The sequence below is a fragment of the Saccopteryx bilineata genome, chromosome 3, assembly GCF_036850765.1.
Source record: "Saccopteryx bilineata isolate mSacBil1 chromosome 3, mSacBil1_pri_phased_curated, whole genome shotgun sequence".
Classification (NCBI taxonomy): Eukaryota; Metazoa; Chordata; class Mammalia; order Chiroptera; family Emballonuridae; genus Saccopteryx; species Saccopteryx bilineata.
In genome coordinates, this window is record NC_089492.1 from 38,352,727 (window position 1) to 38,424,815 (window position 72,089).

The following is a 72,089-nucleotide window of genomic DNA, read 5'->3' on the forward strand; positions in this document are numbered from 1 at the left end:
GCCAGGCTGACGCTCTACCGCTGAGCCAACCGGCCAGGGCGGTACTATGGACATTTTAATGATGTTAATTCTTCCTATCCATGAACACGGTATGTGCTTCCACTTGTTTGTGTCTTCTTGATTTCTTTTTTCAATGTCTTGTAATTTTCCAAGTACAAATCTTTTACCTCCTTGGTTAAATTTACTCCTACGTACTTTATTCTTTTTTGTTGCAATAGTGAAGGGGATTGTTTCCTTAATTTCTCCTTCAGACAGTTTATTCTTGGTATATAAAAATGCCATTGTTTTCTAATATTAATTTTATATCCTGCCACCTTGCCAAATTCATTTATCAGGTTTAGTAGTTTTTTGACTGAGACTTTAGGGTTTTCTTTGTACAGTATTATGTCATCAGCAAATAATGATAGTTTTACATCTTTTCCAATTTGGATGACTTTTATTTATTCTTCCTGTCTGCTGTGGCTAGGACTTCCAGAACTATGTTGAATAAGAGTGGTGAAAGGGGGCACCCCTGTCTTGTTCCTGATCTAAAGGGGATTTCTTTTAATTTTTGCCCATTGAGTATGATGTTAGCTGTGGGTTTGTCATAGATGCCCTTTATTATATTGTGGTATGTTCCATGTATTCCCACTTTGCTGAGAGTTTAGATAAAAAAATGGTGCTGGATTTTATCAAATGCTTTTCCTGTATCTATTGATATAATCATGCAATTTTTATCCTTTATTTTGTTTATGTGATAAATTACATTTATTGATTTGCAAATATTGTACCAGCATTGCCACACTGGAATAAATCCCACTTGATCATGGTATATAATCTTTTTAATGTCTTCCTTGATCTGGTTTGCTAATATTTTGTTGAGAATTTTAGCATCTATGGTCATCAGGAATATTGGCCTATAGTTTTCTTTCTTTGTAGTGTTTTTACCTGGTTTTGAAATTAGGATAATGCTTGTCTTATAAAATGAACTTGGAAGTCTTTCTTCCCCTTGAGATTTTGGAATAGCTTGAGAAGGATAGGTGTTATTTCTATTTTGAATGTTTGGTAAAATTTACCTGTGAAGACTTGTGGAACAGGACCTTTGTTTGCTGTGACTTTCTTTGATAATTGTCTCAATTTTATTTGTTGTAATTAGTCTGCTCAGGTTTTCTGATTTTTCCAGATTAAGTTTTGGATGTTGTATGTTTCTAGGAATTTATCCACTTTCCCCAGGTTGTCCATTTTGTTGGTCATATAATTGTTCAAAGTATTATTTTACAATCCTTTGTATTTCTGAGATGTCAGCTGTTACTTCTCTTTCATTTTTAATTTTATTTATTTATTTGGGTCCTTTTTCTCTTTTTTTATGAGTCTGTTTAAGGGTTTGTCGACTTTGTTTACCTTTTAAAACAAGCAACTTTGGTTTTATTGATCTTTTGTATTGATTTTTAGCCTGTATATCATTTATTTCCACTCTGACCTTTATTATTTCCTTCCTTCTATTTCCTCTGGATTTTGTTTGTTCTTCTTTTTCTAGTTCTTTTTGGTGCAGAGTTAGATTGTTTATTTGAGCTTCTTCTTCCTCATGAGATAAGCTTGTAATGCTATGAACTTCCTCTCAGGACTGTTTTTGCTATATCTTATAAATATGGGGTTGTTGTATGTTCATTTCATTTGTTTCAAGGAAATTTTTGATTTCTTCCTTGATCTCATTGTTAACCCAGTCATTATTTAATAACATGCTATTTAGCCTCCAAGCATTTGAATGTTATTCAGTTTTTCTATTGTAGTTGATTTCTAGTTTTATGCCATTGTAGTTAGAGAAGATACTTGATATGATTTCAATCTACTTACATTCATTGAAATTTATTTTGTGTTCTCACATGTTGTTTATCCTCAAAAATGTATCTTAGAAAATGTACCACGTGCACTTGAAAAGAATGTATATTCTGCTGCTTTGGGGTGTAATGTTCTGGAGATGTCAATTAAATCCAGTTGATTTAGAATGTCTTTTAAGGCTGCCATTTTCTTGTTGATTGTCTGAAGAATCTATCCATTGATGTCAATGAGATTTTAAAATCCCCACTAGTACTGTATTGCTGTTGATCTCTCCCTTTATATCCATTAAAATCTGCTTTATATATTTAGGTGCTCTTATTTTGGGTGCATAAATATTTACAAGGGTTGTATCTTCTTGTTGGATTATACCCTTTATCATTATGTTGTGGCCTTCTTTGTCTCTTACTACAGCCTTTGTTTTAAAGACTATTTTGTCAGATATAAGTATTGCTATCCTAGCATTTTCTTTCAGTCTTTCTTTTTTTACTTTAAATTTCCATTTGCATGGTATATATTTTTCATCATTCACTTTCAGTCTATGTGTATCTTTTGTTCTAAGGTGGCTCTCTTATAGATAGCATATATTTGGGCCATTTTTTTCATTCATTCTGTTACCCTATGTCTTTTTTGAAGCATTTAATTAATTTACATTTGAGGTTATTGTTAATATGTACTTATTTCTTGCAATTTTAATTTTTAAATCTTTAATGTTATCAAGATACCACCATTTTGTTGTAAATGATCTGATGTCATCATTTCTTATGGCTGAGTAGTATTCCATAGTGTATATGTGCCACATCTTCTTTACTCAGTCTTCTATTGAAGGGCTTTTTGGTTGTTTCCATGTCTTGGCCACTGTGAACAATGCTGCAATGAACATGGGGCTGCATGTGTCTTTACGTATCAATGTTTCTGAGTTTTGGGGTATATACCCAGTAGAGGGATTGCTGGGTCATAAGGTAGTTCTATTTGCAGTTTTTTGAGGAACCACCATACTTTCTTCCATAATGCTTGTACTACTTTACATTCCCACCAACAGTGAATGAGGGTTACTTTTTCTCCACAGCCTCTCCAACATTTGCTATTATCTGTCTTGCTGATAATAGCTAATCTAACAGGTGTGAGGTGGTATCTCATTGTAGTTTTGATTTGCATTTCTCTAATAACTAATGAAGATGAGCATCTTTTCATATATCTGTTGGCCATTTATATTTCTTCCTGGGAGAAGTGTCTGTTCATGTACTCTTCCCATTTTTTTTTATTGGATTGTTTGTTTGTTGTTGAGTGTTATGAGTTCTTTGTATACTTTGGATATTAGGCCCTTATCTGAGCTGTTGTTTGAAAATATCATTTCCCATTTAGTTGGCTGTCTGTTTATTTTGTTATCAGTTTCTCTTGCTGAGCAAAAACTTTTTAGTCTGATGTAGTCCCATTCATTTATCTTTGCCTTCATTTCTCTTGCCTTTGGAGTCAAATTCATAAAATGCTCTTTAAAACCCAGGTCCATGAGTTTAGTACCTATGTCTTCTTTTATGTACTTTATTGTTTCAGGTCTTATATTTAGGTCTTTGATCCATTTTGAATTAATTTTAGCACAAGGGGACAAACTGTAGTTGAGTTTCATTCTTTTGCATGTGGCTTTCCAGTTTTCCCAGCACCATTTGTTGAAGAGACTTTCTTTACTCCATTGTGTGTTGTTGGCCCCTTTATTGAAAATTATTTGACCATATATATGTAGTTTTATTTCTGGACTTTCTATTCTATTCCATTGGTCTGAGTGTCTATTTTTCTGCCAATACCATGCTGTTTTGATTGTCGTGGCCCTATAATATAGTTTGAAGTCAGGTATAGTAATGCCCCCAGTGTCATTCTTTTTCCTTAGGATTGCTTTGGCTATTCAGGGTTTTTTATAGTTCCATATAAATCTGGTGATTTTTTGTTCCATTTCTTTAAAAAATGTCATAGGAATTTTGATGAGAATTGCATTAAATTTGTATATTGCTTTGGGCAATATGGCCATTTTGATTATATTTATTCTTCCTATCCAAGAACAAGGAATATTTTTCCATCTCATTGTATCTTTTTCGATTTCCTTTAACAATGCTTTGTAGTTTTTGTTATATAGGTCCTTTATATTCTTTGTTATGTTTATTCCTAGGTATTTTATTTTATTTTTTTGTTGCAATCGTGAAGGGACTTATTTTTTTGAGTTTGTTTTCTAATATTTCATTGTTGGTATATAGAAAGGCTATGGACTTTTGTATGTTAATTTTGTATCCTGCGACCTTACTGTACTGGTTTATTGTTTCTAGTAATCTTTTTGTGAAGTCTTTGGGATTTTCGATGTATAGGATCATATCACCTGCAAAAAGTGATACATTTACTTCTTCTTTTCTGATATGGATGCCTTTTATTTCTTTCTCTTGTCTGATTGCTCTGGCCAGAACTTCTAGCACCACGTTAAATAAGAGTGGAGAGAGAGGATAACCCTGTCTTGTTCCTGACTTAAGGTGGAAAGTCCTCAGTTTTATGCCATTTAATATGATGTTGGCTGATGGTTTATCATATACGGCCTTTATCATGTTGAGATATTTTTCTTCTATACCCATTTTGTTGAGTGTCTTAAACATAAAGTTGTGTTGTATTTTATTGAATGCCTTTTCTGCTTCTATTGATAAGATCATGTGGTTTTTGTTCTTTGTTTTGTTGATATGGTGTATTATGTTAACCGTTTTATGTATGTTGAACAATCCTTGAGATTCTGGGAGGAATCCCACTTGATCATGATGCATTATTTTTTTAATATGTTGTTGTATTCGATTTGCTAGTATTTTGTTTAGTATTTTAGCATCTGTATTCATTATAGATATTGGTCTGTAATTTTCTTTTTTGTGCCATCCTTACCAGGTTTTGGTATGAAGGTTATGTTGGCCTCATAAAATGTGTTTGGAAGTATTGCTTCTTCTTCAATTTTTTGGAAGACTTTGAGTAGAATAGAAACCAAGTCTTTGAATGTTTGATAGAATTCACTAGTATAACCGTCTGGGCCTGGACTTTTATTTTTGGGGAGGTTTTTAATAGTTTTTCCTATTTCTTCCCTACTAATTGGTCTGTTTAGGCTTTCTGCTTCTTCATGAGTCAGTCTAGGAAGGTTGTATTGATCTAGGAATTTATCCATTTCTTCTAGATTGTTAAATTTGGTGGCATATAGTTTTTCATAGTATTCTACAATAATTTTTTGTATATCTATGATGTCTGTGGTGATTTTTCCTCTTTCATTTTGGATTTTGTTTATATGAGTCCTTTCTCTTTTTTCCTTGGTGAGAGTTGCCAAGGGTTTGTCAATTTTGTTGATGTTTTCAAATAACCAGCTCCTTGTTTTATTAATTTTTTCTATAGTTTTTCTGTTCTCTAGTTCATTTATTTCTGCTCTGAATTTTATTATTTCCTTTCTTTGGCTGGTTTTGTGTTGTCTTTGTTTTTTTTTTTTCTAGTTCTTTAAGGTGTAAAGTTAAGTGGTTCACTTGGGCTCTCTCTTGTTTGTTCATATAGGCCTGAAGTCATATAAACTTCCCTCTTATTACTGCTTTTGTTGCATCCCAGAGATTCTGGTATGTCGTATTGTCATTTTCATTTGTTTGTATATTTCTTTTGAACTTTGCGCTTATTTTTTCTTTGACCCATTCATTTTTTAAAAGTATGTTGTTTAGTTTCCACATTTTTGTGTTTTTTTCCCTCTTTTTTGCAGTTGAATTCTAGTTTCAAGGCTTTATGATCAGAAAATATGCTTGGTATAATTTCAATTTTTCTAAATTTGCTGATGTTATTTTTGTGGCTTAACATATGTTCAATTCTTGAGAATGTTCCATGTACACTAGAGAAAAATGTAAACTCTGTCGCTTTGGGATGAAGTGTCCTGTAAATGTCTATCATATCCAGGTGCTCTAGTGTTTTATTTAAGGCAATATATCTTTATTGATTCTCTGTTTGAATGACCGATCTAGAGCTGTCAGCGGTGTATTGAGGTCTCCAAGTATGATTGTATTTTTGTCAGTTTTTGTTTTTAGGTTAATAAGTAGCTGTCTTATATATTTTGGTGCTCCTTGATTTGGTGCATATATATTAAGGATTGTTATGTCTTCTTGATTCAGTGTCCCCTTAATCATTATGAAATGACCATTTTTGTCTCTCAGTACTTTTTCTGTCTTGTATTCAGCATTATTAGATATAAGTATTGCTACACCTGCTTTTTTTTTGGATATAATTTGCTTGGAGTTTTGTTTTCCAGCCTTTCACTTCGAATTTGTTTTTATCCTTGTTTCTTAGATGTGTTTCTTGTAGGTAGCATACAGTTGGATTTTCTTTTTTAATCCATTCTGCTACTCTGTGTCTTTTTATTGGTGAGTTTAATCCATTTATATTAAGTGTAATTATTGACACTTGTGGGTTCCCTATTGCATTTTATAAATTGCTTTCTGTTAGTTTTGTATCTTGTTTGATTCTTCTCTTTTGTTTTTCTATCATTTGTTTTTTTTTCTGTATTCCATACTTCTTTCCTCTGTTGCTACCTTTTTAAAGTCATGTGCTTCTGTGGTGGTTTTTTAAGGGTGGTTACTATTAAGTAATGAAAAGGGTACCTACCATATTCATTGTAATACCCTATCTTATGAGTGTTTCTGCACTTCATTGTCATTTGCTACTGTTAATCTCCATCCTCTCCCCTTTTTTTTGTTTTTGTTGTCACAGTTTAAATTTGGTTTTATTATGTTTTTCTCTTTTTAAAGATTTTTTTATTTTTAATTTTATTATTATTTTTACTTTTTTTATTTTTTGTGCCAGAGACAGAGTCAGAGAGAGGGGGACAGACAGACAGGAAGGGAGAGAGATCAGAAACATCAATTCTTCATTGCAGCTTCTTAGTTGTTCATTGACTGATTTCTCATATGTGCCTTGACGGGCGGGGGGTTTACAGCAGTCCAAGTGACCCCTTGCTCAACCCAGAGACCTTGGGCTCAAGCTGTTGAGCCTTGCTCAAACAAGATGAGCTTGTGCTCAAGCTGGCGACCTCAGGGTCTCGAACCTGGGTCCTATGCATCCCAGTTTGATGCTCTATCCATTGCACCACCACCTGGTCAGGCGGTTTTATTGTGTTCTTGGTGGAGCTTTTACTTGTGGTTTTGTTTTTGTTTTTTGTTCTTTGAATCTGGTTGGAAAACCCCCTTTAATATTTCCTGGAGTGGGGGTTTTCTGATGATAAATTTCCTCATCTTTTCTGTATTTGTGAATGTTTTTATTTCTTCTTCGTATTTGAAGGATATCTTTGATGGGTATAGTATTCTTGGCTGAAAGTTCCTCTCTTTCAGGGCTTTAAATATTGGGGTCTACTCTCTCTTCTAGCTTGTAGAGTTTCTGCTGAGAAATCTGATGATAATCTAATAGGCTTTTCTTTATATGTTGTATTCTTCTTTTCCCTGGCTGCCTTGAGAATTTTTTCTTTGTTGTTGGTTTGTGCCATTTTCATTATGATGTGCCTTGGAGTAGGTTTGTTGTGGTTAAGAAACTCAGAGTTCTGTTTGCTTCTTGAATTTGAGGCTTTAGTTTTTTCCACAGGCTTGGGAAGTTCTTGTCTATTATTTCTTTGAATATATTCTCCATTCCATTTTCTCTCTGTTCTCCCTCTGATATACCTATTATTCTCATATTATTATTTTTGATGGAGTCAGACAATTTCTGTAGGGCTTTCTCATTTTAAAAAATTTTTGAGTCTCTCTCTTCTTCTCTCTGTTTTGCCTGAAGTTGCTTATCTTCTATGTCACTAATCCTACCTTCTATCTTGCCTGTTCTATTAGCTAAGTTTGTTACCTCATTTTTCAGTTCATGAATTGAGTTTCTCATCTCTGTTTGATTTGTTTTTATAGTTTCAATTTCCTTGGTACTATATTATTTGTGTTTGTTGAGTTGTTTTTGAGCTCTCTAAATTGCCTTTCTGTGTTTTCCTTTATATCTCTGAGTATTTTTAGGATTTCTATTTTAAATTCTCTGTCATTTAGCTCCAAGGTTTCCAATATATTAAATTTTTTCTCCATAGATTTTTTCCACATTTATCTGTGCTACTTCTCTGTCTTTTGTATCCATGATATTCAGTTTCCTTTTTCTTAATGGCATCTGAGGGTGGTCTTGTTAATAGCACTAATGAGAATTAATAAAGAATAAAAAGTAAAAAAATAATGGAAAAAAATTTGGAAAAAAACACACAAAAAAACCCAATAATTATTATTTTCCCCTTTTTCTTTCTTCTCTTCCCTTCCTTTCCCTTCCTCCTAGGGAAAATATCATGATGAACTGTGAATTATAGTATGCTAAATATAACAAAAATTTCCTATAACGAAGGGCCTTAGTTGGGGAGAAGTGTTCAAGGGGCAAAAAAGGAAGTAGGGACCCACAAAATGCAAAAAAGGAAAAAATTTGGGTCAAGTATAAAATGATTTGCCTGTAAGTGATGGTCGACTAAGAGATATAATGAGAGGGATAAGAGGGAAATAGGAAAAAAAATAACTCTTGTATTATGTGGAGTGAAAACTAAATAGAATGGAGATCCTGGGTTGGCAGGAATATTAATGAGTTAAAAAACGAAGTAAAAAGCACCCAAAATGCTACAAAAAACCCCCTTGAGTCCCAAATTAAATAATTTGTTCGTGATTGAGGATTGAATGAGAGGAAAAGTAAAAGGAGAAAAGAAGAAACTAATAGAGAGGGAGAAATAAGAAAAAGGGGAAAAGGAAAAGAAGAAAAAAGAAAAAAAACAAAAAGAGAGAGAGAGTTAAGGGTTTTGAAGTGTCACCCTCATGGAGAGTAAGGAAGAAGAAAAGAAATAAAATGTAACACTTATGGGTAGTGTAGTTCAAGAAGAGGACAGAATAAGATGGGCCGAGAATAAAAGGACCAAGGTGGAGGAAAAAGAAATAATAATAATAAAGTCAAGAAGATGAAAGAAACCAAAAATAGTGGAACAATTTATAAATTCTGTGGATTTTTCTTGATTTTGAGAGGTTAACTTCTTCTTTTTTCTTTCCTCTCCCTCTTCCTGGTCAATGACTCTGTACCCCAGGCTCTGCCCCTGTGGTACGCTTAGGTAGAGATTTGTAGTTGATGAGACTCTACGGTCATGTCATATATTAGGCTTCAGTCTTGTTGGTAGTCAAGGCTTGTTAGAGTTTGCAGGCTCTGACAATGAGAGAGTCCGTTTTCCTGGAGCCTCTCTCCTAGTCTCTCCTTCCTGAATTAGCAGCCTGATGACCCAGCTATGAGGTTGCTGCTGCCTCTGTCTGGGGAGTAAGAGGCTCAAAGAGCTGGCAAATCCCCACTCTATCCCCACTCAATGCAGGACTCTGGGTAAGGCTCTGGCATTCAGAGCTGCCAGCATAATCAGGTGGGGCTGGGAGCCAATTGCTCTCAAGGTGACTTTCTATGAGCCTCCAGGCCTGTTCAGCACACCTAGCACTCTGTGGGACCACTCTCCCCAGGCTTTCCGCACTTTGTAACCTGTTTTGGCTGGCAAGAAGATGCTCTAGTCGCTGCCTGCAGTACAGGAGGTCTTAACATCTGCCAAGTCCCTCTTTTTAGCATATATCCCTGAGTATGAAAGCTCTGCCAGTCAGAAGTTGCCCCCACCCCTTTAGCAAGAGGCACTAAAAAATATCACACCTCTTGTCTTAGATCGCTGAACTGAGAGAGATCTTGACAATTAGAGCCACGTAGGTCAGTTGGGAGGTGAGCAGACTGTGGGTTAAGCTAATTTTAGTGATTGGATCCGCCGATCTGCTCCAGAAAGAACTGCAAGCTGCCCATGCGCCCCTCCCCCATGCTTGATTGTTAGCTTGAATGGCTGGGTGAGGCACCCCACCTGTCCAGAGAAGCTCAGGCATAGGGAAGTTTGCTTTGGCACACTCCCTGAGCGTCGCTGGTAGCTGCTGCTTGCTGTGCGCACGTTTGCTTGTGTCGACTGATTCACCACAGGCTCACTCTTTCCTTGGCTTGAACAAATGTTTGTGCCACAGCCTAGCTTCCTCCACACCCTTAGCCCCCCCCCCCCCAGTCTGAGTTCCAAGTGAAAGCAGCCTTTGCTCAGGTTTGTGAGGAAGGCAGAGTGTTCCTTTGTCCGACTTATTTCCTTCAGGGTTGATTATATATTTAGTCAATTTTTCGCTCCATCCTACCTTCGCCTTCAGTGTGTGGAACTCCTGGACGCTCCAAGGATAAATTTTTCTGTCACTGATTGATGAACTTCTTAAAATTTTGGGGAGATTTGTCGGTCGCGCTCCTCACGGTGCCATTTCTCTGACGTCACCCCAAAGCATTCTCCTCTTCTTATAGTAGGCCCTGTAATAATTCTTGCACTACTGGTTTGATGGTAATAAGCTCCTTTAGCCGTTTTTGTTCCTTCACTTCTAAATGATAGCTTTGCTGGATAGTGTAGTCTTGGTTGTAGGTTCTTGTTTTTCATCACTTTGAATATTTCTTGCCAGTTTCCTCTGGCCTAAAGTGTTTCTGTTGAGAATTCAGGTGTCAGCCTTATTGGAGCTCCTTTGTGTTAATTAATTGCTTTTCTCTTGCAGCTTTTATAATTCTGTCTTTTGTCTTTTACTTTTGGCATTTTAATTATGATGTGTCTTGGTGTTTACCTCTTTCGATTCACCTTTAATGGGACTCTGTGCTTCTTTAACTGTGTAACTTTTTCCTTCATCAGGTTAAGAAAATTTTCAGCTATAATTTTTTTTTTGTATTTTTCTGAAGCTAGAAATGGGGAGAGACAGTCAGACAGACTCCCGCATGTACCTGACTGGAATCCACCTAGCACACCCACCAGGGGGCGACGCTCTGCCCCTCCAGGGCGTCACTCTGCCATGACCAGAGCCACTTTAGCACCTAGGGCAGAGGCCAAGGAGCCATCCCCAGTGCCCGGGCCATCTTTGCTCCAATGGAGCATCGGCTGCAGGAGGGGAAGAGAGAGACAGAGAGGAAGGAGAGGGGGAGAGGTGGAGAAGCAGATGGGCGCTTCTCCTGTGTGCCCTGGCCGGGAATCGAACCTGGGACTTCTGCACGCCAGGCTGACGCTCTAACACTGAGCCAACCGGCCAGGGCCCAGCTATGATTTCTTCAACAAGTTCTCCATCCTTTGTTCTTTCTCATCTTCCTCAGGAACCCCTATGAGGTAGATGCTGTTTTTCTTGATATTGTTGCAGAGGTCTCTTAGAGTTTCCTCAGCCTTCTTAAACTTCTTTTCTTTTTGCTGCTCTACATCTGCGCTTAAATTTATCTTGTCCTCTAAATTGCTGATTCAATCCAATGTTCAAGCTGCTTTCTCCAACTTGCTGTTGTTTCCTTCTAATGGAGTCTTCATTTCAGATATTGTATTTGCCATTTCTGACTGGTACTTTTTCAATGTCCTATTTAATGTTTATGAGCTCTTTGTTTAAGTTCTCACTGAGATTATTCATCCTTACTCTAAGATCCTTGAGAATCCTAATAACCATTATTTTAAGCTCTGCATCTGGCCTTAATGCCAGACAACCGAGTCCCTGTCACCCCCTGAATCTTTTCAGCCTCCTGCTTTCTGGCCAAGGTTGCTTACTTCTCTGCAGGGCCCAATCTCCATATGGTGGGGCAAGAGAGATTCCTTCAGGTGAGGTAGTTGCTTTCTCCCAGGCATATGCCTCACTGAGGGGATTGCTCCACCCAAGAAAGATGGCGACTGGAGAATGATTCAGCACAAGGGTTTCAGTGTATGTCCCCTCTCCATGTCTCTCCTGGGGCCACCAATTTCACATTCTCCTCATGCAACTCTAGTCCTCTCAGCCATCCTTCTGCCACAGCCCAGAGTAAGTGGCTGTGAATGAATCTCTTTGTGTTGGCACTTTAAGAGGGTGCTAGTGTCTCTGAAAACTCTTGTCTCTTTCTCTCAGACAGAAACCTCACCTCTTTTCACTGCCAAATGTTATGTGGGTGCCTCTTCTAGGCTAGCCTGGGGCTTAAGATCCATACTTCTTAGAGCTAACCCTCCCCCACAGCTAAAATGTCTCTCTGGAACCTCAGCTGTGCTCATGGCAGCAGGGGGAATTCTTTCTGCATCTCTGCACTTCCTACCAGTCTCAACGTGACTTCTGTGAATCCTTGGTTATAAACTTCTTTTCATTTAGTCCTGAGTTGGTTTTTCAGGATGATTGTTCTTAAATTTAGTTATAGCTCTAGTTGTCATGTTAGATTCTCTTCCAATGGCTTTTTATTAAGAACAAGAGAAGGCCTCTACAGACTTCCTGCATCTCATTGGCACTGGGTTATTATCCTGTAATTGAGTCAATCACCTCAAAGGAGTGGCATTACCCTTAGTAGGACTGCCTTTAGCAGAAGTCACCTTCCCCTGATGCAGTTGGCTGTGTTATACCTAACGATTATGTTACAAAGAAAGAAAGGGGAACGGGTATCTGTTGGCAACTCACAATACCTGCTACACACAGCCATCCCAGTTCAATATAGTGTAGATGTAGGAAGTTATTTTGGTGGATTGTAGTAACATTAGGTTTAATTTCTTGATTATCAGGGAAGTTTAGGAAACTATACTGGGTAGGAGAACACTACACACGTGTTGAAGTTTCATAGTCAGGAATACGAGATATATATATATATATATATATATATATATATATATATATATATATATATATATATATATAATTGTTATGTTGTTCTGCTGCTGCTGAGTTCAGGCTTCCACAGGGGAAAAAAGATGTTTAGAGAAAAGAGTTAGAAAAGAAGAGAGAAGAAATGAATCCAAGTTCTGCTGCATAATATTGAGGTGTTGCATCAACTTAGCTGCTAGAATCCTCAGAGCAAAGGCAAGATTCTTTGAGTCAGATGTTTACACGTAAGTGGTATATCAAAAATAAATTAGCCTTTTGTTACATCATGCAGCTTGTGGTGGTGTTGAGTCACATCACTTTTCTTTTTTAAAATTCATTTATTGATATTTAGAGAAAGAGAGAGAACCATCAATTTTGTTGTTCCAATTATTTATGCATTCACTGGCTGATTCTTGTATGCACCCTAACTGGGAACTAAACTTGAAACCTCGGTATATCAAGATGACATTCTAACCAACTGAGCTACTTAGCCAGGGCCTAAGCATATTTATTTGTTCATGTTAACAGTAGGAACTAATAGTATGAGAATAATAGTTTGAATTGACCCAGACCATACTTTTGCTTGGGAATAGTGGGAAATTCTACAAATTCTTGACTATTTCTAGCAATAGATGGGGATAAGAGCATATCTGTTCTAAATTGGCAATTAAAAAACTTTTTTTCCCCAGCAACTTTGACTTACATATAAACATGAAAGTTATCTGCTATTTTATTACTGAAAAATCTTTCTCCAGAATTACACATAACTTTCAAGAATTAGAAATCTCTCTATTTTCACCCTTCTTCTCTCTTGTTGCTCTTTGGACCTCTATTTCTCTTTTTTTTGCATTTTTCTGAAGCTGGAAACAGGGAGAGACAGTCAGACAGACTCCCGCATGCGCTCGACCGAGATCCACCCGGCACGCCCACCAGGGGGCGACGCTCTGCCCAACCAGGGGGCGATGCTCTGCCCATCCTGGGCATCACCATGCTGCGACCAGAGCAACTCTAGCGCCTGAGGCAGAGGCCACAGAGCCATCCCCAGCGCCCGGGCCATCTTTGCTCCAATGGAGCCTTGGCTGCAGGAGGGGAAGAGAGAGACAGAGAGGAAGGCGCGGTGGAGGGGTGGAGAAGCAAATGGGCGCTTCTCCTGTGTGCCCTGGCCGGGAATTGAACCCGAGTCCTCCGCACGCTAGGCTGATGCTCTACCGCTGTGGACCTCTATTTCATCCAGACTGAGTAAACTCCATGCCTTTGCATATGCTATTCCTTCTAAGAGTGTGCTTGTTACCCTGGGCAAATTTATGTTCCTCCTACGATACTCAGATTAAGGATTTGGAAATTCTCCCTCACTAATGAATCCCTGTCACCAGAGTGGTTGAAGTGTTCCATTGTCTTCAGAATGTTCCCAGTCTGAAAAGAAACTCTTCACCAGAGGATGACAAACTGTCCCAGTTTTCCTTGGACTAGATTGTTGGGAAAAGGTGTCTAAGGGTGTGGCATTTTCCGTGCTAAAACCACAAAAGTCTAAGGAAACTGGGATGAGTTGGTAATCCTAGAACACCAGCCACTTAAGTATAAGGATATAAGAGCCCACTGGAGTTGGGAGGCAAGAACAGTAGGTGAAGGAAAGCAGGTGGCAAAGCTCTCACAAATCCCTCCCTCAAACTTAAAAATTTATCACACATTCTAGGGTTTGAGAGACAATGAACGAGAACAGTTTTGAGATGAAGACAATTAACAATGAGTTGATCTTTCCTCTTTAAAATGTTATTACAAGTATTAATCTTCAAAGCAAGCAATGACTATTGAATTATTATGATTACTCAGTCAAGGACTTATAAGAACTTTTTGAAAACATCTCAGAAATAGTCCCTATAACTTATTCTGCATTCATCCATTCATTTAACAGATGTTCACTGAATGCCAGGTACCATGTGAGGGCCACCAGCCAGGAGGAACCCTGGCAAAGACCCAATCTTCCTCGTGAGCTGACTATCAACAGCTCCCTGTAAATCTTCTTGTTCATAGTTAATGTTTTATTGTGCAGGTAGATCTTGGTAGATTTCTAGAGCAGTCTTGGGAGTAAAACAGTCAGCAGACCCTTGACAAATTTGAATATAGCTTGAGACCATAAGTACTATGAGATACCCAGGAAGGAAAATGGCCCACTACAGTTCATCCTTAGCTTCAGTGCCATTGCATGATGTGAAAAGCAAATCATTCTATGGGTTATCATTTCTTATCACTTCTCTTTATTCATCCCTCCAATGAAATATTTGTAGCACTCTGAACTTGCCTGCTTCTCTTTGGCTTTTAGGCCCTTCCACAGGCTGTTTTGCCTCCTTGTGTCATCCTCCCTAGTGTACACACCTGTCCCCACTCCCATTGACCTGGCTAATGTTGACTTGCCCCTGAAGTTTCTTCACCACCACTTTCTCCTTTAAACCAGCCCAAGCTCTTTCCTCTGAGCTCTCACAGCCCACTATACCTGCTACTTTAGCCTTATTATACACTATTAAAGTTAGTTATTCAGTTATGTGTCCTTGTCACTAGATTGTGAGGTTCCTGGACTCAGGACTGTGCCATGCTCACCACTGAGCAGGTGTCTAGTATTTGATGAATAATTCCAGGTGAAAATAGATAACATCTCACTGAAACTATAATAAACATGTCTCATGATTTTGAGGTCAGCTGACACATTAGTCTGGTTCAAGAATGATATTCAAAATAGTCATCAAATAAAATGGGGCCTGGCCCAATGATGCTGAATGCACCTGTTGTTAACTCTTTAGTTGCTGTATCCTAGAGGGCTGAGGGATTCCTAGGGAAGAGCCTGATGTCAAGGGTAGGGTGTGATATAAACATAGTTATTAACCAATTGATACTGAAGTATTTTAACATTTCAACAACTGCATGGTTACCCATGTGCATTCAGGCCACCTTTTAGCCATGGTCATTTTCTTATTAAAATGGATGCTGTTAGAGTTTGTAGCACGAAGAGAAAGGGTGCATTTTAAATTGCTCTACTTTTTCCCGGTGGGATGATCTGTGTAATCTTATCAGATATATTTATGTGTGGGGAAGATTACTTATGCAGTTTCCATCGCAGACAAAGAAACATTGATTTTTGTCTAGAACTCTCTTCACTGAATGCCAGGCTGAGGGGGTTCATTGGGGTCCTTGCTGGTTTGCTATCCATGACCTTGCATTCAGAAATCTCTGTGCTTTCCCAGAGGCAGAATGGGGTGGGGAAACTGTGGTGGGAACGGTGGTGGCACACAGTGTCGAGGGCTGCTAGGACCTCCTGGAGATTTCCAAAGGATGCCAACACTTAAATCAGAGTTTTGAAACAAACAAACAACCTCAGATTCATTTTTTAGAAACTAAATTGACAGAGTAAAGTGTGAAATTGTTAAGAAATGAAGATTCTTGCATATATTTGAGACCTCTGTGTTTCCAAAGACTTGAAAATTTGGCTTCATTTAGTGTAGACATAGAAAGATGGCTGGTATAGATCTGAGGACCTATTTTACTTGAACACTGAATATAGAAAGGTGTTTAACTGCAACTTGGTTGCTAATAAGTGCAAAATTCAGCAACTCTGTCATGTTCCTCAGGGAAACTCTCATCTAAAAAAATTATACAAAGCCATACTTTCTCTCTAAGCATAAGGGATTTCCCATGGAAAGAGATAGAGTTCAGAAAGGGCAGGTTTGTGTTATAAAGCTTTTTATTTTTTGCCTACTTTAATATATGCTTTGAAAATGCAGGGGTATTAGAAGAGGAGAATGTAAGACCCATGTTATGTACTGAAAGGTCCTGGGGAATCACTTGTAAGGGATGATAAGATGCAGGATGGTGAGACATTGTATCAGCACCAAGAGCACTGTTCCTGATTAAGAGCTCAAATCTAATGGCCAGGACACCCAACACGGCTGAGTGAAAATAGAATCCCCAGAAGAATCTTTGTAAATATAATGGAACAGAAGCCCAGCGACATATTTAAAAATTGCTACAGGCATCAAGTAGTGAAAGGTCATATACAATAAGAGAACATGGAATAACTAAAAAAAAAGGGGGAGGCCAGGCAGGGGCATGTCATTAAAACATAGTGAGAGAAACAATACAATGCTACTTTTTCTTTTCTTTTTTTACTTATCCAGAGCAAATGATCTGCTGTGCAGGCCATGATTTATACTCAGAGATATTCATCACCATGTTATTTAACATACCTCAGATGTGGAAATCATCCTAAAGGTCATGAATGGGAGAATGACTAAATGCAGTACAGTGTGCCTGTATAGGACACTATGGCATGCAGCTGTAGAAATAATGTTTCTTCAGAAGTTTTTTACTGAAGTGAAATTATTTGTGACTAAGTACAACTTAGTTTCATCCCTGTAAACAAAATTTTGTTTTTTCAATGCAGACTAATTCATTGACATGGTCATTTATGTTTTTTTCCCTATAATTTTTCCTTCTTCCCATTTATTATCTATCTATCTTTCTATCTATCTATCTATCTATCTATCTATCTATCAATCATCTATCATCTATCTATTTATTTTTATTAAGTGAGAGGTTGGGAGGCAGAGACGGACTCCTGCATGTGCCCTAGGATCCACTGGGCAAACACCCTACCAAGCGATGCTCTGCCTGTCCAGGCCAATGTTCTTTGGCTTGGCAACCGAGCCATTCCAGTGCCTGAGGTGAGGCGGTGGAGCTATCCTCAGCGCCCCGGCTGAGGGGGTGCAGAAGCAGATGTTCACTTCTGTGTGTCCTGACCCGGAATCAAACCGGGAACTTCCATACGCTGGGCGAGGCTGTACAACTGAGCCACTGGCCAAGGCCTTCTCCCCATTTTTAATAAGAAGGCAGAGATCTGAGAAGCAAGCAGAAGCAGTCTGAAGTCAGTTACATTTCAGAATATTACTTTTAGAATTAGAAATTGACATAAATGTTATTTAAAAATATTATTAAAACTTTCACTTTAAACCTCACAGAAAAAAATTATGCAATGCCATTTGGCAAAATGGTGCTTACTACTTCGAAGGAGCAACCACTGCTGCTGCCTCCACCTGCCCCTCATCCTGGCTGCTCTGTCTGCAGGAGAAGCAAGGCTGGCCCGGGCTCTGAGCCTCGGAGAAACGCTGGGCCTTCCTCCACCTTTCAGACTGGTCTTTAAGCAGCACCTCAACTTTTAGAAGCAATTTGGAGGATTTATTAAGTGTACATAATAAATTGATTGAGGGAGCCAAGAACAGCATATGCTGCTATCATTGCTCTATTAACCAGAACATTTTATGAACCACCACTTCCCCAGTAAGATCTCGCAGTATTTCCTGAATCATCCAAACTGGCTCAGTACCGCTTTAGGATGAAATACATTTTGTGGCGACCTAATTCTTTGGAATTCGGTAATTCAGGTAGGGTCTGAACCACAACTAGAACAGTGGTTTTCAACCTTTGTTTTCAACAGAATAACAGCCCATTCTTCAAACTCAAGCTTCTGTGACTTTTAATAGGTCAAGGAAATAGGTCTGGGAAAGTGGTGGTGGAGGGTGCCCTGTATTCCCAGTTCACCCTACTTCCTTTTCTCCGAGGTACCCACTCACCTCACCCCAACGCAGAAGGACCCTCAGAACCCCCGGGGCTCTGTGAGCACAATTAGGAAACTAAAGAACCTCAATATTTTCATGAGAATAAACTTTAAGCAAACATGGAGCAAAGAAATTCTACAGCTTGTGGATGGTCTAGGAAAGCTATTGCACATTCCATGTTGCTAGGGCCTGTGGGGAGGTAGAGGAGGGAGGGAGAGAGGCGTGTCTCCCTCAGTGACGAAACATTTGGACATCCCTAGTTCTTCCCCTCCCTTAAACTTCATCACCGATACTTTTCTCTGGATTATGAACTCTGAGAGTGAGATAACACTACTTTATGAAATACAATAGAAGGTTGTATTAAACCCCACATTTTATTATATTCCAGGGCCAACTGTACATGTGACATGAGGAAAAAAATGCTCTAACAAAGCTGCATCAGAAAGCTTTTGTTTTATGATTTGACAAAACAAATTTCTTCACTGTCTCTCTTTCTCCCAAATAGGATCAGAGTTTTCAGTGTTCCTCTAAGCTCACTTACCAATTACGTGGCTTCAGTGGAGGGCAGTGGAGGGTCCCGGTGGGTAGCTGAGCCTGGGTTGTGGAGTCAGTCAGAGCAGAGGCAGAATCCTGCCCCATCATTTAGCACCTGTGAGGTGGGGAGTAAGCAGGCAAACAGTATGTGTTCCAGCTTCTCTCTGCGTGCGTGTGTGTGTGTGTGTGTGTGTGTAGTGAAAGTACTTATTGCGAAGGGGGGTTAGTAAAAGTACAACTATCACAGTGTACTTGAAGGATTGAACAAGATGACACATTTAAGTACCTATCACAGTGCCTGGCACATTGTAAGTGCCCAATAAATATTTATTATTATTGTGGTTTTTGTTTGTGAGCCTCTAAAACAGTAATTTAAAAAAATAGCTTGGCTGCCCATTAGAATGACCAAGAGTGTTTTAAAATCTATGAATTACTAATAGCTCAGACCAATTAAATGAAAGATTTTGAGCTGGGGCCCAGACACTGGTGGTAATTCTAATGTGCAGCCAGGTTAAAAGCCTGCTGTGGGTGTGGGAGCAGGAAGAGGCCTGTGGGGACACACAGAAATCTCAGCTGACTCAGCCTGTGTGTGGCTCTGCAGGGCAACTGAACGGGCAAAGGCTTATGGTGACAGGGAAGGAGGGAGGACATGATTTCAGAGAGATGCTTGGAGATAAAGGAACTAGACTAACTGAGCTTTAAATGTGCATTAAATTTACCATTTCAAAGTATTTTTCCATTATTGAGAGGATCTGCTCAGTTCTCTCAAAACCCTGTGAAGAACACAGGGCCCATGTTATGCCCAATTAAAGAGAGGTGAATTGAGTCACAAATAAATTAAGTCATTTGCTCACAAACAGTACCTGGTTGGCAGGGTCATGGTGAAACCCACATCATCTGCTTGCAGGTGTTTTCCAGAATACCACCTTTGTCTCTTAGACCTTCTGCCTGGTAGATGTTCCCTATCTGCTTCTTTACTAATGAGGGAACGTTCTAAAGAACCTCTTTGTTTAGCATGCAAGGACCCAGGGTGGCATTTTGCTTCTTCCACAAATGATATGAACAGGGTAAGAGAAACTTTTAGGAGAAACAAACACTGTAATTGTGATTCAGTTTTGCATGAGCTAGTCTCACTCTCAGAGCTTTGAAACGGGAGAAATTCAGTTTTGGACTTTTTGTCAATAGCAAGCCATAGTGCCCCAACTTCTGGAATTTGATTAAGTTTGTGAACGGGAGACAAATATATTACGTGATGAATTTCAAACTACTTTGGTTGACTATTCCAGGAAAAGCTGAATTGAGAATGCATGATGCTTTTAGTGTCCCATGTAACTTCTTAGAAGAACTTGTTCCAAGGTCAACTGTGGTTTGGGTAACAACAAAGTGCTTACACACATATACACCCACCCACTTTCCTCAGGGACAATAACCAAGAATTGGATCCAGCTCTTAGGTACTCTGTGGTCCACTATTTTTGACACTAACACTGTTTATTAGTCCAGCATAAACTCTAATTCCCCTACTCTTGGGGATCTGTTGCAACTTTAAATGCTGTAAGGAGATGATGGGTTTATGGGAATTGCTTAACCAGGCATTGCATCTTGATTTGTGGTCTTACAATAGGTTTTGGAGTTGATCTGTATTCAAACAAGAAAATGACCACAGCGTCAGGATGTGGGTGGATCTTAAAAACAAGGGTAAGATGTTCATTCAGAGACAGCCTTCTGGGAACTAGCTTGTTTTGTACCATGAAAGAGAACATCAAGGTGTTTTTCTATGCTATGTTTTATTAAATTTATTTTTATATTATTTAGAAAGATTTTATTTCTAAGCATTATATGTACATTTACACATGCATATATGATGTATTTTATGTTTAAGATTATTAGGTAGTTGGTTAATAACAAGTGCCTGCTGGAAGATTATTTTTTACAAGAGTAAAGTGTGAAAAATTACATCAATTTAGGAGACTAAAACTGTACATGGATACAGAGAATGAATATAGATTTTCATAATCAAGAACAGTAACCTTTACCCTCTTCTCCTTCCTCAGTGGTCACCACAGGGCAGAAAACTTAAATCAAGAACAGAGCTTCAGGGTGCTGGTTCCCAGGCTACTATGCCAACTTGACTGGCACAATCTTTGTTCTGTTTTTAATGAGGCTTGGTGTTAGTAATTTATTCTGAGACTTCAAACTTCATGTGAAATCCCTCAGGACCTAAACGAGTGAAGGGAAAGCTACATTCAATAATATTTAAGTCAATGCTAGTGATAAAAATATTGCCCAGAAAATCTCTGTGTTCCATCCTTAGGGATTCCCCACTTCCCACCTGCAAAGATCTCTGAAACCTAGTCAGAAAAATGTCAGGTTCATATCTTGCTTTTTTTTTTTTTTTTTTTTTAAATACTTTATTTATTGGTTTTTACAGAGACAGGAGAGAAAGGGGAGCATGGAATGGGAAGTATCAACTCATAGTTGCTTCATATTAGTTGTTCATTGCTTGCTTGTTGTATGTGCCTTGACCAGGGAAGCCCAGGGTTTCGAACTGGCAACCTTGGCATTCCAGGCCGAAGGTTTATCCACTGCGCCACCACAGGCCAGGCATATCTTACTTTCTTGATAGTACCAAGGTAACTATAATCACAGTTTGATAAGCTGTCATGAGAGAAGATCCTACAAGGATAAACGGAAGAGAAGCATTACCATGGGATAATCAGTCACCCGCCTTTACTCTGTTCCTCTAATGTGCTGCCCTCCTTCTTGCCACAGGGCTTCTGACTGGCCCTTTCCTCTGGTCACTTTTCTTTTCCTAGGTAGCTTCTAACCATCTATTATGGGTTGAATTGTGTCCCTCAAAAATGTATGCTGAAATCCTGACCTCTGGTACCTCAGTACCTCAGAATGTAACCTGATTTGGAAACAGTCATTGCAGATACAATTAGTTAAGTTGAAGTGCAGTCATGTGGAATGGGGTGAGCCATTGATCCAGTGTGACTAGTGTCCGTATAAGAAGGTCTTGAGAGACACACAGGGAGAATGTCATGTGACAACAGAGGCAAATATTAGATTGATGCAGCTAGATGCAAGGAATGGCAAGTATTGATGGCTACCATCAGAAGCTGGGAAGAAAGAGGTAAGGATTGTACCCAGAGTCTCAAAGGAAACATGGTCCTCCTGATGCCTTAATTTTGGACTTCTAGGTTCCAGAACTGTGATAGAATAAATATCTGTTTTTAAAAACTTTTTTTTCTTTTTCTAAAATTATTTTATATAGAGAATTAAATTTAACAGGATGACATTGATCAATAAGAGCAGGGGTCCCCAACCTTTTTTGGGCCACAGACCGGTTTAATATCAGAAAATATTTTCACGGACCGGCCTTTAGGGTGGGACGGATAAATGTATTGTTATCATGTGACCAAGACAAGCGTCAAGAGTGAGTCTTAGACAGATGTAACAGAAGGAATCTGGTCATTTTTTAAAAAATAAAACATCATTCAGACTTAAATATAAATAAAACGGAAATAATGTAAGTTATTTATTCTTTCTCTGCGGACCGGTACCAAATGGCCCACAAACTGGTACTGGGGGTTGGGGATCACTGAATAAGAGTCCATAGGTTTTGCTTGACCAGGAAGTGTTGTAGTGGATAGAGTGTTGACCTGGGATGCTGAGGACCCAGGTTTGAAACCCCAAGGTTGCTGGCTTGAGCATGGGGTCGCTGGTTTGTGCATGGGTTCATAGAAATGACCTCAATGGTTGCTGACTTGAACCCAAGGTTGCTTGCTTGAGCAAGGGGGTCACTTGGCTCAGCTGGAGTCCCCTAGTCAAGGCAAAATGAGAAAGCAATCAATGAACAACTAAAGTGCCACAACCAGGAGTTGATGCTTCTCATCTCATTCCCTTCCTTTCTTTCTGTCCCTCTCTCTCTCTCTCTCTCTAAAAAAAAAAAAAAGTTATATAGGTGTTAGGTAAACATTTGTATAGCATTTGAATTGTTGATTATATTGTGTACTCATCACCCAAAGTCAAATCTTTTTTCAGCACCAGGTACTTGTCCCTCCATACTCCCTTTCCTCTATGCCCTCCACTGGTAACCACTCCACTTTTATCTATGTCCATGAATCTCAGTTTTATATTCTACCTATGTGTGAAATCATATAGTTCTTAGCTTTTTCTGATTTACTTGTTTCACTCAGTATAATGTTCTCAAGGTCTATCCATGTTGCAAATGGCAATATGTTGTCATCATTTCTGATGTCTGAATAGTATCACATTGTATATATGTACCACATCTTCTTTATCCAATCTTCTATTGAAGGGCACTTTGGTAGTTTCCATGTCTTATCCACTGTGAATAATGCTGTGATGAACATGGGGGTACATGTATCTTTACATACCAATATTTTTGAGTTTTTTTGGTAGATACCTAGTAGAGGGATTGCTGAGTCATATGGTAGTTCTATTCTTAATTTTTTGAAGAACCACCATACTTTCTTTCATAATAGTGTACCAGTTTACATTCCCACCAGTAGTGAATGAGGTTTCCTTTTTCTCTATAGCTTCTCCAACATTTGTTATTACCTACCTTATTGGTTACAGCAATTTTTTATATTTTGGATATTAACCCCTTATCAGAGCTGTTGTTTGCAAATATCATCTCCCATTTAGTTGGCTGTCTATTTGTTTTGTTGTCAGTTTCTTTTGCTGTGCAGGAGCTTTTGAGTTTGCTATAGTCCCATTAATTTATTCTTGCCTTTACTTCCCTTGCCTTTGGGGTCAAATTCATAAATTGTTCTCTACAATCAAGATCCATAAGTTTATTACCAATGTTTTCTTTTATGTAATATATTGTTTCAGATCTAATATTTAGATCTTTGATCCATTATAAATTAATTTTTTGTGCAGGGAAATAAACTGTAGTCAAGTTTTATTCTTTTGCACATGACTTTTCAATTTTTCCAGCACCATTTATTGAAGAGGCTTTCTTTTCTTCATTGTGTGTTTTTGGCTCTTTTGTCAAAGAGGTTTTGTCCATATATATTATATGTGGTTTTATTTCTGGGCTCTTGATTCTGGTTGACTGGTCTGTAAGCCTGTTTTTCTGTCAATACCATGCTGTTTTGATTATCATGACTCTGTAGTAATATTTGAAGTCAGGTAGTATGAAACCTTTGGCTTCATTTTTTTTTTCCTCAGGATTGCTTTGGCTATTTGGAGTTTTTATGGTTCCACACAAACATGGTGATTTCTTGTTCTATATCTTAAAAAAGTGACATTGGCTGACCTGTGGTGGCGCAGTGGATAAAGCGTCAACCTGGAAATGCTGAGGTCGCCTGTTCGAAACCCTGGGCTTGCCTGGTCAAGGCACATATGGGAGTTGATGCTTCCAGCTCCTCCCCCCATTCTCTCTCTCTGTCTCTCCTCTCTCTCTGTCTCTCCCTCTCCTCTCTAAAATGAATAAATAAAAAAAAAAATAGAAAAAAAATTTTGCCTGACCTGTGGTGGCGCAGTGGATAAAGCACCAACCTGGAAATGCTGAGGTTGCCGGTTCAAAACCGTGGGCTTGCATGGTCAAGGCACATATGGGAGTTGATGCTTCCTGCTCCTCCCCCCTTCTCTCTCCCCTCTCTATAATGAATACATAAAATATTAAAAAAAAAAGTGACATTGGGATTTAGATGGGGACTGCATTAAATCTGTATATTGCTTTGGGTGATATGGCCATTTTAACAATGTTGATTCTTCAACTTCATGAACATGGAATATTTTTCTATTTCATTGTGTCTTTTTCAATTTCTTTCAATAATGCTTTGTACAGTTTTCAGTATGTCGATTTTATATATCCTTTGTTAAGTTTATTCCTAGGTATTTTATTTCATTTTTGTTGCAATTTTAAAAGGAATTATTTTTTTGAGTTCTTTTTCTGAAGTTTCATTGTTGGCATATAGGAAAGCAATAGATTTTTGTACATTGATTTTGTATCCTGTGACTTCACTGTATTAAATTATTGTTTCTAATAGTTTTTTGATGGAGTTTTGGGGTAGCTTATATAAAGCATCATGTCATCTGCAAAAAGTGATCTTTACTTCTTTCCTGATATAAATACCTTTTCTTTCTTTGTCTTGCCTGATTGTTCTGACTATGACTTCCACAACTAGATTGAATAAAAGTGGATAAAGTAGGCTACCTTGTCTTTTCCTGATTTTAGAAAAAAAAAACCTTCCTTTTTTCACCATTTAGTATATTAGCTGATGATCTGTCATATATGGCCTTTATTATGTTGAGATATTTTCCTTCTATACTCATTTTTTTTTTTTTTTTTTTTTTTTTACAGAGGCAGAGATAGACAGGGACAGACAGACAGGAATAGAGAGAGATGAGAAGCATCAATCATCAGTTTCTCATTGCGCATTGCGACTTCTTAGTTGTTCATTGATTGCTTTCTCACACGTGCCTTGACCGCGGGCCTTCAGCAGACCGAGTAACCCCCTGCTGGAGCCAGCGACCTTGGGTCCAAGCTGGCGAGCTCTTTGCTCAAGCCAGATGAACCCGCGCGCGACCTCTGGGGTCTCGAACCTGGGTACTTCTGCATCCCAGTCCGACGCTCTATCCACTGCGCCACCGCCTGGTCAGGCTCTATACTCATTTTATTGAGTGTTTTAAACGTAAAGTAATATTATATCTTATCAAATGCCTTCTTTGTGTCTATTGATGGGATCATAAAATCTTTGTTCTTTGTTTTGTTGATATGATATATTATGTCAATCAATTTGCATATGTTGAACCATCCTTGTGTTCAATTCAATTGTGTTGTTTTATTCAATTTGCTAGTATTTTGTTTAGGATATTTGCATCTGTAATCCTTAGAGATGTTCATCTGCAGTTTTCTTTTTCTAAATTGTCCTTGCCCAGTTTTGGTATGAGGGTTATGTTGGCCTCATAAAATGTGTTAAGAAGTATTGTTTCCTCTTCAATTTTTTTGGAACATTTTGAGAAGGATAGGTACCAAATCTTTGAATGTTTGGTAGAATTCACTGGCGTAGCTGTCTGGTCCTGGACTTTTATTTTTGGGAAGGTTTTTGATAGTTGTTTCTATTTTCTCATGCTTATAGGTCTATTTAGGCTTTCCACTTCTTTATGACCCAGTCTAAGAAGATTTTGTAGTTCAGGGAATTTACCCATTTCTTCTAGATTATTGAATTTGGTGGCATATTGTTTTTCATAGTATTCTACAATGATCCTTTGTATATCTATGATATCTGTGGTAATTTCTCTTCCTTCATTTTGGATTTTGTTTTATATGAGTCATTTCTCTTTTTTCCCTAGTGAGTCTAGCCAGGGATTTGTTAATTTTTTTGATCTTTTCAAAGAACCAACTTTTTGTTGTATTAATTTTTGTATAGTTTTTTTTTGTTCTCTAGTTTGCTTATTTCTGCTTTAATTTTTATTATTTTCTTTCCTTTGCTGATTTTGGGTTGTCTTTGTTCTTTTTTTAGTTTCTCAAGATATGATGTTAGGTTATTTACTTGAGATCTCTTTTGTTTCTTGATATAATCCTGTAATGATATACACTTTCCTCTTATTACTGCTTTTGTTGTATTTCAGAAATTGATATGTTGTGTTGTCTTTTTGTTTGTATATATTTTTTGATCTCTGCTTTTATTTACTCTTTCAGCAGCCATTTTTTTGAAGTATGTTGTTTAATTTTCACATTTTTGTGTGTTTCTTTATTCCGTTTTTGCAGTTGAATTCTAATTTCAAAGTGTTATAGTCAATGAATATGCTTGGTATAATTTTAATCTTCCTAAATTCATTGTTGTTAGTTTTGTGTCTCAACATATGGTCTATTCTTAAGGATGTTCCATGTACATTGGAGAAAAATGTTTACTCTGAAGTCCTGGGATGAAATGTCCTGTAAATGTTTATTATGTCCATTTGGTCTAGTGTGTCATTTAAGGCCAATATTTCTTTATTGATTTTGTGTTTGGATGATTGATCTAGAGCCATCAATTGTGTGTTGAGATCTCTAAGTATGATTGCATTTTTGTCTGCTTCTATTTTTAGGTCAGTTAGTAGATGCCTTATATATTGTGGTGCTCCCTGGTTTGGTGCATATATATTAAGAAGTGTTATGTCTTCTTTTTTTTTTTTTTTTTTTTTTTTTCATTTTTCTGAAGCTGGAAACAGGGAGAGACAGTCAGACAGACTCCCGCATGCGCCCGACCGGGATCCACCCGGCACGCCCACCAGGGGCGACGCTCTGCCCACCAGGGGGCGATGCTCTGCCCATCCTGGGCGTCGCCATGTTGCGACCAGAGCCACTCTAGCGCCTGGGGCAGAGGCCACAGAGCCATCCCCAGCGCCCGGGCCATCTTTGCTCCAATGGAGCCTTGGCTGCGGGAGGGGAAGAGAGAGACAGAGAGGAAAGTGCGGCGGAGGGGTGGAGAAGCAAATGTGCGCTTCTCCTGTGTGCCCTGGCCGGGAATCGAACCCGGGTCCTCCACACGCTAGGCTGACGCTCTACCGCTGAGCCAACCGGCCAGGGCCATGTCTTCTTGATACAATGTCCCCTTTATCATTACGAAATGACCATTTTTGTCTCTTGTTTTTTTTATTGTTGTGAAGTCAGCATTGTCGGATGTAAGTATGGCTACACTTGCTTTTCTTTGGATATTATTTTCTTGGATATTATTTTCTTGGAGAAGCATTTTCCAACCTTTCACTTTGAGTGTACTTTTGTCCTTGCAGTTTAGATGTGTCTCTTGAAGGCAGCATATGGTTGAGATTTGCTTTTTGATTCAATCTGCTACTCTGTGTCTCTTTATTGGTGAGTTCAGTCCTTTTACATTTAAGATAATTATTGACACAAGGATTTTATATAGACATTCTATATATTGTTTTCTGATAATTCTGTGTTTCATTTGGTTCTCCTTTTATATTTTTCTGTCAATTGTTTTGGTTTGATGGTATTCCATACATTTTTTTCCTTCTTTTGTCTTTTTTTAAGCTACATGTTTCAGTAGTGGCATTTTTGTGTGTGGTCACCATTAGGTTATTAAAGAAAAAAATGTCATATTTACAAGAGTTTATTATCTTATGAGTGCTTCTGCACTTTATTATTTTTTTTGCTTCTGCTGATCTTTATCCTCTCCCCGTTTATGTTATTGTTGTCTTAGATTATTCTTGTTTTTATTGCAACCTTGGTGCTTTTAATTGTAGTTTTGATTCTTTTTTTTTTTGTATTTGGTCAGATAATTACCTTGAGTATTTCTTGCAGTGGGGGTTTTCTGGTGATAAATTATCTCAGCTTCTCTATGTCTGCAAAAGTTTTTATTTCTCCTTCATATTTGAAGGATAACTTTTATAGATATAATTTTCTTGTCTGGTAATTACTCTCTTTCAGTAATTTGAATGTACAGGTCCACTCTCTTCTGGTTTGTAGTTTCTGGTGAGAAGTCCAATGATAACCTAATGGAAATTCCTTTATATGTTATGTTTTCTTTCCTTAGCTTTCCTGAGGATTCTTTTTTTGTCATTGGCTTTTTGACAATTTTATTATGATATGCTTTGGAGAAGGTCTGGGTTGAGGAAACTTGGTTTTGCTTGCTTCTTGGATTTGAGGATCTAATTCTATCTATAGGCTTGGGAGGTTTTCATCAATTATTTGTTTGAATAGGCTCTCAATTCCATACTTCCTGTCTTCTTTTTCTGAAAAACTCACTATTCTTTGATTGCTTTTTCTGATGAAGTCATGCAATTCTTGTAGAACTATCTCATTTTTTAAATCATTTAGTCTCTCTCCTCATTTCTGTAGCATCTCCAGTTGCCTGTCTTCAGTGTCACTGATTCTCTCCTCTATCTAGCCTGTTTTATTAGCTAAACTTGCTACCTCCATTTTAAATTCATGTTGGATTCTTCATCTTAGTTTTTAAAGTTTCAATGTCCTTGGTGAAGTACTCATTTTATTTATTAATTTGTTTTTTGAGCTTATTAAATTGTCTATCAGTGTTTTCTTGCATCTCTTTGAGTATTTTCAGAACTTCAGTTTTGAATTCTCTATCCTTTAACTCCACAGTGTCCATGTGATTGAGCTTGCTTTCCTCAGATCTCTCAATTTTTTCTGAACTGTGTCTCTTGTGTAACCATGATATTTAATTTCTTCTTCCTTGGTGGTATTTGAGAGTGGCATTGTTAAAAACTTTAACAAAAGACAACTAAAAAACCAAAAAATAAATACAAACAACACAATAAAATATAAAATTAAAAAAATAATGACATGTAAAAAAGAAAATTTACAGACACAGAGCAAAAACCAAAGAAAATAAAAAACAAACAAAACATCCATATAAAGTGAGGATAAAAAGATATAAATATTAATTAAAATGAAAGTCCAAAGAAGAAAACAAAAAGAAAGAAAAAAAAGAAATAAAAGATTTCAGTTTTGAGAGGTTTTTCTATTCTCTTCCAGTAGGTGGCACTGTATTACAAGTTTAGATCTGTGAAATTCCTGGGCTGACCTCCACTGAGATGTTGATGTTGCAGTGATGTAGATGAGGCTATAGTCTTGTTTGTGGATGGTGTATGTTGTGAGGGCCTTATGACTTTAGCAATGGCAGTGTCAGGCCACCAGGTGTGCCTCCCCATGTCTTAACAGACCAAAGGTCCAGACACAGAACACCTCTCTTTTTTAGAAGAGAGAGTGGCTCTGGAGAGTTAGCTGTGGGATCTGTCTCTGCCAGTCTCTGTACCCGTGAGTTGTGGGAGGTGAAATCTGGGATCATGGGGGGTGGCACACTTTGGCTTTCTCTCTCTATGCACTAAGTGCAGGCTGTGGGGAGATTGTGGGAACACTGGCCATGACCTCTTGTTCTTCCCCAACTTTGGTTTAGTATCTCCCATTCTGCCCCACAATCTTATTGCTTCCCAGCAGAAGGAGACTTAGTCCCTCTGGGCTTCTTCCTTCTCTCTAGCTCAGCAGAGAAAAATCTAGTCACTCTGAGATTCTACATTCTCTGGATCCCCTGCAGACAACACCCAGACAATCTGATTTTCCTTGTTCTCTGGAGCCAATTAGTCTATTTGGTGAGTGAATCTTTCAGGCAGGCCTGTGAGCCAGTCTGAGGTTGCTTTGCTGCATTCTAGTTGTTCATTTTAATGAAATTTCAAGAGATGAGACTGGGGGTATCTCTCCCGCCACTATTACTCTGACATCATCCAACTTTCTTTTTTTAATTACAGTTTACATTCAATAGTATTTTGTATTAGTTCCAGATGTATAGCCTAGTGGTTAGATACTCAGTTTATGGTGTTTTGGTATGGCATCCCCTGGAAACTAATACACCATCCTTATGATCTGAGTACAAATATTGTATTTTGGAAAAGTCATCCAGATCTTTCCACAGTTTGGAGTACATCCTCTTGCTATATGGTGGCTGACTACCATAATTATCCTTCATAACACACATCACACTTAGAATTATTATTGTTTGTCTTTTTTCTTAGGCTGCAAATTCTCTGAGGGATGATGGGATGTTTCTAGGAGTCATCATTGCATTCTCAGCAACCAGGGATGTACCTACTGTTGACATTAATTCTTTAAATATTTGTCTAGTAAACCAATGAATAATGACTATTAAATAGTCAATAATGACTATTTAAAAATTTATTTCTAACTTTTCAAAATCAACTGGAGACTAATATGTTATGAACAGAAATTTTCTTGTTAAAACTTGCTTTATTTGAGAGAAGGGGTGCTTTTTTGGAAGCTTGAAAGCCAGCCTTTCCATGCTTAGTCATAATATTTTTCTTTTAACTAATAAAAATATGAAGGCTTTCTTTTATATAAATAATTTTCAAGGTGGAAACAGTATATGAAAAGCCTTGTTTAAATAGTTTGAAGTACCCCTTTCCTTCCTTCTCCATAAAATGCTCTTTAGAATATATTTAGAATATCCTTTTCTTGATAGATTTACCACTTCAAGGAGTAGCAGGACAATTTATTGAACATGAAATGAGTCGACAAGTTATTGAAAGTATTTTCTTGTCTTTTCCTCAAGGCTTTCACCTTTCTTTGAAAATACTGGTATAGACTCTGAAGTATCTCTCTAAAGCTTCATATTCCCCTTTGGCTATGTATAATAGTTACAAGGAATACTTAGAAAAGTGAAAATATAAAGCTCAACTATAAAGTAATACACTGAAATAAGTGTATCTTCAGCTTTTGGTATTTAATCAAAATTGTTAGAAACATTGTTCTTTTATTTTGGAAGAGTTTCTAGAGGTTGGAAGAAAATCAGTCTTATTACTATGTTGTTATGTCTGGTTTTGGAGGAAAAAATAGATATCCTGTTTATTTACTCATGTGATCTCTGTATGAGTTTTGACATTTCAAAGAATAAAGATCTGTTCATAATGGGGAAATTTGGAGAGTGGGATAATGAAAGAGGAGGGCCAGAGGGCTCTGCAATGTCAGCTATGATGCTGGAGGAAGTGCTGTAGGTATGGGGCCAGTGTGGATGAATTGGAGCTCCCGCTGGTGGTATTGAGCTAGTTCTTATGTTCTGGAGCCTCAGGTTCTTCACCTGTAAAATAAAAACAATATTTTATAGTATTGCTGAAGATGACTTTTGAAAATATGTGCGAAAATGCTTGACCACATATTAAGAGCTTGGCAGATATGAATCGAGACAGAAGTTAATTAGATATAACTATACTGTGCACTGTGGTGATACATTATCTTTTACAAAATTTTGGACACGTTCTATTATTTGAGATTTAACATAGTTTACTGAACTAGGAACTAAACTACATAGATAAACAAGATACTTTACTAAACACATATGGATACTTTACTACACGTGTACTTTATATGTGTAATCCATTAGATACTTATAACCTACCCATGAGGCAGTAATAATTATCAAAGGGACTTGCCTGTAGTCACCAGCTGGTGATGGTGAGTCTGGAATTGAAATCTAAGTGTATCTGAAATCTAAGTATATATCTAAGTGTATAAGTCTAAGGCTTGATTACTGTACTTGGCAATGACTTCATAGGTGTTTCAGTTTTATTATTGTGTAACATATCACCTCAAACTTAATGATATAGAACAACAACCATTTTATTAAGTTCTGTTCCATGGCATCTGGGCCTATGTTGGTCACACTAAAAGGCTGGGGAGACTCAATAGTTGGCAACTAGAATGCTATCTTACATATCCCATGGTTGATTCAGGCTATTTGCTAGGACCTCAGCTGGGGCTGTTAGCCAAAACACCCACATAGGGCCTCTTAATGTGGTTGCTTAGATTTCTTGACAACGTGGTGTATGGGTTTCAAGAGCAAACATCTCCCAAAGAATCAGGCTGCAGCTGCAAAGCTTTTTATAACTCAGCTTTGAAAGTGACACAAGGTGTTACTTACAAGCCTCACTCCTCCAGATTCAAGAGGAGGAAAGACAACCAGCTCAATGGAAGTAGTGTCAAAGTCATATTATAAGAACATGTGGAACTTTAAAATACAATCTGCCACATCCTACCTTGGACCACAATAATTCATGTTAGTTCCTGTTGGTCAAATAAGTTTGTAAATATGATATATATGTTTGCTCGCTTATAGTTTGCATTGGGTATGGGGGACAGGTTGTAAGCAGGAAGGGTCATTATAGCCTAAGGCTTAGTTTTAAAACTAAGCTTTTCCCCACACTCTTGACTGTTGCATGATAGGGAATGGTGCACTCTTATGAGCAATCCCATTCATGCCTCAGATAAGTGACTTTGTATCAGAGACTTCCTTATTTGTATATTGGATTAAAGGTTTTAATTTCTACACTATAAAATGGGGCAGAGGAGCCCATGCAGGAGGATAGCAGAGAAAGGCCACATGGAGGAGAGGAGAAGCAACCAAGATGGCAGAGTACTGAAGGAGAAGCCAGTTTTTGCAGAGTTTGTGCAGAGAGAAGGAGATGGGGAACAGAGGTGAATAAGGCTAGTGAGGTAGAAACCTTTAATTCTAGGAAACTCGGATAAGTCAGTGGCTTTGGGAGCCCTGAATGGAAAGGGAAGTGTTTTCCCACTGTGTGTATTTCTTGTCTGCCAGGTGCAAGCTAGGATTTAAGGTAATGACCCACCAGTTCTTGGCTTCATTGTTTCATTACTGTCTGTCCGAATCAAATGCAAACCTGCATGGGCCAGGCAGCTGAGATAGTGGTCGTGGCTATTGGCTTTACATTTCCATATGCAAAGTACACTCATCCTCTTATCCAAGACCCCCAAGTCTCATCCCAATATGGCAGCAGCTTAGAATCTCATCATTTAAATCAGATCTAGTGTGGTTGAAGCTCTTTTTTGTGTAACTAACTCCTCTGGGGCAGTTTCTCTGAAGACCAGAGAACTAAAGAGACAAGTTATTCACCTGCCTCTTTCTCCACTCAGTACAAATTTGTGTGACAGGCATTATATAAATGTTGTAGCACTCCCATTTGAAAAGGGAAAAATGAGTAATGCAGCAGTTACTGGTCCATTGCAATTTTGAAATTGATCTGTTTCTTGATTAGGCACATGTCAGTTCCTTGATTAGGGCTCAGTCCTATTGCTTGGGAATTGGTCTCTTGGCTCCTGGTTTCACCCTCTGAGTTACCCTCTCTTTCTTATAAGAAACTGTTAGTGTTTGCCAAAGAGTAGTTTTTTCAGCTGATTTCCTGCCCATAGTAGTTCAAAGGTCAAATGCTTTCTGTCTCTGTATTTTCAACTCAAATATGATATAATTCTTTAAAAGACTGAAGATTTTAATATACTATGGGTGAAATTATGCAATACTGTAAAAACATATTCCCCTTTTGAAAGACTTTTGCTCCTTCAGATAATAGAGAGAGACAGGAAATAAGGCAAGGTTTTACCTTCATATTGCAGGAAAAATTCACACCTGTCAAATTCCACCAGCTGGCATTATTGTCTTTCTGTGGATAAACACACACAAAAGCCAGTTAGATAGTAATTTGAATGTTGGTCTCATAAATCATAATTTGCTTGTTGCATGTTTATGGAGTCTCAGAAAGAACTCTTCAGAGGATCATATTAGATAGTTGAAATTAAATTCTACCTCAAAGGTGATTTTTTCCCAAAATAATTAGGATGATAAGCATAGTAAAATTTTCAGTTAGTCCTTGAATATGTTAAGTCACACCATCTTCAGGGTTTGTGTACTCAAAGCAATGAATAGTAGAAAAGGGATGAGGTTGTGCCAGGTGATTCTCGTGGTAGACCTGTGGAGGGAGGAACCAGGAACACCTTCTTATCTTCATCAGGATTAGGCTGGGAGTGGTGGTTATGGTCTATAAACCCTACAACTGGTGTTATCAATGTATCTCTAGCAAGCAGATATAGCACCAGGCTGCGATAACCTACCCCTGGTAAGGATACCGCCCCACTTCCTCCAGGGCTTCCCAGAGAACTATGTCCACATCATCCACACTTGTCGGTTTATACTTTCCTCCAGGAAAGCATACTTCTCTAGGTGACCATCTTAGCTGACTGATGCCAGAGGACAGGGTAGTGACATTGTTTAGGGAATATTTATTTCCAATGGGAAAGTCTACAGAGGGGCTTGGCCAGATGGAAACACAAGTCATACTGGTGAAACTCTTTGAGATAAGCCCTCCCTCTCTTGGGATCCCTTGGAACTGAGGGACAATGTTCTTGTGATTCTTAGAAGCCATATTGTTTAAACAGAGAATTTATAATATAACCTTACATCCTTAAAGGCCTGTTGTTTATTTGAAATATTTTATGAGATTTTTTTTTTATAGAGACAGAGAGAGAGAGAGTCAGAGAGAGGTATAGACAGGGACAGACAGACAGGAACGGAGAGATGAGAAGATCAATCATTAGTTTTTTGTTGCGCATTGCGACACCTTAGTTGTTCATTGATTGCTTTCTCATATGTGCCTTGACCGTGGGCCTTCAGCAGACCAAGTAATCCCTTGCTCGAGCCAGTGACCTTGGGCCCAAGCTGATGAGCTTTTGCTCAAACCAGATGAGCCTGCGCTCAACCTGGCGACCTCGGAGTCTCGAACCTGGGTCCTCGGCACAACAGTCCGATGCTTTATCCACTGCGCCACCGCCTGGTCAGGCTATTTTATGAGATTTTAACAAAAGATATTAGAATTTGATCTTTGGCCAGTCTTTCCTTAATTTAAGAGTTGTTTGCTGCTGGAGAAGCTGGGAATGAAAAACAGTTTTATATTTAAACCTAGTAACTCCTGGCTTCTTTATATTTACTTAACATTTAATTTTTAAACATTTCTTTTATCACATTTTATCATTGGAAGCAAAAAGAATCCAGGTGCTATTTTCAGTAGTCTAACTAGAAATCTCCTAACTCAGGTCATTGAGTTCCTTAGGTATGTTTTCCATTTTCCATATTACTACAAGTCACAATGTAGCTAACTTTCAGCCTCCACATAAGAAGAATCCCCTTCTTCCATTTTCAATAATATTTTTTTTAAAAAAGTTTCTTTAACTTCTCACTAAAGATCTTCTCAAAGCCTTATGGTTTTCTACCAACCAACCAGTCTCAAAATCAATGCTACGTCATTTAAGTTTTATTACAGCAAAACTCCACTTCCAGGTATCAAAATCTATGTCTGAAATTATTACTGTACTACAAACTACCCAAAACTTAGTGGCATAAAACAGCAAACATTTTGTTATGTGGATCAGGAATTCTGAACAGGCAAGTGACATAACATCTCTAGCCACAAGCCTTCTTAGATTCAGGGAGAGGGGATATAGGCACTATCTCAATGGAAAACATCAAAGTTACTGAAGAATAACATGTGTATAAGAGATGTTGCTGCTACCATCTTTGGAAAATATAATATATCATGATCAGAAACCATGGGGTTATAAAGAATGAATACGTAAGGAGTCCAGAAAAGCTGTGAGAAGAATTAGCCCTGATCTCAGTCTTAAAAGATGAACTAGGCAAAAGTAAGTATCATCATGTTCCTAACTTAATGGCAAATGAAACAGAGTAATGAGTATAATCTCCTTAATTGTTAAATTGTTATGGGTCTTCCTGAAATGACTACTCTGAAATGAACACACACATATATCATATTGAGTTAGAAGTGCCCACTTTATTTTATAGCCAAATTCCATATTAGAAAAATGTTTAAAGATGATCTGTAAATGGTAAAAACAGTCACTGTTTCAAGAGATATAATTCAAATAAATTAGTAACAAGGAGTTATAAGTAGAAGGAATTGATAAACCATAAACGTTCAATAAAGAAAATTCAAGCAGGGACATCCAGCAAAAAGTCCACAAGAGGAAGAAATAGAGCTGAGAATCTGCCATAGTGTGATACAAAAGGATTCAAGGTAGCAAATCAGATGGCTGTACAATTTGGAGGTAAATATAGACAAGATCGCACAAAATCTGTTACCACAGAGGAATGACAATGAATCTCTCATTGATAGCTCTAGGTCACTGTTCCCATAGCACTGTACTTGGTGAGGGTGTCAATACAATACCTTTCCTTGTACAAATAATAATCTCTTAGTGGATGGAGGACCATTTGGACCTCTAAGTGCCTCTTTAATCTGCTGGCCTTTTAATAGAACTTTGTAGATGCTTACACAAAACTCCTTAAGGCTTTATCTCATCTTTCTGTTGCATCATCCACACTAGCCTGGCCCAATATTTATTTATTTATTTAAATTTAATTTTATGAATTGCTCGGATTTTTTACATTGTTAAAAAAAAATCAGAAAGTGTCAATAAATTTGACATGAAATTCTCCCTCTCATCCTTGTCTTTGTTTCACTTCTTTATGGGAACTATTGTCGTTAATCTCTTGCATATTGTTCTAGAGTTTCTTCATGTATAGATAAACAATATACAGGTTTTTATGTTCTTCTTACCTACCATCACCTTCTGCCTTGTTTTATACCACAAAGATAGTATATTGTATAACATATTCTGCAGCTTGCTTTTTTTATATAGCTACATCTATTGGATCTCTTGGAGATTTCCCCTCTAATCATTGCATGGTGTTTGTCTGTCTGTCTGTCTGTCTTTGTCTGTAATACAGGTTGTAAATGAATTCTTAAACCTCACCTAATGGGAAGTAATGGATAGATTATAGATATTGGAATTAGGATCAATATGAGTTTGAACTAACCTTTTCCATTTAAAAACCATGTAATATTGGGAAAGCTCTCTAATCTTTTAAAACCAATGTCCATCTTTAAAAGTGGTTATCATAATACCTTGCAAGTTTGTCATGAGTTCATCAATACAAGGTTAGATACAAATAACCTAGAACATAGTAGATGCTAAGAAAACAAACTGCTGATCATTGTTATTTCATCAGTAAAGGTTGGAATGACAGTGATGACTCTTCAGTGCTCCAAAAATCATTGTGATCTGGTTTTGGAAGGGCCTAAGGTCTTCCTCTTAAACAGGCTCCATCGGTTATTTGGGGGTACTTAAAGGGAACAATGGAAAATAACAGATCTTAGACTGAAGCTTGTGTGATGGCTCAGGTGCACTGGCCACTGTGGTAGATGGTATGTAGCCCAATTCTTCACCATTTCCTGTATTTCCTGTATCCATGTCATTTGCCATATGAGTTTGTAGTTCCCCTACTAAATGGATGGGGCTACATGATTTGTTTCGATCAAGAGAAAGAGGTGGAATATCAATAGTAATAGAAAAATCAATCAAATAAATAGAAGAGAAAATGTTGAAAGGGGTAGTGTGTTAGTTCCTCATTTTTAAAAGGCCTGTGTGTTTCCATTTTTCTTTTCATATTCTGCCATTATCGTGAGGGGAACAGGTCTGAGTTAGCCCTCTGATCCTAGGAGGAGGACAAGACACATGCAGAGCAGAGCCAGTCAGGCGGGACCATGCCCTGCAAACCACCCTCCCTGGGCTCAACCAGCTGATTCCCAGACAACACACAGGTGTGTAAGTTAGATAAATGGTTAAAGTTAAACACAAAAATATTGCGGTTATTTGTTCCACAGCAACAGCAAGCCAGTACAACTATACTTCCTCAACTTCTAGGAAACTTAAAAAACAACACAGGAAATTCAGGAAAACTGATGTATCATGTACACGGGCGAGGTAAGGGAAAGGGAGATTAAGAAATAAAATGGTTAAGCGTGTTTACAATGTGACCAACATGGATGAGGAGGGGAATATAAATTATTTGTGAATATTTGGTGTACAAATATCAGGGGTAGGGTAAACAGTTTACTGAGCTCCAAGAGGAAACATCTCGGAAAAGTGCATCAATGCTGAGCCAATAGAAACCTAAGGTAGGGCAGAGAAAGTCTTTGTGATGAGATCTGCATCACTCTTGCTCTTGAGGAAGCATCAGAGGACCCCTGGTTTGATGCTTTTTAATTTAACTGAGCAAGGGAATAGAAATAAATATACCGTGGGAGTAACCTCTGGCCAACTGGATGGGGTGAGAATCAACAGGTCAGTAAACTGAGCCTTTAAAACCTCACTAGACAGATGGCCATCTATCTTGTCCCCAGTAATCTTCCTGCTTTCTAAGTGCATCATTTTGTGAATTTTAGGCAGCTTAAAAGAGGAAATATTGGAAATACTCTCTTGACCCAGAACACTTTTCTTTAAAATTAGACATAAGGCATAAGCAGTCATGACAAGGATTCGAGGTTAATAGGCTTTGGATCATGAATTGGAGTAACTGAGGTAAAGTCAGGTTGGTCTTTTTAAAGACGACACACAGTATGGGACTCTTCCTATCACTGACTGTCAATCCAGGCAGAGGCCTCATTGCTGTCATTGTAACTGTTAGGGCAGGCCAAAAGGGTCTTCTTTTTACCTTTTTCTTTCTTTCTTTCATTAAAAAAAATGTAACAGCAAGATCGAACATTTCAGCGGAAAGTAATTCCAAAAGCAGTTCGTGTTTCCTGGATAAATACAGGCTTTCAATACTCCAAACAGCCATTCTAATTTCTTCTTCAGGAAACACATTTTATTCTAAAAGACCCATTTAGAAGCCTTTCTTGCAATTTGGAGAGTCGAATAGTCTTTTGGATATAGAGGAATGGATTTTATGGGAGTGTTGTTGGGCTTCTCTTGGTGGGAAAGAATTCACAAGAGGACAGGGCAACACAATGTACCTCCTTGCTATTAGCTAAGAAGGAAATGTTCTGTCTTTAGTTTTAGCAGGGGCTGGGGCTGTGTGAATAGCTTCTCCTGCTATTAGTAAAAAATATTTCATGATGCTTTAAAAATAATTTGGAAGCTTATGCTCATGAATGAAGTCCTTCCAGAGTCTGGAAATTGATATCTGGGACAGCTCCTTCCAAGGGTTGGTTGAATGGAACAGTTGCTTCCTTCTGGTTGTTTTCTGTGATCTTCTTGTTCAGTATCAATTATCTTGACTTTCATGGGTTAACAACAACAAAAAATAGAACACTTAAAAAATAGAACATTTTCCTGTTTGCCCTGTTAGGGTAGCATTACCTGGAGAAAAAGGGGGGTGGTGGAGGTAAGGAGAGCGGAGAAAGGGAGGAAATGAGGGTGGAAAGAGACTTTGCAGGGGGCATGGGGGGCACAGTGTGGGGTGTAGAGGGTGTTATACTGAGTGGGACACTTGAAACCATGTCAACACAATAAATTAAAAAGAAAGCACTGTTGTTTCCAGGGTTTAAAAATTTTAGTAACAGCAGGGAAAAACTTGATTCTAGGTCAATTGGTAATGATTCTGGAATGTAGATTTACATAGGTGTGAAAGCCTTTTTCTATGTGAGTGATAGCACACTCTCCTCTATTTATATATATATGAAACACTTTAATCTTCCACTCTCATTTTAATAAACAAATAAAGACAATCTGTATATGTAAAAAATGACTAATTCTTTTTTATTTTTCCTCTTCTTTTCCATGGGAGAGTAGGAGAGGTACAGAGACAGACTCCTGCGCACACTCTAACTGGGATCCACCTGGCAACCCCTGTGGGGGGCCGATGCTCTGCCTGCCTGGGGCCATGCTTGCAAGCAAGCTATTCTGCCCAGGGTGCAGAAGAAAATATTGGGCCCCTTAAAAAAAAGAGACAAGGAAAATAAAAATACACGTTAACCATATTTTTAAATAAATAATAAATATTATGTACTCTCAATGGTAAAATTGCACATATGAAACCAAACCTGGTATAATTAGAAGAAAGTGTAAAGTTGGGGTTTTGCGGGGCCCTTCAGAATTGGGGGCCCAGGGCCGCGCTTGCTGTGCCTGCCATTAAATCCACCTCTGATCCCAATGACCAAACTTCAGCTCACTGCCATGCACAATCTAATAGGCCTGCCACTTCTCAGTCTCTAGGACCCTCTCATGTCCTCACCTCCCTCCTTACCTTACTTAGATTCCATGATCCAATAGGAATATGGTCCCTTACATACTTTAAATTTCCTTTCTTTTTCTACAAATATATATATATATATTTTTCATTTTTCTGAAGCTGGAAACAGGGAGAGACAGTCAGACAGACTCCCGCATGCGCCCGACCGGGATCCACCTGGCACGCCCACCAGGGGCGAAGTTCTGCCCACCAGGGGGCGATGCTCTGCCCATCCTGGGTGTCGCCATGTTGCGACCAGAGCCACTCTAGCGCCTGAGGCAGAGGCCACAGAGCCATCCCCAGCGCCCGGGCCATCCCTGCTCCAGTGGAGCCTTGGCTGCGGGAGGGGAAGAGAGAGACAGAGAGGAAAGCGCGGCGGAGGGGTGGAGAAGCAAATGTGCGCTTCTCCTGTGTGCCCTGGCCGGGAATCGAACCCGGGTCCTCCGCACGCTAGGCCGACGCTCTACCGCTGAGCCAACCGGCCAGGGCCTCTACAAATGTTTTTTTTTTTAAAAATTATTTTACAGAGGCAGGGGAGGGGGAATGGGGGGAGAGAGAGAGAGAGAGAGAGAGAGAGAGAGAGAGAGAGAGAGAGAGAAGGGTGCAAGGAGCAGGACACATCAATTCTCATATGTGCCTTGATCAGGAAAGCCCAGAGTTTTGAACCAGCAACCTCAGGGTTCTAGGTTGACACGTTATCCACTGTGCCACCACAGGCCAGGCCTAATTTCCTTTCTTTTTCTTTCTGATTATATTTTCTTGGCAAAACCCTGTCTTTTCTGCTAAGCATGGCTGGAGAGAAGCTCATGTTCATGCTGACTGGGTGCCTTTCAGTTCATGGCCACTAACCTCATGTGGGCCTTTATTGCTGCCTGGCAATCTCACTGCATTTTCCTAGTCCATTTACTGTTCCCTTCCTGAGTGAGCCATTTCACATCTTTTCCTTTCTTTTCTTCCCCTCCGCAGTCCTTGCTCTCAGCATGCTGCCTCTGCCATGAGGAGAAGCAATTAGAAGATTTCTACATTTTCATTATCATATCTACCCACCTAACTGCATATGTGCCCATACACGCTGTCTGCCCTCCTCTGCAGATGAGTTGATATACTCCAACTATGAACAAATGGGCACTTCCAGTTTAGCACAAGTTCCCAACTCTTCTCACCTACTCAGGGACATTGCAATTAAGTGTGTGTGTGCTTGTGTGTGTGCATGTGTGTATGTGGGGGAGGGAGTGGCCTTCACATATGTAATTTTTTTTCCCTTCTTTTCCAAGTGAGAAGAAGGGAGATACAGAAACAAACTCCCACATGCACCCTGACCGGGATTCACCCAGAAACCCCTGTCTGGGGCCAATGCTCTGCCCATCTTGGGCCATGCTCACAACTGAGTTATTTTTAGTTCCTGAGGTAGAGGTTCCAGGGAGCCATCCTTAGAGCTGGGGCTGATATATAATACTTGTGGAGCTATGGCTTCGGGAAGGGGGAGGGGAGAGAGAGAGAGAGAGAGAGAGAGAGAGAGAGAGAGAGGGAGAAAGAGAGAAAAGGGTAGTGGAGGGGTGGAGAAGCAGATAATGGCTTCTCCTGTATACCGTGATCGGGAATCGAATGAACAAGGAATATCAACACGCTGGGTGATGCTCTACCACTGAGCCAGCTGGCCAGGGCCTATGTAAAATTTTTGATTAAAATGTATTACAAAATCATGGACCCATGTGAGGTATAGTGACTTACTGATGAATATTTAGGCTAACAGACAGAGGTGTTCTTCTGTATTGATTTATTTTCCCATCAGCCAATGTAAAGAGTCTTCATAGTGTCCAGGCACCATTTCTCTTCCTATTCAGATCCAGGGACCATCTGTTTATGTTCTTTGTTATCAAATGCGATGATTCTGGCTTATTTCACATCTCCTATTAAAAAAGGTAGCAAGGCTGTAATTACTTTGCCAGAGCTCTTCATAACTTGCTTTTATTAAAATAGTATTGATCTTCTTGCCTCTGCATTTCCCTAATACCATTTATTTAATGTTGGTTATCTTATAACTCATGAGGCTACATCTTTATGCTGCCTGTGAATGCCAGCATTCAATGACTCTCTCAAAAGTTATTACTGTGCTGCCATTGCTGACCACCACAAATGCAAGTGTCATCCAGAGCATGCCAGAAAATGTGCACAGTCCTTTCTTTTCTGGTCATGTTAAATGACCATTCAGAAATTTATTGCAAGAACATATAGCAACACAGTCTTCTCTTGAACACTTTAGGCCAGGGGTAGTCAACCTTTTTATACCTACCACCCACTTTTGTATCTCTGTTAGTAGTAAAATTTTCTAACCACCCACTGGTTCCACAGTAATGGCAATTTATAAAGTAGGGAAGTAACTTTACTTTATACAATTTATAAAGCAGAGTTACAGCAAGTTAAAACATATAATAATAATTACTTACCAAGTACTTTATGTCAGATTTTTGCTCAGCTTGGCAGAATAAATCTTTATAAAACAACTTACTATAGTTAAATCTATCTTTTTATTTATACTTTGGTTGCTCTGCTACCACCCACCATAAAAGCTGGAACACCCACTAGTGGGCAGTAGGGACCAGGTTGTCTACCACTGTGATCATTTACGCTGTGATCATTACATTCTTAGGGTGTGATTTCTTTCAATGTTGACCCAACCTCTGCCTTGCATGCTCTGCCACCAGGAGGAAGGGGAGGAGAGGAGTGGAATGTTCACCCTAGAAATATCCCCTCACCCCCCACCATCCAACATAACTTAAGATCAACTGGCGAGAACATGCCATTACTATATTGATTGGAGAACTAGAGAGGACTTTAGTTGGAAGTGTCCAAGCGTGTTGTAGAGCAACTGCCTCAATAAGACCTTAAAGAACATAGGCATGTCTGCTTTGAGGACTGTGTGACAGATGGAGTGGTGCCTCATAGGGAGTAGATGAGTTCCCTGGGTACAAACTTCAGGGCAAAGTATGCCTGTAATTGATAAAAGATGCCTGTCACCAGCTCTTGCTGTGGACTTTAGGTAGCACTGCAGTCAGAACACAGTTAAATGAGAGATGTCTCATGGGCTCATGTACATCCAAGAGTTGGTGGTTGCCCATTGGTAGCCCAGACTCCTGAATTCATTCTGTATCTCACTTGGGTCATCCAACATTAGCACACCAGTACCATTTCTAGTGGTATAATCTTGTGTAATCCTACAAATAAAATACTGCTCTGGTCTGTGGGAGGGATTGATCCATTAGGCTGTTCTCTTGGAACTGAGACCCAACCATTGGTCCCCAGAATTCTGCCATAGTCATAGGTCCAGAAACTCCTTGGGACAAATGATCAACTACATATATGGTCTAGAGTGATGAAGAGAGAGAGCTCTGAAGAGGAGAAACAAAGGCCAGAGCCTTGCTGGTCCCTCTGTAAGCTTGAGGCTTTCTTTCTGTCCAGGTGCCGCTGCTGGCCCCAGCTAAAGTCAAGAGGGCACTTCTGGTGATTACTAGAGTGTGAGGTTTAGACTTGGGGGCACCTTGTCTAGATGGCTGGAAACAAGTACAGGAAGGAGACTTAGAGAAATTTGAGAAAATCACTTCAAAACACAGGGATCCTTCAAATATGGGACCTGGGATAGGAAATCTACTTAACTGGGTCTAATAGCAGGACTGCAACAATCAGTTCTCAGCCCTCATTTTCTTTGACTTTTTAGAAGAATTAGTCACAGTTGATTATTTCCTTTTTTTTTAACGCATGTTCTTCACTTGACTTCTGGGACACCACAGTCTCCTGGTTGGCTCCCTTAGTCACTTCTTTACTAGTCAGTTTTTCCTCAGCCTTCTCTGCTCACTCCCCATTTCTCTGGTGTCTAAATATTGGAGACACCCAGAGCTTACCCTTCAATTCTCTTCTCTGTCAATCTTCACTTTCTAGGTGATTTTATCTAGGGCCACCCATATGGCATTATTCATGTGTACCATGTATATGCATTGACTAATTTTAGTGAATGCTATTCACTAAAACTACCATCAGAATTTAACTGGGCTGTGCAAAACCTGAACTATTGAATGTATGCTTGTGATATAGTCTTGTGGCTTTAGATATTTTCCATACCCAATGACAATGAACTCCTTTTCTGAACTTCAGACTCACATATATTCTTTTTCAACATAACCACTTGGCAGTTAAACCTATTATTTAACATCAAGTTTCTGATGTTCTCTCCTAACTCTGCTCTTCCTATAATCTTGTCACTTTTGTAAGTGTCCACTTTGTCATTTTAATTGTCCAGTCCCAAAATCTGTGATTCATCCTTGATTTTTCTTTTTTCTTACCCTATATACTTCTATCAGCAAATCCTATTGGTTTTACCTTCAAAATATGTCTAGAATATGACTATTCCTCATTACTTATAGTGTCATCACCCTGGCCTAAACCACAATAATCTATTTCCTGTACTATTTACATATTTTTCTAATTGGTATCCAAGCTTCCATCCTTGGTCTCTCCAATCTATTCTTAACATAAAAGCCAGCATGAGCTAGTTAAAATATGTCAGATCATGCCACTACTCTGTTCAAAACAATCCACTGGCTTATTATTTAAACCCAAAGTCCTTAAATTTTTTTTTTTTTAATGAGAGAGAGAGAAAGAGAGAAGAGGAGAAGGGAGAGAGATGAGAAGTACCAACTAGTAGCTGTGTCACTTTAGTTGTTTGATTGCTTCTTATATGTGTCTTGATTGGGGGACTAAAGCAAAGCCAGTGACCCCTTGCTCAAGTCAGTGACCTTTGGGTTCAAGCCAGCAACCGTGGAATCATTTTGATGATTCCATGTTCAAACTGGTGACCCCATGCTCAAACTGGTGAGCGAGATGAGACTGCTTAAGCCAGTGACCTCAGGATTTTGTACCTGGGACCTCAGCATCCCAGGTTGATGCTCTGCCCACTGCGCCTACACCCATCTGGATAACCCCAAAGTCCTTAATAACCTTCCCCAGGTGCTATATGATCTGGCTTCTGCTCCTTTTCTCACCCTTTTTTCTACCCCTCACCCATTGATATGCTAATGCCATTTTGTCCAGAACAGCTTGACTGCTGGTCTTTGGACATGGCAAGCTCATTCCCAGGTCCCAGCCCTAGCACTTGTTGTTTCTTCAGTTTGGATTTCTCTTCTTTTTAATGTTTTCATGGCTAGGTCCCTCACCAACTTGGCATCACAGATCAGCTGCCATCTTATCAGTGAGAACTTTTCTGACCCTTCTCATTGAAATGGCAAATGCTTCCCTCTAATAACTATCAATCCTTATTCCCATCTTCCTTGGTTGTCTTACTTATAGCACTTATTATGATCAGATATACTATGTATTTCACTTTCAATATTGCCTGTAACCACCCACCAGAAAAAAAAAAACTACACAAGGCCAGTTATTCTTGTCTGTTTTGCTCACTTCTGTATCTTTAGCACCTACAGCTGGCACAAAATAGTGTAGTATTTGAATGAATGACTAAACCACTCACTGTTGATTTTTTCACTGTTTGAACACAATATGTGTCTGCATACACTATATTGTTTAAAACCCAGGACTATGTTGCACATATATTTTTTTCAACTAGCTTTAACTCTAGCTTTAAGACTATTCCTTAGTCTTCTATAACATCATTTTAATGATTGCATATTCACTGTTCAGATAAATCACATTTTATTTAGCTAGCATTTTAGTGGTAGAAATTTGCATTTTTCCAAGGACTAACAACTATACTGCACTACTTAGCCATTTCTGTGATTAATTCTTTAATAACAGTAATCATCATTTATTAAGCACTTCTTTTGTGCTAGGCTCTGGGCTGAGAACTTTACATACTTATTTTAATTAATCCTCTTATAAGCCAGTGAAGTAGGTTTTTGAGGCAGGAATTAGCAGAAACCAAAGTTAAGTAATTTGCTCACGGTCAAACAGGTAGAATGTGGTGGGGCTACGTTTTACACCCAGGTCTAACTCCAGTATCCACATTTCAAACTGATATGCTCTGTGGGATAATTTTCTAGAAATAGTATTTCTGCTTCATGCCCAATTCTTAATTAGCCAGGAGTTTTCAAAAGATTTGATTCATGAATTATTAGTTTAGAAGAAAATGTTAGTAATAATGATTCCTGTGGTAGAACTGCACAAAGAAGAAAACCTTTTAAAAATCCTAAATGCTATTTATAGTATGAAAATAATTCACACATATGATAAAAATTTAAGTCATGGCAGGGTATTTAGTAAAAATGAATCTTCTTTTTGACCTCACACCTCTCGATCCTACCAACCTGGAGGGGTCACCATTAACAAATTACTCATAAGTTTTCTGAAATGAGAGAATTTCTTAACTCAAAAGGTTGATATAGTTTGTAATTTGAGAAAGTCCTCCACAAGTTGTTTAAAGAAAATTAAAAGGTGGAAAGATCTTTGAGAACCTCAAAAACCAAAACTAAGTGTCCTAAGGAGATAAGTGAGAGTAGTGTTTTAAGAAAGAACAACCACTGCATTTGTTTCTTTTCCTTCAGGACCTCATGTTCAAGGTAGATAATGATGATTCCTCATCAACTTTTAAAAAATTATTATCATTATTCATTGGGACAGGAATTTGTTTTATCAGGCACAATTTTTATTGTTTTGTTGTTGTTTTATTTTTTCTTGTGTTTCCCTGATACCTGGCACAGTCAGCACTTAATAAATGTCTAGTTGAATACATGATGTTAGCTAAAAACAATATTGCTTTCTTAGGTTCTTGATGCTCTGTTCTGAGGGGACTGAGTAGCCCAATCCTAATCCTTCAGAGGGCCATGAAGACACATGAGTATCCTCCATGGAGCCATGGAAGAAAGTCTCTTTGGCCTTGACTGTGAAGGTGTCGGAAGAGAGGAGCTAGACCTGGAAGCAGGGTTGGCAGAATGAGGGTGGTCAGGAGAGAAGAGACTTTTGAGAACCCATTCAAAATGGACTCCATAGAGTCCCAAAAGATAACTCAGTGGGAACAGTCAAGATGTGCGTTTATCCATCCTCTAACTTTTAGGTGTGTTTATAATTGATTCCTATCAGTTTTGCAAGGCCTCAGAGAGCCCACTCTCACAACCTTTCTCAGAAACCCATGAATATAGATGTGCCACCATTTGTTTATCCATTCACTAGCTGAAGGACATTCTGTTTGTTTTCAGCTTGGGGCAATTACAAATAAAATCATTATAAACATTTGCATGTAAGTTCTTGTGTAAACATAAGTTCACTTTCTCTTTGATAAGTATCTAGGAGTAAGGTTCTTGCATCATACAGTAAATGTATACTTAACTTTATAAGAAACTGCTACTATTTTCCAAAATGACTACAATTTGTATTCCCACCAGCAATGTATGACAGATCCAGTGCCCCCACACCCTCACCAGCACTTGGTATTGTTGCTTTTTATTTTTTTTATATTTTTTACAGAGACAAAGAGTGAGTCAGAGAAAGGGATAGACAGGGACAGACAGACAAGAACGGAGAGTTGAGAAGCATCAATTATTAGTTTTTCATTGCGCATTGCAACACCTTAGTTGTTCATTGATTGCTTTCTCATATGTGCCTTGACCATGGGCCTTCAGCAGACCGGGTAACCCCTTGATGGAGCCAGCGACCTTGGGTTCAAGCTGGTGGGCTTTTTGCTCAAACCAGATCCTCTGCATCCCAGTCCGACACTCTATCCACTGCGCCACCGCCTGGTCAGGCTATTGTTGCTTTTTTAATGTTAGCAATTTTAATAAGCGTGTATCTCATTGTGGTTTTAATTTGCATTTCCTTAATAATTAATGATATTGAACATCTTTATGCTTATTTTAATGAGTGTTCAAATGTTTTGCCTGTATTTTTCATTGGATTCCTTCTAAAACATCCTTTTAAAAAAAGTCATTTCTTAATTTTTAAATTACTTTGACTTACAATATTAAATTAGTTTCAAGTGTACAACCCAGTGATTACATATTACCTAACTTACTAAGTAATCATCCTGGTAGGTCTTGTACCCATCTGATACCATACATAGTTATTAGAATATTATTGACTATATTTCCTATGCTGTATTTTACATCTCTATGACTATTCTGTAACAACCAATATGTATTTCTTAATCCCTTCACCTTTTTTTCACCCATCCTCCTACCTAACCCCCTTCTATCTGGTAACCATCAAAATATTCTATCTAGGAGTCTGTTTCTGTTCTGCCTGTTTGTTGATTTTATTTTATTTATTTATTTATTTATTTTTCATTTTTCTGAAGCTGGAAACAGGGAGAGACAGTCAGACAGACTCCCGCATGCGCCCGACTGGGATCCACCCAGCACGCCCACCATGGGGTGACGCTCTGCCCACTAGGGGGCGATGCTCTGCCCCTCCGGGGCATCGCCATGTTGTGACCAGAGCCACTCTAGCGCCTGAGGCAGAGGCCACAGAGCCATCCCCAGCGCCTGGGCCATCCCTGCTCCAGTGGAGCCTTGGCTGCGGGAGGGGAAGAGAGAGACAGAGAGGAAAGCGCGGCGGAGGGGTGGAGAAGCAAATGGGCGCTTCTCCTGTGTGCCCTGGCCGGGAATCGAACCCGGGTCCTCCGCACGCTAGGCCGACGCTCTACCGCTGAGCCAACCGGCCAGGGCTGTTGATTTTGTTTTTTAGATCAAATTGTTCATAGATATGTATTTATTGTCATTTTATTGTTCATATTTTTGATCTTTTTTCTCTTCTTCTTAAAGAAGACCTTTTAAACATTTCATGTAATACTTGTCTGGTGGTGATGAACTCCTTTAGCCTTTTCTTGTCTGGGAAACTTTTTATTTCTCCTTCAATTTTAAATGACAGCCTTGCTGGGTAAAGTAGTTTTGGTTGTGGGTCATTGCTTTTCATCACTTTGACTATTTCATGCCAGTCTCTTTTCGCCTGAAGTGTTTTTGTTGAGAAATCAGCTGACAGCCTTATGGGAGCTCCTTCGTAAGAAACTAACTGCTTTTTTCTTGCGGCTTTTAAGATTCTCTCTTTGTCTCTAACCTTCTGCATTATAATTATGATGTGTCTTGGTGTGGGCCTCTTTTGGTGCATTTGTTTGAACTCTCTGCACTTCTTGGACTTATATGTCTATTTTCTTCAACAGGTTATGAAAATTTTATGTCATTATTTTTTAAAATAGGTTTTCAATTTCTTGCTCTCTGTCTTCTCCTTCTGACACCCCCATGATATAAATGTTGGTTTGCTTGAAGTTGTCCCAGAGGCTCCTTACACTATCTTAATTTTTTCTATTTTTGGATTCTTTTTCTTCTTGTTTTGATTGGGTGTTTTTTGCTTCCTTATATTCTAAATTGCTGATTTAATTCTCAGCTTCATCTACTCTACTGTTGATTCTCTGTAAGTAACTCTTCATTTCAGTTAGCATATCCTTCATTTCTGATTGGTTCTTTTTATGGTTTCTATGTCCTCTCTAAGTTCCTTGAGCATCCTTATAACCATTGTTTTGAACTCTGTATCTTGTAGTTTGCTTGTCTCCATTTTATTTCATTCTTTTTCTGGAGATTTCTCCTGTTCTTTCATTTGGGACATGTTTCTTTGTCACCACCTATTTGCCACTTCTGTTTGTTTCTATGTATTAGGTAGAGCTATTATGTCTCCCAGATTTTGTAAAGTAGCCTTGTATAGGAAGTGTCTTGTAGGGCCCAGTGGCACACCCTCCCCAGGCACCTGATCTAGGTGCTCCAGGTGTGCCCCTGTGTGGGCTGTGTGCACTTTTCTGTTGTAGTTGAGCCTTAGTTGCTGTTGGTGTCTCTGGGAGGTATTGACCTCCAGGCCAATTGGCTGTGACTACAGCACAGGAGCTGTTGTGCAGGAATCAACCGTAGGGAGAGGACTTGCTTCAGTGGGGCTTTGGCGTTCACTGAATCTTCCCCTTGACTGTGTCAGTTGTGGAGGTGGGAGAATTGTAATCTGGTTTAATCTGAAGCTGTCTACTGGGTACATTTGCTCTGAGGCCTCCCAAGAAGTTCAAGGTCAGCCACCACTTGTGCTGTACCTGGGGCCACCTGGCACTAGCTACATAGTGATGTGCAGATGGTTGCTACTTGAGATGGGCATGGAGGTACTGGGAGATGCCAAGCTGTGAACCAAGTGTGGTGGCCACTAGCACAAGGCATGAGTACAAGGCATGAGGCCACTTAGCAAGAAGTACAGGGTATGCAGAGGTCAGATGTTGCCTATTTGTGAAATTTTAAGAAAGTCTGAAGCATGAGTCAGGACAGGTGATTTGTATGAAAAAGCCACTGGAAGTGGCTTGGGTGGGTCCACATATTGGGTGGGGTGGGGTCTCAGGGAATTACCTGAGAAGGGCAAACAGTGTGAACCAGGTTGATGGAAACTTAGATATGGTACTTCCCTCCCAACTCTGTGAAGGTAAGAGACTTAGAAAAGGAACAATGGCCTTTACCAGTAATTTTGTCTGGTGGAAAGCTGCCCTTTCTAGCTCTTGCCATGGTGCTACACAATTCACCATGTTCTTGGTTTCTTTCAAGTTGCTGCCTCAGTGTTGGAGCTCAGAAGGAGTGAGTCTAAGTAAGTTCCTGCGTGCATCCTTTAAGAAGAGTTGTCTGAGGCTCCTGCAGCTCTCTGTCTCATTCAGCCTCAATTTCGGTTTTGGTTTTTTTTTTTGTATTTTTCTGAAGCTGGAAATGGGGAGAGACAGTCAGACAGACTCCCGCATGTGCCCGGCCGGGATCCACCTGGCATGCCCACCAGGGGGCGACGCTCTGCCCACCAGGGGGCAACGCTCTGCCCACCAGGGGGCAATGCTCTGCCCCTCCGGGGCATCACTCTGTTGCGACCAGAGCCACTCCAGCGCCTGGGGCAGTGGCCAAGGAGCCATCCCCAGTGCCCGGGCCATCTTTGCTCGAATGGAGCCTCGGCTGCAGGAGGGGAAGAGAGAGACAGAGAGAAAGGAGAGGGGGAGGGGTGGAGAAGCAGGTGGGCGCCTCTCCTATGTGCCCTGGCTGGGAACCAAACCCGGGACTTCTGCACGCCAGGCCGACGCTCTACCACTGAGCCAACTGGCCAGGGCCTCTCTGTTGGTTTTTACAGCCAGAAGTTATAAGGACTTCTCTTCCTGGCTCTGGAGTCTCGGCTAGGGAGATCTGGTGTGGGGCTGGGATCGCTTGTTCCTCAGGGGAACTTCTGCAGCTGATATATTCCACCTGATTTTTTTCTGCCACATGTGGGTATAGAACTAGCTTGTTCAGCATCTCTGCTCCTCTTACCAGTGTCAATGTGGCTTCTTTAAATTCCTAGTTGTAGGACTTCCATTCAGCTAGATTTCAGGCAGTTCTGAATGATGGTTTTTCTGCAGTTTAGTTGTAATTTTAATGCAGTTGTGGGAGAATTTGAGTACCATACACCACCATCTGTTGTGTGACAATGAACTTCTCAGAGACCAGATAAAATGCTCCAAGGGACCAAGGGGAGGCAACAGCTCCAGTCAGCAGACCAGAGGACTGAAGCCCCATCACAAGCCTTACTCAGATATTTATTAGTCAGTACAAATAACTCAAGGGAGCAGACAGCAGAAGTTTTCAGGGGGTGAAGCAAAGTGCAAGGAACATGCTGACTTCTAATCTCTGTTCTGAGAGCCTAAACATTTCTTGTTGCTGAGTCTTATCCTGCTGTTTTGCTGTTTTCAGTATGCACTGTTTTCAGTACAAGTCAGAGAGACCCCTGGACTCTCATCTGCTCAGGGCTTTCACCCTAGGGCACCTTGCTGTTTCTAATTGTTGTCCTAAATGCATATTTTCAGAGCATATTCCTACATATCCCCCTTTTTAGTTTTAGTAAAGATTAACAGAGAGTTAGATGGTTAGGTGATTGCAGTGGAAGGTGAAAGGCAAGCATAGAGAGAAACAGGTTTTTAGGGGTTACAGGCATGTGTATATTTTGCAAAAGTTCTTTAGCATGCCTAGTTAGATTTTTTAAAGTGCCCCAGGTGATGTCAGGGGCTCTCAGAGTGCTTTGGAGTGAGTTAGGTGTCTTCCTCTTTTTTGAGTTCTTTTCCGGAGGTAGACTCATTATCAGCTTCTGGATCTCTGGAACGAGGTTGCTTTCTAGGGGCTGATACCAACTCATGATGAGGCTTCATGTTCCTCACTGGTATCTAAAAAGGACCTGTTGATGACAAAATTGCAATGTACCCTCACCCCCAGGTTAGTAATTTGATTGGATTCTGCTACTCAGGGCCAGCTAATATATCCTGGTACAACATGAGAGGCTAAAGCCAGTGTTCGCTGCTATAAAATGCCTCTCAGCTGCAGTAAGTGCCTATGAGGAAATGTTCAAAAAATTAAGATTAAGAAGAGCTTTATATATGTGGGGTGAATCTCTCCTCCTATGCCCTTTTTTTTGTTTGTTGGCTTAAGAAGGCTATTGTTCTTTCTGCAATACCAGTAAGTTTGGGTAAATTTCTTAAGCTCCTCAGGCCCTGAAGAATGTTCTAATATTTCCTTTTATTTTCCTTTTAAAACAGTCTTTTTTTCTAAAGTCCTTAATTTTTTTCTTTTTCTCACTTTGTCTACTTTCTCAGTTCCTTCTCTCTCTCTCTCTCTCTCTCTCTCTCTCTCTCTCTCTCTCTTTTTCACAAACCTTCTACAACCTGCACAAACCTCTGCAACTTACACAAACTTTCTGCAACTTACAGAAACCTTCTTTTCTATTCAGAAATAACTAGCTTTCGGAACAACTTACTTTTTTCCTTTTTCTTTCAAAAGTACCTCCATACCTTACACCATTTATTATTAAAACTATACAATTTCTTTTCAATTAATTAAAATTCTCAATTTCTAAAAACTTTAACATTCAGTGACAACTAAGTCAGTAATAAGCAATTTTAGATCGATACTTTTATGAACATATTTTATGACCTTCAAAAACAGATTCTTTCTTTTGGCCCTGGCCGGTTAGCTCAGTGGTGGAGCATTGGCCTGGCGTGTGGGAGTCCTGGGTTCGATTCCAGGCCAGGGCACACAGGAGAGGTGCGCATCTGCTTCTCCACCCCTCCTCCTCTCCTTCCTCTCTGTCTCTCTCTTCCCCTCCCACAGCTGAGGCTCCATTGGAGCAAAGTTGGCCCGGGTGCTGAGGATGGCTCCATGGCCTCTGCCTCAGGTGCTAGAGTGGCTCTGGTCGCAACAGAGCGACGCCCCAGATGGGCAGAACATCGCCCCCTGGTGGGTATTCTGGGTGGATCCCAGTTGAGCATATGCGGGAGTCTGTCTGACTGTCTCCCTGTTTCCAACTTCAGAACCCTCCCCCACCAAACAACAAAAAAACCCAGGTTCTTTCATTGGCAAACAAACTTATATTTTTAGAAGACATCATAACAGGAAACTTTGTAAAACAAATATATATTTTCTGTTAAGAACTTTGAAAGGTATTAATTAATTTTAAACTGGTAGTAATATCAAATGCCTTTTTACACCACCTGATTAAAAAAACATTAGGAATAGTTTTATATCTTACACTATTATTAATAATTATAGAGAAGGCCTGACCAGGTGGTGACACAGTGGATGGAGCATCAGACTGGGATGCCGAGGACCCAGGTTCGAGACCCCAAGGTCGCCAGCTTGAGCGGGGGCTCATCTGGTTTGAGCAAAAGCTCACCAGCTTGGACCCAAGGTCGCTGGCTCGAGCAAGGGGTTACTTGGTCTGCTGAAGGCCCGTGGTCAAGGCACATATGGGAGAGCAGTCAATGAACAACTAAGGTGTTGCAATGAGCAATGAAAAACTAATGATTGATGCTTCTCATCTCTCCATTCCTGTCTGTCTGTGCCTGTCTATCTCTCTCTCTGACTCTCTCTCTGTCTCTGTAAAAAAAAATTGTAGAGAAGGAAAGACTATTTGTCTTTGGAAGCCTTCTAGTATGACTGAAGGGAAGGGGATGTGTTAAGAAGCCAAAGTGTCCCCCTATTATTTCCCTTTACATTGAGGTCATGGTATTACCCCTCTCATATTTACAGCCTGCCCAGAGTCCGGAAAGGTGTTAATTTTCCTATTGTTTTCAGGATCACAATAGTTTCCTGGTTCCTAGGAGAAGGCTTAAATGAGCTGGTTTCTCTTTTTTTCTTCCTAAAATTACCCTTAGTTATTATTATTATTTTTAAGGATCTAAATTAAGATTATCCTAGTTACAGTATTAAGTCCAGTTTTAACTTGGCCTGGTAATTTGCATAAACACAACAAGAATAGTAATTGATCATATTGTCTTTTTACAATCTGCTTTGCTGGAACTCTATAAGGAATTTTTAGATTTAGTTTTAATTAGCCTCTCAGAATAATTAAAAACACACAAAAACCAAGCTACACAGGTGTTATTAGCTCTACTTATAATCTTTTCGAAATTGTCCTTCTGTCCTAGAGTTGTAACAGGTTTGTGGCCTTGGTCACAGACTGTCTCTTTCCCAACCCTCAGGTCCCTCTTGAAGGCTTTGTCCTAAGGACACTTCCCAGAACCTTCCCAGGGTGGAGGGTTGCTTAAAGGTGAGGGGAATTTCAGTTTTTAAAGGGGCTCTGGATTTAAAGGAGCCTTGAACCCAAGCCTAACATTGCAGCCTTTTGTTGTTTAAGGAAAAAGGGTAAAGTTCTCTTCTTCTGCAGCTACTTCCTGCTGCTTAGGGCTGGTAAAATATCTAGGGGGATGGGCTGGTTTGAGGTTCAGGCTAGGTGGTGAGAACAGGTTTTACAAGATCTTTCCAATCCCAAGGGGTCATTTTATATCTCATCCTGATTGCTTCAACCCTCTCCTTGATAAAAGTGCTTTCTTAATATTCTAGGTCTAAACTTCCCTCCTTTGGATACCAAGGGAATCGTTGGATCATGAGCAAGAGGGCAGTTAAATTCTGATCCAACACCTTGCAGCTTGGAGGAGTCCCTGTAGCTCTAACTTGAGACTCCACTGCTCAGGGGAAAGGGACATCCCCTGGCTTGATCCCTAAAAATGACCTCGCCACAAGCATTCAGGAGCTATTCTCCTGTTGCTTGTGTCTCTTACCAAATGGGATTGGTGGACATCCTTTTCCTTTGCCAGGCTTTGGGAGATTGATTCTTCTGGTTCCTCATGCAAGAAACCAGTTGTTGCTGTGATAGAGAACTACTTGGAGTAGCAAACCTATCATTTGGCTCCCATTCCTCACACAGGACACCATTTGTTGTGGCAACAGCAAACTACTCAGAGACCAAATGAAATGCTCAGAGGAACAAAGGGGAGGCAACAGCCCTGGTCAGCAGACTGAAGGACTGGAGCCCTATCCCCAGCCTTACTCAGATATTTGTTAGCCAATACAAATAACTTAAAGAAGCAGACAGAAGTTTTCTGGGGTGAAGTAAACTGCAAGGAACATGCTGACTTTTAATCTCCGTTCTGAGAGTCTAAAATTTCTTCTTGCTGAATCTTATCCTGCTGTTGTACTGTTTCCAGCATGGGTCAGAGAGGCTCCTGGACTCTTGTCTACTCAGGGCTTTTGCCACAAGACACCTCACTGTCTCTCACTGTTGTCCTAACTCTGCATGTTTTCAGAGCATATTCCTACAACCATCTAACTTAAAAAACTTTTAATTTTGAATAAATTTTAAGAGTTACAGAAACATTGCAAAAATAGTATATAGAATGTTCATGTATTCTTCACTTAAATGGTAACTTAATATTAATAGCTTACATAATCATAGCACAATTATCAAAACCAGGAAATTAACATTGGCATATTATTAAATAAATGCAGATCTTATTAAAATTTTATCACTCTTCCTTTCAATTATTTTTCCTGTTATTAGATCCTAATTAGAATTCTGCTTTGCATTTTGTTGTTATTTTCCCTTTATCTCCTCTAAACCATGATAGTTCCTCAGTCTGTCCTTGTATTTTACAACCATGATTGTTGTTCAGTTATATTGTAGAATGTCCCTTCATTTGGCTTGCCTGATGATTTCTATTTCTCACAATTATGATGAGATTGTGCATTTTTGTCAAGAATACTACAAAAATGATATTGTGACCTCAATCCATCATGTAAGGGTTCTGTGATATTAATAAACTGGTGATGCTAACCTTTACCACTGGCTTCAGGTGGTGTCTAATAAGTTTTTTTCTTTCCTTTGTCCTTTTCATTTTTGGGAGAGAGAAACAGGAAGGGAGAGAGACAAGAAGTATTAACTCATAGTAGCATTCCTTTTTTTAGCTGTTCATTGATTGCTTCTTATATGTACCTTGACTAGGGGGTTCCAATGAGCCACTGATCCCTGGCTCAAGCCAGCAACCTTGGGTTTCAAGCCAGTCACCATGGGGTCATTTTGGTTATTCCACACTCAAGCCTATGACCCCACACTGAAGCTGGATGAACCTGTGTTGAATAAACTGACCTTGGGGTTTTGATCCTGGGTCCTCAGCATTCCAGGCTGACATTGTATTCACTGCATCACCACTGGTCAAGTAAATTTTTTAACTTTAAAGTTATCTTTACCTTTGCAGTTTTGTGTAGATATTTTGAAATCATAAAAATATTCCTTTTCCCTTTAATTTTTCATACAGGAATTTTAGCATTATAAGTTAATCATATATGCAATGGTTTTTACTGAATAGTGATTTTTCATTTCTTTCTTCTCTTGACATTAATTACTTGGAATTCTTCTATAAGGAAGAGGTATGCTGACTTCCATTTATTTATGTATTTATTCTTTTGTATCAGTACAGACTCATGGATATTTATTTTATTCCACTGATTAAAATTTAATATTGTCATTATTGATTTTGTTGTTCAGATTTTTCATCTTTAACTATTAGGAGCTTCTTCTGGCTAGCTGTTGTATTCTTTTGATGACTTTCACATTATTTTGAGCAAATCCCAGTATTCTACCACCACAGGATATTGATCTTTTATTTTTCCTGACCCAGTACCAGAATCGCTTATTTCTCCAAGGAACCCCATTTTTTTAATTAGAGAATGGTAATTAGAAATAAAAATCTGGAGAGTAGGTGTGCTCGTTGTTACTAGGTGGCATTGTTTCTAGGTTCTCCCAGCACTCAGAGCTAGAAACACATTCATATTTCTGTAACTGTTTTTATAGATACTAAAAACAGTGAGTTTATTCTGATACCTCTGATTCCAATCTAATACTATAGAGTTCATTTTAGCCTTTCTTTATTTGTAACTTTCTTTATAGATAGTATATTCATTTCATTGTTCACTTCTAGTACATACATAAAGTGATTCAGAATAACCTCTACCTTTGTGAGAAATACATTTTATAATTAGATTACAGCCTTCAGTACCATTATTTTTCTTTTTATCTTATGGCACTTAATCAAGATATTGTTTTCCAAAGTTTCTTTGGTTAGTTCTTTTCTTCCTACTGCTTTCAGTGTGGTTGTGTTATTTGTAATAGAGTGAGGACCATTTCTCACTTTTTTTTTTCTTTTCTGTATTCCTCTGAAGCCGGAAATGGGGAGAGACAGTCAGACAGACTCCTGCATGCGCCCGACATCCACCCGGCATGCCCACCAGGGGGCGACGCTCTGCCCACCAGGGGGTGATGCTCTGCCTCTCCTGGGCGTCGCTCTGTTGTGACCAGAGCCACTCTAGCGCCTGGGGCAGAGGCCAAGGAGCCATCCCCAGCGCCCGGGCCATCTTTGCTCCAATGGAGCCTCGGCTGCGGGAGGGGAAGAGAGACAGAGAGGAAGGAGAGGGGAAGGGGTGGAGAAGCAGATGGGCGCCTCTCCTGTGTGCCCTGGCCGGGAATCGAACCCAGGACCTCTGCAGCCAGGCCGACACTCTACCACTGAGCCAACCGGCCAGGGCCCATTTCTCACTTTTTGTATTCTATTTTGGGCTTCCTTACATCCTAGTTTGTTTTAATTATTTGCTTAATTTGAGGGGAATATTTGTAGTGTTTGTGAAAATTTACTTTAGTTTTAAGAATCATTGCTATAAAAAAATAGATTTAGAGAACTGTCACTGCCCTGCCCCATCTCCATTTTTGTGCTTGTTGCTGTTGGAGAAGATTTCTTTTTTTTTAGGTTTACATATTTTTTATTTATTTTTATTTTTCCCCCAAGTGATAGTAGGGGATAGACAGAGACATATTCCAGCATGTGCCCTGACTGGGATCCATCTGGCAACCTCCTTCTGGGGACAATACTTTGCCCATCTGGGGCCATGCTTCCAACTAAGCTATTTTTAGCACCTGAGGCTGAGGTTCCATGGAGCCATCCTCAGCACCCAGGGCTGATGCACTCAAACCAATCAAGCCATGGCTGTGGGAGGGGAAAAAATAAAGAGGGGGAAGGAGAGAAGGGGAAAGAGAAGAGGTGGAGAAACAGATGCTTGCTTCTCCTGTGTGCCCTAACCGGGAATTGAACCCAGGACATTTACATGCCGGGCTGACATTCTACCATTGAGCCAACTTACTAGGGCCTGAGGTGCATTTTTTCAAATAACAAAGTATTTTTATGTATACTGACCAGTTACACACACACACACATACACACACACAACACACACACCTGTATTTAACCATCTATATCTACATATATTAAGCTAAACATGAGTTCATACTGATGTGTTCAACTCTCATCCATGATTATAGCCTCACTCCCTTGTTTTATAACCTCTCATTTCATCATTGAGAAACCTGGCTCCCACCATCCACCATCCACTATCCATACCATCCATTTACTTAATTCTGCATTCCATTCTGGGATTTCCTAACCTCCTGAATGATTTATTAAGAATTTGCATAGATTATGATTTACTCCTGCTGTGAGGTTCTATGGGTTTTGACAAATGCATAGTGACATGTACCCAACATTTCGGTATCATACAGAACAGTATCACCACCCTAAAAATTCCCTGTGCCTCTCACCTCTTTATCCCTCCTCCCACACCCTCCTGACTTCAGGAAATCCCTGATCATTTTAACTCTCTTTATAGTTTTGCCTTTTCCAGAATGTTACATAATTGGAATCATACAGTAGGTCCTCTTTCTAGATTGGCTTCTTTCACTTAACAATATGTGATGGGGCAATTTGTAAATATTTAAGGTTGGGTCTTGTTTGCTGAAGGGCTTTTTCTTTTTTCTTTTTTTGACAGAGACAGAGAGAGAGAGAGTCAGAGAGAGGGACATATAGACAGGAAGAGAGAGAGATGAGAAGCATCAATTCTTTCTTGTGGCACCTTAGATGTTCAATGATTGCTTTCTCATATGTGCCTTGACCAGGGGGATACAGCAGACCAAATGACCCCTTGTTCAAGTCAGTGACCTTGGGCTCAAGCCAGAAACTTTGGGCTTCAAGCCAGCAACCTTTGGGCTCAAGCTAGTGACCATAGGGTCAGTCAATGATCCCACACTCAAGCCAGTGACCCCACACTCAAGTTGGTGAGCCTGTGCTCACCACAGTTTACTTCTGGAGTCTGTGAGTCACAACTCTGGTCCGTTCTCATCTTCTGGATAGGAGCTGGAAATGCCAGCTCCCACTGCTGGGCTTGAGCCCCAGGTTGCTGCCGCCTTCTGCTCCGCAGAACTTGCAGCCCTGGCCTCGACCTCAGCCCTGGCCTCCTGCCTCTGCTGGCTCTCCACAATGTCCAGGGAAAGCTGCAACTCATGAACCTGTGATTTTTTATCTAGCATCTGCTCCATTTCCAGGCAAATCTCATGAACCTGGTCGGCTTCCTCCTCCAGCACTTCCTCCAGCTCCTTCTATTGTTTGGTTTGCAGGTCCTGGGCAACCTCTTCCACAGAGCTCTAGGGTTCCTCACGCATGACTGTAAAAGTCAGCCAGCCTGTGGTCTCCAAAAGGACAGACATGGGGAACCATAACAGCAGCCAGTCCTCTACTCCACCGCTCAAAGGTGGTGGTGGCTCCGTATGAAATTCCGAATCCTGCCACAGACTATGCCAAATGTAAGGCCAGTAGCTGCAGCCATCATCACAGCTGCCTGACCAGTGCAGGTTTGCATTCAATTTGGACAGTTGATAATGAAACAACGGAGCCATTAACTGGTGGGCCATTATCTTTAATCCTAGCTTGCACCCAGAGGGCAAGTAAAAACACACACTGAGCTCCAAAACCCACTTATTCAGCACTCACAAAGCTACTGACTTATCCAAGTTTCCCAGAATCAAAGGTTTCTAGACCACTAGCCTCATTCTCCTTTGTTCCCCATCTCCTTCCTTCTCCCTGTACAAACTCTGCACAAACTGGCTTCTCTTTCATCACTCCACCATCTTGGCTGCCTCTTCTCTCTTCCATGTGGCCTTACTCTGCTTTCCAACCTGCTCTCTGCTCTAATGCTAATCTCAGGAACCGAGAGAGCAAGCTCCCGGTCTGCCCCACTTTATAGTGCAGAAATCAAAACCTTTAATCCAATATACAAAATAGGGAAGTCTCTAATACAAAGTTACTTATCTGAGGCATGATGGGATTGCACCACCCCACATCAAAAAGGGTGGGAAAGGCTTAGTCCTAAAACCAAGCCCCAGGCTACAAGGATCCTGCCTGCCCACAGCCCGCCCCCAACACACATTAATATAAACACGTCTATCCCAAGCAAGAAGGGCAACCAATACCATCACCTGGGCGACGGCCTTCCACGTGGGCAGCGCCATCTTTAACAAAGTGAGCATAATATATTTTATCTGCCCAACAGCAGCCTTCTCCTCCTGGTTCTCTGTGATGAGGTTTCCCAGGCATTTTGCCTTTCCTCTCTGTGGCAGCCAAAGTTTCTTTTGAATCTCTGGTGGGCATTCTGTGAAGAGTATTTGCTTACCTCTCCCAGAGGCAGGACACTTATACTGTTTTGGGCCCAGAATGTTTTCCTGCCCCTTTTCCAAGAGTTGGGTTTTTTCTTCTTTCAGGTGCAGTGGGTCTTTATCTGTGTCTTGGGGCTGCAGGTTTACTGCCCTTCCTTCACAGGCTTACAGCTTTTATTCTACATACAATAAGGGTTCAGATGGGAATTTGGTACCTTTCTTACAGTGGGCCTGCTCTCCTCCTCCAGTTCCACACCACAAAGGGAGGCTCCCTCTGATCTCCTGCCTTGAATCTCACCTTTCTTTTGGCCCCCCGGTGGAGATCTGTGGAGAAGAGACTGCCCATGGTCATGAACTCCCTGGCTGCAGCTCCCAGGGAGTCTGCATGTTCGCTGGAACCCATATTTGGCCGTTAGGAACTTATTAAAGATTTAGCTGAATTCTTCCCAATGTGTGTGGAGCTTGACATCTCTTTTCCCATGCTCTTCCCCGGGTGAGCCAGGGCACTTATGCTGTCTCCTTGGAAGACTTTCTCTTCCCTTCGATTTTTTACCCCTTAGTAGCTCTGACACCTCCGCTCTCTAATTGGCTAAAATAATGTTATGTTTTTTCAGCTTGTCCAGATTTTTTATGTTGTTGGAGTGAAAGTTATGCTCTATTCAGCTTTTTACATTCTAACAATAGGCAAAATACATGAGAGTTATTCATGTGTACACTTCTGTTTAAGGTATTTTATGTGAAGGTTTGACTGTTAGATATTTTCCCTTAGCTTTCAACATGTGAACCTCCCCTATGTCTACCAAAACAGGTCATAGGCCCATTGAGGGACACAAAAGGAGAATTTGACTGCTTTTATTTCTCCCAAAGTGTTCTGTGCAATGGGTTCACTATGCCATTAGCTAAAATACTCAAAATTTCACAGTGAAGTTTAATCCTATTACTTCTTATTCTAGTTTTAATTAGCAAAGCTGGAGAAACTGTTTTCACCATGTACTGAGTGGAATAGTTTTCCTCAAAAATTTATATTCACTCAGAACCTGTGAATGTGATCCCATTTGACAATGAGGTCTTTATCTATGTAATCAAATTAAGATGAGGACATACTGAATTAGGGTAAGTCCTAAGTCCAACCTGCCTCTTTCCTTGTAAGAAGGGGAAAATAAAGAAAGTTTGGACACAGAGACACAGACACACAGGGAAGGCCATGTGAAGATGAAGAAAAGATTGAAGTTATACTGCCACGAGCCAAGGAATGCCAAGGATTCTCAATAACTACTAGAAGCTAGAAGAGGCAGGAAAGACTCTGCCCAGAGTCTCAAAAGAAACATGGCCCTACCAACACCTTGATTTTAGATTTCTAGTCCCAAACGTTGTGAGAAAATAAATTTCTGTTGCAATAAGCCACCTGGTTTGTAGTAACTTATGATGGCAGTCACAGGAAAGTAATAACCAACTTTTTCCATCATTCAATTCTTTTCTATCTCTGTGACATAGTGCAAAAATTTTTAGATTTTCTGTAGTTCTTTTATCCTTTCTTTACAGACTTTGTTTGGTAATTGTTCAGTATGTATGAGCATGAATTTTCTGTAGTCAGAAAGCCTATTTAAGGAAAGCTTTAAAGAAAAGAAGTTCCTATACAATATGAAAAGGCTATGGCTTTCACGTGAAGAAATGTCTTAGGATTTCAGAAGATAAGTTCATTCAGCATCAGTGGTAAGTGTGGCTCCAAAAAGAACTAACATGATGTCAATCTATGCTTGATGTTTATCCAGCAGAGAGATCCTTAAGATCCAAGACAACAGCTTTGGTCTCTACAAAGGCTCCCTGTGAAGAACCATTTCAGTTCAGTGTGTTTTAGACGACTGGTCTTTAAGAATACATCTTTGTGGGGATAGAATAGTAACTGGTTCCTTTACCAGAGAGATGAAAATGGCACTTCAGAAGTCTCCTAATATTGCTTATTTACTCAGTTGATCAGAATACCCTACCTCTTCAATCTTTAGCTGCTGGGACTGAAATAAAGAGGGCCTTGTAAAGCAGTCTTCCAAATAAGCAGTAGCTCTTGTGCTATCAAGAATAGGCAGAGATTTGTCCCATTTCTTTTTCTGTTTAAGATCCTAACATGCTTTTAAAAATATTCCAAAATGCTTTTATCTCTCTTGCAAAAATAAATGTTGCCACTGGATAATTTCTCTTTCTTTTTCTGGATCTTTCCTTGTGTTTTATGCTTTTACTGTTCTTACTCTTTTTGCTCTTTGATTTCCTTTCTTTCCTCTTGTGTTACTTTTGTAATACAGTTTTTTTTTTTTTTGTTTTTTTTTTTACAGAGACAGAGAGAGAGTCAGAGAGAGGGATAGATAGGGACAGACAGTCAGGAACAGAGATGAGAAGCATCAATCATCAGTTTTTCGTTGCAACTCCTTAGTTGTTCATTGATTGCTTTCTCATATGTGCCTTGACTGTGGGCCTTCAGCAGACCAAGTAACTCCTTGCTCGAGCCAGCAACCTTGGGTCCAAGCTGGTGAGCTTTGCTCAAACCAGATGAGCCTGCGCTCAGGCTGGCGACCTCAGGGTCTTGAAGCTGGGTCCTCTGTATCTCAGTCTGACACTCTATTCACTGTGCCACTGCCTGGTCAGGCTTTTGTAATATAGTTTTAGGCTTACATCCATTGACCTACTGGATGGAATCACACATCTGCACTGGCTTTTACAGGCTTGAAGGTTTTAAGGAAGGTCTTTCTAGCAAGAAACACAATTCTCCTAGCACACACTGCAGAGACCACAGCTCCTGATTCTTTCCTCTTTGAGTTGCATTTGGTCAGAGGATCCTCTTAAGTGTGGAGTAAGCTGCTGGCTTGACCAAAAACTTTCAGGTTTGATTGAATCTGGACTTTCCTTTTTCTTCTTCTTCCTTTTCAAGTGAGAGGAAGTGAGATAGAGAGATAGACTCCCACATGCTCCTGGACTAGGATTCACCTGGCAACCCCCACTAGAGCCGATGCTCTGCCCATCTGGAGCCATGCTTACAACTGAGCTATTATTAGTGCCTGAGGTGGAGGCTCTACTGAGGCTCCCTTAACCCCCAGGGTGCTGCACTCAAACAAATCAAGCCATGCTGCAGGAGGGTAAGAAAGAGAGAGAGAGAGAGAGAGAGAGAGAGAGAAGGGGTAGGTGGAGCGGTGGATAAGCTGATGGTCACTTCTCCTATGTGCCCTGACCAGGAATTGAACCTGGGACATCCACATGCTGGGACGATACTCTACCACTGAGCCAACAGCCAGGGCCTGAACATGGACTTTCAGACAAGAAACATTCTGTACTACATTCTAAGGCTTCTCAACCAAGAAATCCAAAGATTTTAGGGGATGAAGAAATATGTCTAAAAAGACAAGATGAAATATAACAGATATATATATATATATATATATATATATATATATATATATATGAAAGGGATTGGAATATGGCACCATAGAATATGCCACTTTTGTATAAGATTAGTTAGAGCTGAAAGCAATTAAGAGACAGCAGACAAAAAAGGAACTGTCTGCCCTCCTACTTTCTGTTTAAAAGTAGGGTGTAAATTTCCCTTTTGTAAAGGCAACAAATTTCCATGAGGGACAGATAAGACAGACAGACAGGAAGGGAGAGAGATGAGAAGCATCACTTCTTTGTTGTGGCACCTTACTTGTTCATTGATTACTTTCTCATATGTGTCTTGACTGGGGGGCTACAGCAGAGTGAGTGACTCCTTGCTCAAGCCAGCAACCTTGGGCTCAAGCTAGTGAGCCTTGCTCACACCAGATGAGCCCGCACTCAAGCTGGTGACCTTGGGGTTTTGAACCTGGGTCCTCTGCATCCTAGTCTGACTCTCTATTTGTTGTGCCACCTCCTGGTCAAGCTAGAAAGACTTAATCATGCTAGGCAACTCTTATCACTGGAGAGGGCACCAACTTGGTTCTGCATAACAAACCTTACTAGAAAACCCTATCTACCATTATTTTCCCCTTATATTAATCTTCCCAAAACTTACTGCCCCAGGAGCCCACACCCCTTTTCTTTCACTTCTCTGTGATTTATCACTCTTTGTTAAAATTTTATATAAGCTTCCAAGTATAATTGTTCTTTGGAGTAAAGTTTAAAAAAATAACATTTATAAAAGATGTATGCCTTTCCTTCTGTTAATTTTTACTCTGTAAATTAATTTGCAGGCCTCAGCTAATGAACATGAAAGGGTAGAGAAAAAGTTTTCCTCTCCCCTACATATATAATATTCTGAACTAGGAATAAAAAGACCTACTGAGTTCAGGTGGTTTATGGCACTAGGAACAAGGGGGAAATAAGCTTGTTCAGTCAAACTTTTTTTGGGTTTCCCTTACAGGTTAATATCCATATTATACTAGACTAATAGAAATAGTACTGAATAGGATCCATATGAGCTAGAGCTTATTATAAAGATCAGGACAGTGAATTGTCCATGTGGTTGACTGATTGCAGAAATGTCCCCAATCTTTCAACCTTCTTGTTTCGATACATTTTATCATTTGAACATGGAGCTCCTCCCATCAGTAAGTGAAGTGTCTTTCTCCACCCCTTGAATCAAGAATTGTGATTTTCTTTGGCCTTTATAGAATGTGACAAGAATGACAGTAAAAACAGTTTTGAGCCTAGACTTCATGAGCCCTTGCACATTTCTATACTTTCTCTTGGAATCAGGTGAATATGTTCATGCTTGCTACTCCATTTAAGAGTCAGCCAACTGCTATGCATGAGAGGGGAAGTGTAAAGCCAGTAGCTGCAGCCACCATCACAGCAGCCCGGCATGCAGGTTCACATTGGATTTGGACAGTCGGTAAAGAAACAACGGAGCCAAAAACTGATGGGCCATCATCTTTAATCCTAGCTTGCACCCGGCGGGCAAGTAAAAATACACACTGGGCTCCAAAACCCACTCACATTCAGTGCGCACAAAGCTACTGACTTATCTGAGTTTCCTAGAATCAAAGGTTTCTAGCTCACCAGATTTATTCACCTCTGTTCCCCATCTTCTTCCTTCTCCCTGCACAAACTCTGCACAAACTGACTTCTCACTCAATACTCCGCCATCTTGGCTGCTTCTCCTGGTCTCCTCCACGTGGCCTTTCTCTGCTCTGCTCTCTCTAATGCTAATCTTAGGAACCAAGAGAGCAAGCTCCCATTCTGCCCCCACTTTACAGTGCAGAAATCCAAACCTTTAATCCAATATACAAAATAGGGAAGTCTCTAATACAAAGTCACTTATCTGAGGTATGATGGGATTGTACCACCCCACATCAAAAAGGGTGGGAAAGGCTTAGTCCTAAAACCAAGCCCCAGGCTACAAGGATCCTGCCTGCCCACAGCCTGCCCCCAACACACATTAATATCACCTGGGCGACGGCTTCTGTGTGGGCAGCCCCTCTTTAACAAAGTGAGCATAATATATTTTATCTGCCCAACAGGGAGCATCATAGACAAGCTAGCCTTTAGCTGGCTGACACTTTGGCTGAAAATACATATATGAGGCTAGCTGAGATCAGCTAAGCCTGTCCTAGATAAGTATAGATACCCAGTTGACCTATCGACTCATGAGCTATAAAGTGGTTGTTTTATAAAACACTTTTTTAAAATAAATAAATTTTTATTTTAATGGGGTGACATCAATAAATCAGGGTACATATATTCAAAGAAAACATGTCCAGGTTATCTTGTCATTTAGTTCTGTTGCATACCCATCACCCAAAGAGAGATTGTCCTCCGTCACCTTCTATCTAGTTTTCTTTGTACCCCTCCCCCTCCCCCTTTCCCTCCTCCCCCCCCCCCCATAACCACCACACTCTTGTCCATGTCTCTTAGTCTCGTTTTTATGTCCCACCAATGTATGGAATCCTGCAGTTCTTGTTTTTTTCTGATTTACTTATTTCACTCCGTATAATGTTATCAAGATTTCACTATTTTGTTGTAAGTGATCCGATGTCATCATTTTTTCTAGCTGAATAGTATGTGCCATGCGGACTTTTCCTGGATGTGGACTTTTCCTGGACTCCTGCTCCCTGTGACAGCTCCTAACAGACTGAACTGTGGTTGGGTTGCATTTTTCAGGGATTTGGCATGGTGATGGGGCCAACTTGGACTTGGTGAACATGTTAAGGACACTACTCTTTTATGGATTCTTGCTGTATTGGCCAAGAGTTTGCTTAAAGGCTTTAATCACTGTAAAAAAAAAATAGAAGACTAGATAAAGAAGATGAGGCACAAAACACTAACTTTTGATTTGTTACACAGCATTAGATAACTGATATGGCCTTGGAAGCATACCTTATAAATAATTGTTAAAACAGCTAATGATATTGTCTTTTTATAAGATGAGACTTGTGGGACATGATAGCTCTGGAAATTGTGGTGTCAGACCCACCTAGAAAAACCTAAATACTAGAAGACCATGGTGGCTAACTAATCTGATGACAGAACAAAAAAAGGGCCTAGGCAGTGTTCTATACTCCCAGTATGTAGGTACAAAGAAGGAGTATTTCCAATAGATCCAGTGTGAACAATAGCCTGGAGCAAGTTCAGAGACAGCTCAAAGGGTAGCTTGGAGGGGTGTCAGGATCCTAAATGAGAGGATCTCTGCAGTGGCCTGCCAGAAAGGGGCTGAAGGTGGTAATAAGAAGCTGGCTGGTGGGAGTAACCAATATCTTGAGGGAATTGTGTGAGAGATGACCAGGGAGGTCTCTGGCGAACCCACCACAAACAAGAGTACAAAGAGCAAGAGTGCTGTTGCTCCACATTCTTGTCAGCATTTGTGTTGTCAGTGTTCTGGATTTTGGCCATTCTAGTAGGTGTGCAGTGGCATCTCATTCTCTGACGATATATGATGTGGAATACTTTTTCATATGTGCTGGGCAGATAAAATATATTATGCTCACTTTGTTAAAGAGGCGCTGCCTACGTAGAAGCCCATTGCCCAGGTGATATTAATGTGTGTTGGGGGTGGCTGTGGGCAGGCAGGATCCTTGTAGCCTGGGGCTTGGTTTTAGGACTAAGCCTTTCCTACCCTTTTTGATGTGGGATGGTGCAATCCCATCATGCCTCAGATAAGTGACTTTGTACTAGAGACTTCCCTATTTTGTATATTGGATTAAAGGTTTTGATTTCTGCACTATAAAGTGGGGCAGACCAGGAGCTTGCTCTCTCGGTTCCTGAGATTAGCATTAGAGAGGAGAGCAGAGAAAGGCCATGTGAAGGAGGCTAGAAGAACCAGCCAAGATAGCAAAATGCTGCAAGAGAAGCCAGTTAATGCAGAGTTTGTGCAGAGAGAAGGAGATGGGGAACAGAGGTGAATAAGGCTGGTGAACTAGAAACCTTTGATTTTAGGAAACCTGGATAAGTCAGTGGCTTTGGGAGCCCTGAATGGAAAGGGAAGGCCTTCTCACTGTATTTCTTGCCCACTGGTGCAAGCTAGGATTAAAGCTGATGGCCCACCAGTTTTTGGCTCCATTGTTTCATTACCGTCTGTCTGAATCTAATGCGAATCTGCCTGGGCCAGGAGACTGTGATGATGGCCTTGACTACTGGCTTTACAATATGCTAATTTGCTATCTGTATATATTGTTGGTGAGGTGTCTGTTAAGGTCTTTAGCCCATTCTTTAAATTGAGTTGTTTTCTTATTATGAGTTTTAAGAGTTATTTCTTAATTTTGAATAATGGCACTTTATCAAAAGTATCTTTTGCAAATATTTTCTCCCAGTCTGTGGTTTGTTTTCTCATTTTCTTGACATTTTTTTTTAACAGGGCAGAAATTTTTAATTTTAGTGAAGTGCAGCTCATTGATGATTCTTTCCAGGGATTGTGCCTTTGGTATTACAGCTAAAAAGTCAGTGCCACACCCAGGGTCTAAGTTTCTTTTACGTTATCTTCTAGAAATTTTAGAGTCTTGTATTTTACATTTAGGTCTATGACTCATTTTGCAAATATATATGTTTCTAAACACAGACAACAGCGTGCTAATAGCTCTGCACCATGTTCTATTCATTTGTTTTAGAGCTCATGCCTCAATGCAGACATACTGGATGTACGCTTTTGAAAAGTTTATTCTGATTATCAGATGCTATCTCCTTTCCTCTGGTGTTTCCTCAGTGAAACCTGTGTTATTTATCCTCCAGGCACTGGGGAGAAGTAGAAAAGTTCAGATGCATCCTCCCTTGTACTTCAGTATTTGACAATTTCTATTAAAAAAAGCATGAGGTTCATTTCAGTTTTGAACTGCATCTTGGCATAATTTATGGTTTACTATCTAAGTTACTTTTCTATTTTCTCACAAAAAATAGGGTAAGGGGTACCAAAAACTCATAGATGGTAACCAAGAGAACTAAATTGTCAAATGACATTTCAATGTCTCCATCACTTCAGAGAATTTTAAAAGGAGGAAAGACATCCATGCAATATAAAAGCAAATAAACTGATTTTTTTCTGATTTAGAAAACACATTTCTGGGTCAATGCATCATTTCCATATGGCTGTTTTCTGTCTGAGGTGATACATAATATCTGGAAAGGCTTATTCCCCCCACCTTCTAATATTTTCAGGTCACATGCTAGCAGCGTGGTTGTAATATACCAGAGAAACAATCATTTCAAGGAGTGAAAAGAAAAGCTTTGGAATCAAATAGACCTGATTTTGAATTTATTAGCTGTGATTCCATAAGAAAGCATTTAAGTCCTTGGAACTTCAGTTTTCTCATCCCTAAAAAGAAGTTAATAAAATCTGTCATGCAGAGTTGTTGCAAGATTTCAATGAGATAATATATAGAAATGAGATAATATATGGAAAATAGGTGTGTGCCTGGCACATACTAAGTGCTCAATTACAAATAATTTAAAATCATAGCTACTGAAGTTCTAAGAGTTTTGTCAGTCTTTGACTTCAGCATGACCTTTAGCACATATCAGCTCTCTGAGAATATTTGATTACAGAAGGAAATGAAATGGAGTTCCATTGCTGGAGCATCTGCATTTTATTCTTCGATGATGATCTAGGTACAATTTTGCATGTGATGGTTCCCTTTTTTTCTTTTTTATAATTTTTTGAAATGAGAAGTAAGGAGGCAGAGAAACAGACTCCTGCATGCGCCTGACTGGGATCCACCCAGCAAACCCACTAGGGGAGGATGTTCTGTCCATGGGGCATTGCTCTGTTGAAATCAGAGCCATTCTAACACCTGAGGCAGAGGCCATGGAACCATCCTCAGTGCCTGGGCCAACTTTGCTCCAATGGAGCCTCAACTATGGCAGGAGAAGAGAGATATATAGAGAAAGAAGAGGGGGAAGGATGGAGAAGCAGATGGGCGCTTCTCCTGTGTGCCCTAACCAGGAATCGAACCTGAGACTTCCACATGCTGGGCCAATGCTTTACTACTGAGCCAACCGGGCAGGGCCTCCTCATCTTTTAATTTGTCTACCATCATTGACTCATGAGCAGTGTGTCACAGGAGAAACATATGTCATAGGAAAAAGTAAGTGAGGACAGGGAAGAGTGGAATGCAGATAGCTCTTGGGCTGTACCTATAAAGTGCTGTATTAAAGGAGGATGATGGATGGAGTAGAAGGGGCATGGATTTGGAGTTGAGCAGATGTGGGTTCACATTCTGGCTTTGACACATAACCTGTTATATGACCTTAGGAAAAATTTCCTAATTACTCTGAGTGGTAATAAAATAGCAAGTATAAGGTTAAGTGTAAGGTTTTAGTGAAGATTAAATGAAATCTTATGGTTTTTAATATTATTTGATCAGTGGGTTTAAGCTACCAATTTGGGTAAGGCAGATAAAAAGGAAAAAGAATAATAGAAAGGAGAGAGGAATAAGGGAAAGGGAGGGAATGAAGAAAGGGAAAATAAACTATAATGGAAGCAAGTGCCTGATAAAGGGAAAGATTTCTTTTTTTCTTTTCATTTTTTTTTATTCAATGAGAAGAGGGGAGGCAGAGAGACAGACTTCTGCATGTGCCCTGACAGGGATCCACCTGGAAAGCCCACTAGGGAGTGATGCTTTACCCATCTAGGGTACTCCATTGCTCAGCAGTCAAGCTATTCTTAGTACCTGAGGCAGAGGCCATGGAGCCATCCTCAGCACCCGAGGCCAAGTTGCTCCAACTGAACCATGGATGCAGGAGGGGAAGAGAGAGAGAGAGAGAGAGAGAGAGAGAGAGAGAGAGAGAGAGAGAGAAAGAGAGAGAAGCTAGAGGAGGAAGAGTGAAGAAGCTGATGGGCATTTCTTCTGTGTGCTCTGACTGGGAATTGAACCTGGGACATCCACATGCTGGGATGATACTCTACCACTGAGCCAACTAGCCAGAACTAGGAAAGAATTGTATAGAAGAGGAATAGAGAGAATGAAGAACATTTAGTTGGCATCAAAATTTGAACATTATAACTCAGATATACCTAAAAATATCTCATTGCTTTGAACAATACTTTCAACTGGTATGCCAAAATGAATGTGTGATTTCTCTCAAAGGCTTCCAACTTCCCCCACAGCTTCACCTAGTGAGGCAGAATGTTCTTTAATTTCTTTCAACTCATTTTAGGTTGAGGTCCAAAGTGGGGCAGAGGCTGGGGTTCTGAGTCCTTTCTCAGGGAGCTTAGTAATATATTTTTCTTTGTTTCATCTCTTCTGCATGGTTCTCAAAATATTTGGTCTTAAGGCCTTTTTATATTCTAAAGAATTATTGATACCCTAAAGATCTTTTTCTTAAGTGGGTTATAGCTATTGATATTTACTGTATTAGAAATTAAAGCAAAGCAAGAATATTTACTAATACATTTAAAAACAACAGTAATGAACTAATTATAGCACTATAAATAACATTAAAAAACAAAAAAATGATATTTGCCAAAACAAAAAATGAATAATAAAAGAAGTTTAATATATCTTTTCAAATCCCTTTTAAAATCTGGCTTCATAGAAGACTTTCTTTTAAGTATGTATCTAATAGAAGATCCATGCTTCGACATTCACACTGTTGTGATATCATATGTTGTGTAGCCTGTGAGAAACTCCACTGTGCTTTCTTTTATTTTTTATTTTTATTTTTAATTAAATTTATTGGGGTGACTTTGGTCAATAAAATTATATAAGTTTCAGGTGTACAATTCTATAATACATGATCTGGTTTTTTTTTAATAAATAAATTTTTATTTTAATGGGGTGACATCAATAAATCAGGGTATATATA

The 72,089-nt window shown here is 39.7% G+C and overlaps 1 pseudogene; it reads right to left on the minus strand.

Annotated features, from left to right (window-relative positions):
• Window positions 1–33,650: 33,650 nt before the first annotated feature.
• On the minus strand, window positions 33,651–34,263 carry LOC136329755 (peroxisomal coenzyme A diphosphatase NUDT7 pseudogene; annotated as a pseudogene).
• Between the last annotated feature and the right edge of the window lie 37,826 nt (window positions 34,264–72,089).